Source organism: Peromyscus californicus, unplaced genomic scaffold, assembly GCF_007827085.1.
Source record: "Peromyscus californicus insignis strain IS unplaced genomic scaffold, ASM782708v3 Scaffold_6__1_contigs__length_162567912, whole genome shotgun sequence".
NCBI classification, from domain to species: domain Eukaryota; kingdom Metazoa; phylum Chordata; class Mammalia; order Rodentia; family Cricetidae; genus Peromyscus; species Peromyscus californicus.
In genome coordinates, this window is record NW_026294584.1 from 102,434,453 (window position 1) to 102,493,392 (window position 58,940).

General features: G+C 45.3%; 1 protein-coding gene and 1 long non-coding RNA gene across 10 annotated transcripts; both read right to left on the bottom strand.

The window, feature by feature from the left end:
• Positions 1-5,617: 5,617 nt before the first annotated feature.
• Positions 5,618-10,061, bottom strand: LOC128099314 (uncharacterized). Its single transcript, XR_008214494.1, has 2 exons — positions 7,057-10,061; positions 5,618-6,475 (listed from the first exon to the last, which is right to left on the bottom strand). It is a non-coding gene; the product is annotated as an uncharacterized LOC128099314 (long non-coding RNA).
• A 2,568-nt stretch (positions 10,062-12,629) lies between these two features.
• Positions 12,630-53,891, bottom strand: CUNH2orf42 (chromosome unknown C2orf42 homolog). Of its 9 annotated transcripts, none has more exons than XM_052722331.1 (11): positions 53,164-53,891; positions 51,657-51,732; positions 46,823-47,087; positions 44,850-45,684; positions 43,349-43,459; positions 39,062-39,166; positions 32,755-32,859; positions 28,569-28,676; positions 23,853-23,953; positions 19,565-19,727; positions 12,630-13,265 (listed from the first exon to the last, which is right to left on the bottom strand). In XM_052722331.1, exons 4-11 carry the CDS (start codon positions 45,670-45,672, stop codon positions 13,057-13,059), a joined length of 1,725 nt encoding a protein of 574 aa, XP_052578291.1. In that variant the 5' UTR covers positions 45,673-45,684; positions 46,823-47,087; positions 51,657-51,732; positions 53,164-53,891; the 3' UTR covers positions 12,630-13,056. The 9 variants fall into 9 exon arrangements, with proteins under 9 accessions (XP_052578291.1, XP_052578292.1, XP_052578288.1 ...); XM_052722332.1 differs by lacking the exon at positions 53,164-53,891 and adding an exon at positions 52,805-53,085; XM_052722328.1 differs by lacking the exon at positions 53,164-53,891 and adding an exon at positions 52,434-53,085.
• Positions 53,892-58,940: the final 5,049 nt, after the last annotated feature.

Genomic DNA, 58,940 nt, shown 5'->3' on the forward strand with positions numbered 1-58,940 from the left:
TAAATGCTGAAAGATCAGAGAGACAAAGGAACAAGCTACTGCCACATCTTACCTCTAGGACTCCCCAGCCTGAAAAGGCCTCAGCCAATAGGCCTCTAGCCAAATGAGCTTCCTCAGCCAAGAAAGGTTCAGCCAGAAAAAGCCTCTAGCTGAAAGGGACGCTTCTGCTGAAAAGCCTTTAGTTCCTGTCTCCTCGCACCTTGTATACCTTTCTCCACCCAGCCATCACTTCCTGGGATTAAAGACATGTGTGCTTCCCAGTACTGGGATTAAAGGTGTGTGCCACCACTGCCTGGCTGTTTTCTCTCCTAGACTGAGTCAATCTCATGTAGTCCAGGGTGGCTTTGAACTCACAGAGATCCAGATGGATCTCTGCCTCCTGAGTGCTAGGATTAAAGGTGTGTGCCACCACTGCCTGGCCTCTATGTTTAATCTAGTGGCTTGTTCTGTTCTCTGATCTTCAGGCAAATTTTATTAGAGCATACAATATATCACCACATTTCCCTTTTTTCTAAAATAATAAAAGGTTATAACTAGTATAAGAAAAACTATATACAATAAGTATATACAATATAACAGTCAAGAATTACATTAACAATGTCCAGTCCACAAACATTTGACAAATTCAGAGAAAATATTCTGTTATCTATCCTATTTTTGGTGAGTTCAAAATGTACCTAATTCACTTTCTATCCTAACTTGTATTACCAACAGAATAATATATTTTGATGTCTTTCAAACTTACACACTTTACACCTCTTTAGTGAGTTTCTTTTCTGAATTTGTTAACAAGGAAAACTATAATTATCTAGTCTTCAACTCCCTCAGACACTCTTGAAGGAAATATTACCTAAGAAAGCAGGAAGTGCAAGCAGGTGACTTCCAAAAAATGTGAGAAATGACAGAAACAGCTGGCTGCCTGGACAGTCACCCAAGGTTCCTCTGCAATGTTGGGGCATCCATCTTTGGCCTACAGGCCTAGACTATCTGACAGATTCATCTGTGAAGCAGGATTTTCTAAACGGCCTTCCTACCTTGTATTGTAAGGTTCAGCAGTCCTTTCTTTTGTGTGCTGCTTATCCATTTGGACAGCATACTGTCAGCAGCTGAGGCAAGGGCACTTTCTTGCCCACTGGCTAACTTTTGCCACAAAGAAAGTAAACTCCATATGGAGTTTCTTTGGTGCCCATTATCTTCTCTGAAGTAGATTGGTACTGCTAAGAGCAGACAGGTCTCATAGTCATTAAAAAAAAAAAAAAAAAAAAAAAAAAAAAAGAATGCCTGGCGGTGGTGGCGCACGCCTTTAATCCCAGCACTCGGGAGGCAGAGCCAGGCGGATCTCTGTGAGTTCGAGGCCAGCCTGGGCTACCAAGTGAGTTCCAGGAAAGGCGCAAAGCTACACAGAGAAACCCTGTCTCGAAAAACCAAAAAAAAAAAAAAAAAAAGAATCTTTTATTAAAACATCTTAAATGCCATATTCTGTAGATCTCTGAAGTGTTTGTAGATGGCGTGTCTATCTAAAATATATGTTTGACCTTGAAAACATACCTAACCTGACTGCAAGTTTGATTGTAATAGGTAACTAACTACTAACCTGCATTTCTTTATATCTATTTAGTTGGTAATAATAACTTTTAAGGACTAGCAATTTGCATTAAATTGTTAAATAAACTGTATAGGTACAATACCTTGAACAAGATTAGAAATAAACATACAGTATTTTCTAACAAAATCAATCTCAAATTTGTATTACTATACATAATTTGTATACAATATACAAAAATCCAATCCAATGTAAAATATTTAAAACTAGTAGTTGCTTTTTCTTTCCTTTTTTTTTTTTTTTTTGTTTTTTTTTTGTTTTTTTGAGACAGGGTTTCTCTGTGTAGCTTTGCACCTTTCCTGGAACTCACTTGGTAGTCCAGGCTGGCCTCAAACTCACAGAGATTCACCTGGCTCTGCCTCCAGAGTGCTGGGATTAAAGGCGTGCGCCACCACCGCCCGGCTAGTAGTTGCTTTTTAAATGGAGATTCAATAATCTACCTTTTTATCTTATCATATCCATATCCTCCCTTTTTTCTTTTCAGAATAGATTCAATAATCTACCCTTTTATCCTATCATTTCTATATCTTTTTTTTTTCAGATTCAATAATCTACCTCTTATCTATATCCTGAAAAGAAAAATTTTGGGTTAATTGTCAAGTCCTGGGAGAATTAGCTGTACCATTTGTTGTCCAGTCTCAGCATAATGCGAAAGCATAGGGCTTGTCTCAAGTCCTGGCTAGAGTAGCCTGTGAGGCTGTATCATCTCAGCTAGCCATCTTGATATTGTCCTGAGCAGTTTGTAGTCCAAAGCTGATCTTTGGGTGGTGTTTGTCAGCTTAGTGGCATTATCTTTGTCCTGATGGAATCATCGTTGTGGAGTCCCATCATCTTTTTGAAGACTTCAGAGTCACTGTTAGGCCTGGTCATGGTTCACTGCAGAAAACCTTTTTCTTTCTTTTTTTAAAAATTTTTTAAAATATATTTTTATTTTATTTTTATGTGCATTTGTGTTTTTGCCATGGGTGTCAAGGTCCCCTGAAACTAGAGTTACAGACAGGTGTGAGTGCTGGGAACTGAACTCGGGTCCTCTGGAAGAAGAGTCAGTGCTCTTAACCCCTAAGCCATCTCTCCAGCCCCAGAAAACCTTTTTCATGGGACATTTTTTTTCTAGATGATTTGTCCTTTTCTTTTTCTTTTTTCTTTTTGTTGTTGTTTTTTTTTGTTTGTTTTTCGAGACAGGGTTTCTTCACTGTAGTTTTGGTGCCTGTCCTGGATCTTGCTCTGTAGACCAGGCTGGCCTCAAACTCGCATAGATCCGCCTGGCTCTGCCTCTGAGTGCTGGGATTAAAGGTGTGTGCCACTGATGCCGTCCTTTTTCTTAAGATGTCTCATTTGTCTAGTGTTCTTCAGATTCCTTAGCCTTCATTCTCCTAAAAGACAGAAACAAAACCCTCCCCAACCCTAACTTTAGGGAGTTTCCAACTCTAATATTTATTAATTTTGATTTATGGTTTCACCTTAAATTTTTGTTTTATTTTCTAAAGCTGTTCTATCATCCAGACCAGTATGTTTTTTTTACAATAGGCATTAGGTTCTTTAATAGCTCCGGGAAGGAGTTTCTTCCATGGTGACAGGAAAGGATTGAATTTGACATGGGGGCCTTCGAGAGGCCCCTCTGAGCATTTCTCCATGGCAAAGGTAAAGGATCACCTTGTTTGTCCCTTGTTGATCTACATTTGTTAGTCCAATGTCTGCTTTTGCCACACCTTCTGCATAATCCAGAAGGGAGGGGTGTTCGGTTGGAATTATTCCATGAAAAAACATTGTTTTAAAGAATGTCCTGTTTACAGACCCTTTTGGGGTGACCTTGTTTACTGCAATTGAAACATTTGACATTACTATTTTTCTTTAAACCTCTAGAAATCACCTCTCTTATCCAAGCATCATCATGATCATGAGATTCCATATTTACTGTATCTCAGATACATTCTTCCAAGTGTGCTGATATCTTGCCTTTAATGGCCTAATTATCCTTTTGGATTGTGCATTAGCATTTTCAAAAGCCAGAGATTCAATTATTATCTGTCTAGATTCTGAATTTGGTATCATTCTATTTACTGCTGAAGTCAGTCTTTGTAAGAAATCAGTGAAGGTTTCTTTTGGGCCCTGTATAACTTTTGTAAATGACTAAATTTTCTTTCTTACTTCTTCAATTCTGTCCCAACCATTCAAGGCTGTCATGTGGCATAAAGCTAGGGTGTGGTCATTATATAAAGATTCTCTTTGTGTATCAATCAGCATAATCACCTTCTCCAAGAAGTTGATCTTGGGAGATTTCAAGACATCTAGCCCTACTCTGTTGTTCAATGGTCTTAGCTTCATCCTTCCACCAGGTCCTCCATTGTAATTAGGGACCAGCCTCTAAGACTGCTGTAACCAAATCTCTCCAGTCTGGAGGGATAATTCTAGTAAAAGTTGACCACGACTTTAACATCTGCTTCACAAAAGATGAGTGGATGTCATATTGGGACTACTGCTTCTTTGAATCTCCTCAAATCTAATATTTGCACAGGAATCCAGTCAGCTCTTATACAGCCTTGAGGATATCTATCACTAGGTAGTTCTTATAAGGTTACTGGATAGATTAAGGTTGGCTGTTTGAAAGCCTTAAGCTGTTTCTCTGTAACCTTATAATGCAATGTTAAGATTGGTTCTCCTAGCCGGGCGGTGGTGGCGCACGCCTTTAATCCTAGCACTCGGGAGGCAGAGCCAGGCGGATCTCTGTGAGTTCGAGGCCAGCCTGGTCTCCAAAGCGAGTTCCAGGAAAGGCGCAAAGCTACACAGAGAAACCCTGTCTCGAAAAACCAAAAAAAAAAAAAAAAAAAAAAAAAAAAAAAGATTGGTTCTCCTTTAAATTCTTCTGTCTGGGTCTAAACATCTCTATGATCTGTTTTAACAAGTTTTTCTAAAACTTTTAGCTTGATACTCATATTAACCAACTTTTTAAATGATAAAACAAAAATGATCAAACAAATAATATTTATAATTGACATTATATCTATTCCATTAATTATCCTCTCATTTAATTGTTCCATTTTCAGACCATTTAATGTATAGTCAAATAGAGATAAAATGCCTTCGATTGTAAAAATGTTTCTCATTTTTTCATGTGGGGAAAAAAACTTCAACTAATTCTTCCCTTTAAGAAATCTGAATTGGGGGACTGGAGAGATGGCTCAGAGGTTAAGAGCACTGGCTGTTCTTCCAGAGGTCCTGAGTTCAATTCCCAGCAACCACATGGTGGCTCACAACCATCTATAATGAGATATGGTGCCCTCTTCTGTCCTGCAGGCTGAACATTCACTGTATACATGATAAATAAAATCTTTAAAAAAAAAAAAAATCTGAATTGACTCACCAAAACCTGCTGACAGTGATGACTCAGTGTGGCAGCAGCCTGAGGAGGGGGTTCAAGGAAAGCCAAAACCCACCAGGAGAGGAAAGAAGCGAAAGATCCAGCCATCTCACAGGGAAAATGTGTGAAAAGTGGCTAACTCCTGTGGTTTTGGGGACCCAAAAGCCTATGGAGTTTGCTGCAGAGAGGCTGCAACAAAAACTTACCCAGTGGGTTAGGGAGTCCAGCCCAGGCAGGGTGGAGATTCTGGCCGCGCGTGTAGCTTTGGCCTGAGCCTGTGGCTTTTTTCGTGAATTCGTGCCCTATGTTGGGTGTCAGATGTTGCTTGAATTTCTAATAGGTTTTTTAATAAAAACCTGGAGCCATCCTCCTGCCTCCAGCTCCTGAGTGCTGGGGGTGAGATCCAGGGCTTCATGCATGCTAGGAAAGTACTTAAACTATGCCCCAGACCCACTCAGGATTTAAGGGGTTTAAGCAAGGGAACAACATGAACTTGAAACAAGCATCTCATTAGTGGAATGTTTGTCTTAGGGACTCAAGGCCATGTGTTCAAGCCCTAACACCCCAAATTTACAGAATAGACAGTTATGGTAAGGGAAGAGTGTGTACAGGAAGACCAGCTAAGCAAGAGTCCAGAAAAAAAAAAATGCAGCTGCTGAATTAAAGTAGTGCTAATGAGAAGTGGGAAGAAGTGGATCATGGGAGTCATCAGTTCAGTGGTGTGTTACTGACAGCTGCCAGTTTAGGCAAGCATGGCCGCTTTGGTGGTCTCTCATGAGTGCTGTCCAGACATGTGTTTAAAGCATTGGTTACCCTGCAGATGTGCTCTGGTCCTCAGACTACATGTTACCGTGGTTGGGGACAGACCCCACACTTCCCAGTTTCCTACACCTCTTCTTGTGTGATTCCCAGGGAGTTCTCTGTGCAGAGGAAGGAAGCAGGGAGAATCCTGTTTACGTAGTAGATATCATCAACTAACTTATTAAAGCGGCCAGCAAGGGAAGGGCCCAGCATCCTCTCTTTACACAATGTCCGCACCTGAAGGACCAAGAGAGACAAGTTCAAGTCCTGTGTATGAGAGGAAGCCAGAACTTCACGGTAGAAGAGCTAGAAGGCAGAGGAAGAGCACAGGTAGAGTCAGCGAGGATCCCATCTTCCAGCTCCCCTTCTGATAGGAGGCCAGTGTATTTCCTCCCATCTTCAGGTAGGTAGGTGATACCAGCAATGTAAATTACTAGGCAGAGTTCAGCAGACAGTCTTCCACGTGTTGTGCAGTCCCGTGCTCATCCCCTACCCCCTCAGCTTCAAAAAGAGCATCTGGGACCACATTCAGAGGTCCTACCAGTGTAGACCCTGATGCTGAGTAGGGTGCCTCTCGGCTTTGTCACAGGATCTGTTGTCACTAGGATCTACATTATCCCATATTTGATCTTTCCTGCTTTGTCCACAAACCTTTACTTCCTTGACATTGTACAGATGACAAAATGTCTGTGGAATGGCACTGGTGTTCATTTCTGGAAAAAACAGACATAAGCATCAGAAGAAGTAGGTAAGGTGAGATGGCCTTCTAGGCACAGGCTGCTGAGAGCTGGTCAAGGAACTAAATGGGCTCCCTGGGCCCCAGGGGCACAGTCTCAATGATGACCTCTCCCTTCCATGTCTCCAGTCCCACACCCTGGGCAGAACAATAGCTGAGAGCATGCTTTAGCTCTTCTCTTGCTCACTTCTGCCACAGCCCACAAAGTAACACTCATCTTCACAGAATTGTGTTTGCACACAGGGTGAAATTCCACTTTCCTGTCAACACACCTAGCTTTCAGGGAATGTGCTCCGGTTGGAGATCTTGGCTTCTTTTTCCCTCAGTGAGTCATCCTTATAAATTTATCTCTAGAGACAACACGGTCAGCTCCCCACCTCCCCAAGGCCACGGGGCTTCTTTACTGCTATATTTACTCACACAAAATTCATGTAAAACAAGAGCCAAGTGTGTGCTCAGCACCCCTCCCTCCGTCCTGCTGCTTGTGGGGCTACCCTAAGGTACAGGGGATGTTTACGCCCCTGATTCCCTGACACTGCAGTCAGGTATGCAGAGTACCTTTGAAAAACTGCAAGGTATTGTGGCTGGGTCATCATGCCCACCATCCTGAGCTGCAGAACCAGGAGCTTAGGCTGCGGTGGTAGCTGAGTGGTAGAGCATGTCCAGAGAAAAGAGAATGCACAAGGCCCTGGGTCCATTCTCCAGCATTGCAGAGAACGGCAGAGGTTCCCTGCTGGCTAGAAGATTCATATTTCAAAGGAACAGGGTTATAAAAATCGATGAATCTGCTTTAAGCTAGCCTTGAGATAATTATGATGCTGAGGATGTCCTTGAACTTCTGATCCTTCTGCTTCTACCTTCTCAGTATGGGGATTATAGGTGTGTGCCACCGGGTACATACAGTTTATGGGGTGCTGGGAGTCTAAAGCAGGGTTCTGTGCATGCTAAGCAAGCACTCTTACCAACTGAGCTACATCCTTTGTCCTCTACTCTGCTGCTAAAGCTGACCTCAAACTCAGTGGTCCTCCTGCCCCAGCCTCCAGAGCACTGAGATCAGCCATGAGCTGTCGTACTCAGCTTGAGTTGAAACCACGGTGGCTGGGAAGTAGGTAGAATCAAACATCTCTCCAATCACAGCTACCTGGACAAGAGACTGAGGGCTTCCCTCCCCTGTGCTGTCCTTTGGTGTAGTCCTGCCCACCACCAAGAAGGCCCACATCCTGCTTTAACAATGGAGAGGGAAGGGCTCCACACTTCCTCCTGCTCCCCACACCGTCTGACTGTGTGACGGTGCATCTCATTCTCATGTTCTCTTCTGGCTCTCTCCTCACAGGGACAGACCATTTTGGGAACAGAGCTCCAGTCAACGCCCACCCCAATGCCCGACAGTCAGTAACGGTCGCACACATGACTCAATGAGGCCGTTTCCTCCGGCTCTGGGGACGACCACTTCCCTCTCCCACTACAGCCACGTCTTTCCACGCACTTAGCAGCTGAGAGCTCGGATGACCACAGGTCTGTATCAGTTCCAGTGGCAGCTTTCCCAGGGTGGTGGTAACAGTCCCTTTCCACCTCCGGATACTGTGTCCATCTGCAACTCCTCCCCCCCGCCGCTCCCCTCCCTGACCCAGAGGAGCCAGCCTGTGCCTCCATCTAGAATTTCCTACTCTCTGCCTTGTACTGCTATCACTTTCCTTAAAGTGTCTGCAAGAGGCTGACGGACGACACTGCTTCGCTTGCCCCGGGAGGCTTTTTGTTTCTCCTCTGCCCTTTCCTACAGCTCCTCAGCCAGTCTGATTTGAAGGGCCCAGATGTGGCCCTGATACTTCCATGCTGGTCCAAAGTGAGGAAAGTGTCTATTTGGCAAGTTCACAGAATTGAGGCAGTTTCTGACACAAATGAATAGTCTTAGGTACATACAGATGCTCAAACCCTCGACAGTCGGTTGCTGAGGGCCTGTGCCTGTAGGTCTCATGACAGCTGACTCAGGACAGGAACCGCTGCTTTTCCAGGAAAGGCAGAAGGAAAGGACTCCTTCCATCTACACAGGTTCTATCAACCAGGCTCAGAAGGCCTCTGAGCATGAAACAGAAGCCTCTGGCATAAAGCTTGGGCTCCTAAGAACCACTACAAAACAGACAGCCCTTCAACTGTCTGCCTGGGATTTTTCTCTGCGCCCCAGCCCCACCCCCATCTCCCAAGTTCGCCATGAAGGGGAAGTCAGGACAGCGCGTACCTGCAATCCCAGCGCTAGGACGGCTCAGGCAGGACCCTGCGTTTGAGGTTAGCTTGGGCTATACAGTGAGACGCTGCCTCAAAAACCAGACACCTGGGGGAAACTGTCAACTCGACCTTATGCCGGTAGTTTTATCTCCAGTAAGATCTACGCACAGGCTGCTGTTCTCAGAGCACGGAGCAGAGCCCCTCTCAGAAAGCACTGTGGGTTTGAAGGAGACACAGGGGCCCTTCCACTAGCTCACCCTGCGGCAGGCCACAGGCGGGAGGGCTGCTTCCCTCCGGTTTTTCTTTTAACCTCGAATACTGTCTTTCATCTGAAACCCAAAATGGCCTTGTACTAATAAACATGACAGGAGTGGCCACGAGAGCACATGGAGTTCAGGTCACAGCTAACTCACACCCCCAGGAGGTCCTGGGGACTCGCCCTAGAGAAAACCCACCAATAGAGCTGGAGCAGTCTCCAAGACCACAGCTCAATGCTCCTGCTGGGAGGAGAGGGAATGTACTGTTCTCAGCCAAGAGCATGGCTCCCAGACCTTACCTCCTGACTTTCTGAAAGTCAGGGATTGTGGGGGGAAAGTTGCCTTACATCTTAATGTTCCAGGAGACAGTCCTGTGTGACCCTGCCTGCCAGGCCTTGCTCAAGCTACCCAGGCTGGCTTGCCTCCGGGGGACAGGCCATCTTCTCACCAACGCCTTGGCACTGTTGTAGAAGGTGGGCACTCTGGGGGGGGGGGGGGCAGGAAGGGCGTCTCAAGGCCACTGTGTGTGCTGTGCCCCCAGGGACAAGGACTTAGGCTGGTGTTAGGGTAAACTCTGGTACCCACTTCTGAGTTCTGAGCAGGTCCCACGTTCTAACAACCTCTTTGTCAACCGGAGGACTTGAGGCTTACAGGAATGGGAGAAGCTTCTGCTAACTGCCAGGGCACAGGAACACAAAGCCTTCGTTCGGTTAAGGTTGGGGAATGACTGCCCTTAGAAACAGAAAACACTAGACTACCAAGCGGACTGACGCAAAGCCAAATCTCGGGTGCCCATCGCCCTGCTCAGGGCCACTGGTACCGGATAGCCAGAACCTAAACCACGCTGTGGTCCCGAGGCGGTCCTCCGGTTAAAGGAAGCCGGATGTGGCTGACTGCCGGAAAGTCCACGGCAGGAAGGAGCCACAGACCCACCTTGGGGGGCCTCATCAGGACTGCGCCTGCGTTGTAAGAGGGGGGAACAGGACCTCTAAGTACCCTCCCATTCTCCCCGCTCCCGTTCTCAGACCCTCCACTTCCACCCCGCTTCTCACCCTCTTCCCTTCAACCCTCTCCCCCCCAGCCTTTTCTCCCCTCCCCCAACTCTCCCGTCCTCCCCCTCGCCTCCACGCTTCCTTCCTTCCCCCACTCTCCCCTACCCCCACTTTCTCTTCTCACCTCTCCCTTCCCGTCTCGCGCCCCTCTCCTCGGCCCCCTCTCTCTCCTCTTTTACCCCTCTACACGCCCCCCCTCCCCCCACGGTCCTCTCCACTCCCTCATGCCCACCTCCCTTACCCATCCCCCCCTCCCCATTCGTCTCCTCCCCTCCAGCTCCGCTGTCCTGGGCGCCACGTCCCCAGCCCCGCCCGCACGAGCTTCGCGGGGAACCCCGGTGACGTCACCACCCGCTGCGCCCCCCCCCCTTCGCGCGCTCTCCAGAAAGGACGCGAAGGTGGTGACGTGTCCGGAGCGCCAGCGCGGCTGCGCACAAGGAGGCGCGTGATTAAGTTGCGGCGCCGCCTGGCGGCAGGACCGCGCCGGTGTGGCCGGGGGCGATGCGTGTCGGCAGCGCGGTGGCGTCATCCCGCGGGGCCGGAGGAGCGCGTGCGGCGCCGAGCTTCCCCTGGGCCAGTGTGGGCGGAAGCGTGGCTTCATGCCCTGATTTACTTGGTCTCCTGAACAGCTTGGCAGCGTCGCGCTCCGAGTCATGAGAAGTTTGAGGACCAGGAAACATGAAGATAGGAGACTGTGTACTTTGTCTTCTACTGAAAACGTGTCTCGGGAAGGAACAGAAAGTACCACCTCTGGCAATACGAGCGGTTCCCCATGATACTGTTTCTCTATGCAGACGAGAAATTGGGACTCAGAGCGTTGATTTTTTTTTTTTTTTTTCCCTCTCTCGAACTAGTCCATTTGTAGAGTCGCTCACAGGAGCGCAGGCCAGGCTGCAGCCATAGCTTATGGACCTCCCACCTCCAAGTCGGAGTGGGGAAGGCAGGGGGCAGGTCAGCACCCTGTCTTTTGAAGTGTAGTCTTCTGCATAGCACTTCATGCAATGTCGGGGTGCCTCCTAGAAATGCGGGTCTTGGACCTTTACCCTGGAGCTTAGAATTCAGATAAACGTTCGCTTTTTGAGGCAGGCTCTCACCTCAGCTGGCCTGGTACTGGTAGACTAGGTTGCCCTCGAAGGTGTGCACCATTATGACTGGGCAGAATATGCATTTCAACTAAGATCCCTGAGTGAGTCCTATAAACACCGAAGTTTGACATAGCAAAGCTACTGTACTGTGCAGCAAGCTTTACTATGGAAGCTGTAATACTAGAGCCATAGGCCTTCCCCAAATTAATTGTGGAGACAGCCTGACAAATTTGGCCTCAGGGCTTCTAAGGCCTGGCCACACCCCACATTCTCAAGGTGCTTGTCCAGCCTTATCTCCATATAAACAGTTCTGATTTTTTTCTTTTTCTTCCTAAACCAGTTGGAGCTGGGTTTGTCATTTATAGATGGAAGAGAGCTATCAGGTCTACTTTTGGCTTCCAACTGTTCAAAGACAATGATTGTAATACATTCCTATGGAGGGGCTGGAGGCATGATTCAGCAGTTTAGTACTGGCTGCCCTTCCGAGGATCCGGGTTCTCAGCACCTACGTGATGGCTCCTGACGATGTTTAATTCCAGTTGCAAGTGGTTATTTTATTTTTTTTGGTTTTTTCGAGACAGGGTTTCTCTGTGTAGCTTTGCGCCTCTCCTGGAACTCACTTGGTAGCCCAGGCTGGCCTCGAACTCACAGAGATCCGCCTGGCTCTGCCTCCCGAGTGCTGGGATTAAAGGCGTGCGCCACCACCGCCCGGCTTATTTTTTTTTTTTTTTTTTTTGAGACAGGGTTTCTCTGTGTAGCTTTGTGACTTTCCTGGCACTCACTTGGTAGCCCAGGCTGGCCTCGAACTCACAGAGATCCGCCTGGCTCTGCCTCCAGAGTGCTGGGATTAAAGGCGTGCACCACCACTGCCCGGCTTTGCAGGTGATTTAACAACCTCTTCTGATTACCCAGGGCACTAAGCACCCACGTGGTGCTCATACACACAGGCAAAACATGAGAGGAAAAAAACCTTTCATATCAAACCAATATGGTCTTTCAAGTAGAAAGTATACACAGAAGTAAACTAAACATAATTTTGTGTAGAGCCACATCTGTAGCTTCAGTGCGGCTGTTTAACTTTGCAGGACTCCAGAGAAAGATGAAGACTCAAGGAGACGAACTGGAACATCTAAGGTGTAAACACAAGTGCGGGCAGGTGTGTAGGAAATATTTCCTCCTCTTCTAGAAGGGAAGTTCCCACTTCCTCCACCATTTCCATTCTGTGATGAGTGAACCCAGAACTAGGTTTTGAATTTTAGCAGCTGCTCTTTTTTGGCTTTTGGAAACAGGTTCTCACTATGTAGCCCTGGCTGTACTGGGACTCACTATGTAGATCAGGTGGGCCTCAAAATCACAGAGAATGGCCTACATCTGAGTGCTCAGCTGCTCAAAATTTGAAGAAAAAAAAAAGCAATTAAGTGTCGCTGATCTCTTGGCACTGGCCACTTTTCCCTGTTTGACTACAAAGTAAATTCACCCGAAGGTTTCTAATTGTAAAATCATGACAGCAATGGTACCATTTGAAAAAACTAGTGACACTATTTTATTTGCTATCAGGATAGAGTATTAGAGCTCTCAGGCAGATCCTTTGCATTCTGCTCTGCCCAGGGCATCGTTATCGTTTTCATACTGTTGGCTAAGTTCCAGAGCTGCCAACTTCTTAGAGAATTACAGAAAGTCGTCGAGTTGCAGATGACTCCATGAGAATGCCAATGACCTGGACTTGGTTAGAAATAAGTGCCTAGTTTATAATAAGACTGTACACAGCAGTGCCAACAAGGCTATGTACAAGAGTTTCTTCTACAGAACCCACATGGATGCTCTGAGCAACTGCACCTTAGCTAAGTGCAGTTTATTAACAGGGGCCATATTAAGTGCTACTAGAATTTACAGTGGTCAGGGGTGGGGATGTGCAAACTCCGCAAAATAACTCGATTTGCCTCAAGGGAAAGTGATAGTGGTCAGAGGGGCCAGCTCCAAAGGCTGGTCCAGGGGTGGCCTTGGGTCTTGGTAGTCAGCCACGTGTCCATTCCGGTGGTGACCATACTCAAACTTGATTCGAAGCTCACCAATCTTGGATTGTGGGAGGATGTCCGGGATCCACTCAATAATAAAGGGTGTTGGCTCCTTTTGATCTGGGGAAGTGTTACCTACAGAGGGAAAAAAGGGAGACTAATTAGTATGGGTCCACCTGATTTTCATAAGGACTATTTCTTTGTTTTTTGGTTTGTTTTTGAGACAGGGTGCTATGGAGCCCAGGATGTTTTCATACTCACTGTGTAGTATACAGTAACTCTAGGTCTGGACTGGCAAGATGGTTCAGTGTAAAGGCACTTGGGGCACAAACCTGGCAACCTGATTTCACTCCCCTGAACCTACATAAAGTTGGATGGAAAGACCCAGCTCCAAAGTTGTCCTCTGAGCTCCATATACAAGCTGTGGCACACGCACAACTCCTCCAACTTTACGCCCGCACAGAGACATACTATAACAAGAAAATTAAGAATGATTTGGGAGCCGGGAGGTGGTGGCACATGCCTTTAATCCCAGCACTCGGGAGGCAGAGGCAGGTGGATCTCTGTGAGTTTGAGGCCAGCCTGGGCTACAGAGTGAGTTCCAGGACAGGCTCCAAAGCTACACAGAGAAACCCTGTCTCGAAAAACAAAACAAAAACAAACAAACAAACAAAAAAGAATAATTTGGAGCTAGGCGGTGGTGGCACACACCTTTAATCCCAGCACTTGGGAGAAAGAGGCAGGTGGATCTCTGACTTCAAGGCTAGCCTGGCCTACATAGTGGGTTCCAGGACAGCCAAGGCTACATAAAGAAATCCTGCCTAAAAAAAAAAAAAAGATAGGCCAGGTGTGGTGGCGCATGCTTTTAATCCCAGCACTCGGAGGCAGAGCCAGGGGGATCTCTCTGAGTTCCAGGCCAGCCTGGTCTACAGAGTGAGATCCAGGACAGGCACCAAGACTACACAGAGAAACCCTGTCTTGGGGAAAAAAAAAGAGAAAAGAATAATTTAGGTTTTATTGGTGTTGCAGGCTAGACTGACAGCTGGATATGGAATGAAATGATTTCTTTTGTCAGATAAAGATGGAGAGTTTAGCTGGGCACTGCATTGCCAGTAACCCCAGCTCTTGGGAGGCTGAGGCATGTGGATTACAAGTTCAAGTCCACTCTGTAGAGGGCAAACAAAACAGCAAGCCTTTCAGGAGAAAAAGTTCAAACAAACAACAACAACAACAACAAAAACTATGTAAATAGGGGCTGGAGAGGTGGTTCTGTGGTTAAGTGTTTGCTGCATTTGCATTGGCCCTGTTTCCTAGCAGCCACATTGGCTGGCTCTCAACCACCTTGTAACTCCAGCTTCAAGGGAACTTCTGATGGCAACTGAGCACATAAACACATTTTAAACCTCTGTCAATGGAAGAAGAAAGCCAGAGGCCCTAGCAGTAATGCACACAGGTATACTCTTCCTCTCAGCATTCCGGCTCCACAGGCTGCTGACACTCCATGGAGGTAGCCTTTGAATCCATCCCCTCACTGTCCGCTGTCCCCCCTCACACTGGCCGGGAAGGAACCACTCCCATGAGGAATCTGAGGCTGGTGACATGGGGTTGCAGAACTCTGTGCATCAGGTACCATCTGCTATGACTTCACTTCAGTGTCAGTGAAAGTAGAAATGCTGAAAGCTGGCCAGGAAGACCACACGTTGACTGGTAGCCTCTGGGGGTTAGTGTGTGACAGGTGGGCTGAATGGTAGGTGGAGGGCACCCCACTGGGCGCCGTTACCAACCCTTTCATTCACAAAGGGTGGCTGTGTGGGAAGGCAGGAAGAACCCTATCCCTCCCATTTGTGCCCAGGTGGAACTTGTACCAACCAGAGAATAAGCAGCCCCAATCTCTGCCCTTTTGAAAGTCTCACACACACCTGTACACACCCATGCAGCAACTGGAAAAGCATGATTAAAGCTGACTAGCAATGGCAGAACATTCAGGAAGGTGAAGTCCACATGAGGAAAGCAATATGGATGGGTAAAAAGAAGAAGAACCTGGTAAGCCACATGCTGAGAGCCTGAGTTTTGTAACACATTTTTTTTTTTTTCTTTTCTTTTTTAAGACTGCTTTTCTGGGGCTGGAGAGATGGCTCAGAGATTAAGAGCACTAGCTGCTCTTCCAGAGGTCCTAAATTCAATTCCCAGCAACCACATGGTGGCTCACAGACATCTGTAACGAGATCTGGTGCCCTCTTCTGGCGTGTAGACATACATGCAGGCAGAACACTGTATACATTAAAAATAAATAAACCTTATAAAAAAAGACTGGTTTTCTCTGTGTAGCCCTGGCTGTCCTGGAACCAGTTCTATAGAACAGGCTGACCTTGAACTCACAGAGATCCACCTACCTCTGCCTCCTGAGTGCTGGGACTAAAGGCTCAGGATGTTACCAAAATTCTAGTGCAGATATATTTTATTCTATTTAGCTTTAAATAAGAAACTGGACTGGGTTTAGTGGCCCACATCTTTACTCCCAGCATTCTTTGGAGGTAGAGACAGGTGGATCTCTATGAGCTGGAGGCTAGCCTGGCCTATATAAACAAGTTCCAGGACAGCAAGTGCTACACAGTGAGACCCTGTCACAAGAGCACTGCAAAAGAAACAGAACCAGGCCACCAGGTGCCTTAGTGGGTAAGGGCACTTTTCAGGGAGCCTGAGGACCTGAGTTCAATCACCCAGGACCCACATGGTGAAGGAGAGAACAAACTCTTGCAAGTTGTCCTTTATGTTTGGTAGTGCTCTCTACCCCACCCCAAATACAATAAATGGAAAGGAAGTAACAAAAACAAAAACAACAAAACCCCCACTGGGTTAAAGAAAGAAGAAAAGGGAAAGCACCAGAGGAGTCAAAGGAAGAGACAGTGCTGCTGCTGTAACTATTAAAGAGTTCAGGGCCAGCCAGGCCACTCAAAGGGTGAAGGTGCTTGCCAACAAGCCTGATACCTGATTCAAGTCCTAGAACCCTCATGTTGGAAGGAGAGGACCAACCCTCTCTCTATGCTCACTGTGACATGCACACTCCCCTCCCGAAATAAGTAAATAAACATGTAGCACATGGATGGCTCCCACCCCCCAGGCACACAAAATAAGTGAAAAAACAAACCAAGACCACTGCTGGCTTTATGACATAACTCAGAATAACCAGTGACAGCAGAGCCAGGCGAGAAGAGAAACCAGCAAGAGAGGGACAGGTTCAAAGACAGAATTCAATCTGCCTGCTTCCACCACACAGTCCAAACTGCTATTTCTTTTTTTTTTTTTTGGTTTTTCGAGACAGGGTTTCTCTGTGTAGCTTTGCGCCTCTCCTGGAACTCACTTGGTAGCCCAGGCTGGCCTCGAACTCACAGAGATCCGCCTGGCTCTGCCTCCCGAGTGCTGGGATTAAAGGCGTGCGCCACCACCGCCCGGCCCAAACTGCTATTATGCCAAAGACTGTGGTACTGCCTAAGTGTCTACACAGACTAATGCCTTTCCCACCAGCAGCAAGAACACAACCAAGTACGTTTACTTTACACAGGGTCTGTGTAACCTTGGCTGGCCTGGAACCCACAGATCTACCTGCCTCTGCCATCTGAATGGCAGGATTAAAAAGCAAGCCACCACACTTGGCTTAGTAAAAGTATTTTTCTTTTTTTGCTGAGGGGAGAAGGGGAGTGTTTAAGACAGGGTTTCTCTGTGTATCCCTGGATGCCCTGGAACTTGCTCTGCAGACCAGGCTGGCCTTGAACTCAGAGATCCATCTGCCTCTGTGTCTCCTCAGTTCTGAGATTAAAGGCATGTGCCTCCACTACCTAGTGTAAAAGTTTCTTATATTAAATACTGGACATCAGCCGGGCGATGGTGATGCACGCCTTTAATCCCAGCACTTGGGAGGCAGAGCCAGGCGAATCTCTGTGAGTTCGAGGCCAGCCTGGTCTACCAAGCGAGTTCCAGGAAAGGCGAAAAGCTACACAGAGAAACCCTGTCTCGAAAAACCCAAAAAAAAAAAAAAAAAAAAAAAAAAAAAAAAAACCAAAGAAAAAGAAAAAGATTTATAAATACTGGACATCAACCAATAACCATCTGGAAAAAAACAGAAGATGGCTCGCATATTAATAACATATAGAAGAATAAACTCCAGAGGATCAAACATTTCCATGTGATAAAACATGTAGGCTATAGATTGCTTTTGAAAAATTTAATATTATGGGGCAGGAGAGATGGTTTATCAGTTAGAGAGTATATTGCTCTTTCAGAAGATCTGAGTTTAGTTCTCAGCACTCACACTGGATGGATCACAACCATCTGTAACTCCACCTCAAAAGGTGTCTCTTCTGGCACCCATGGGTACCCACACACATGGCAAACACTTACACAAATACATACATATAAAAGTTTCTTTTTTGGCCAGGCGGCGGTGGTGCTCACCTTCAATCCCAGCACTTGGGAGGCAGAGCCAGGCAGATCTCTGTGAGTTCAAGGCCAGCCTGGTCTTCAGAGCGAGATCTAGAACAGGTACCAAATCTACACAGAGAAACCCTGTCTCAAAAAACCAACAAAAAATGCCGGGAGGGTGGTGGTGGTGGTGGTGGTGGTGGTGGTGGTGGTGGTGGTGGTGCACGCCTTTAATCCCAGCACTCGGGAGGCAGAGGCTGGTGGATATCTGTGAGTTTGAGGCCAGCCTGGGCTACCAAGTGAGTTCCAGGAAAGGCGTAAAGCTACACAGCGAAACCCTGTCAAAAATAAATAAATTAATTAATTTTTTTAAAAAATAGAGGGGCTGGAGAGATGGCTCAGAGGTTAAGAGCACTGGCTGCTCTTGCAGAGGTCCTGAGTTCAATTCCCAGCAACCACATGGTGGCTCACAACCATCTGTAATGAGAACTGGCGCCCTCTTCTGGCCTGCAGTCATACATGCTGTGTACATAATAAATAAATCTTTAAAAAAAAAAAAAAAAAAAATAGAGGGGCTGGAGAGATGGCTCAGAGGTTAAGAGCACTGGCTGCTCTTGCAGAGGTCCTGAGTTCAATTCCCAGCAACCACATGGTGGCTCACAACCATCTATAATGAAATATGGTGCCCTCTTCTGGCGTGCAGATATACATGCAGGCAGAACAGTGTATACATAATAAATAAATATTAAAAAAAAGAAAAAAAAAACCCAACAGAAAAAAAAAGAAAAAATTCCTTTTTTAGAAGGACTGTCGAGATGGCTCAGCAGGTAAAGGTACTTTCCACTAAGTCAGATGACTTGAGTTCAATGCCCAGAACCTACTGGAGGGAACTGATTCCTCTAATCTCCACATACATGCTGTGGCGGATGTATACACACATGCACATAAACACAGATACATAAATGTAAAGAAAAAGTTGAAAACTAACATTGAGTATAAATATGGAGAGTGGTGTAAGATCAAGGGGGAAAGTGGCTAAGGTATGAGTCCATGTTTCCGTTCATGTTTGCTGTAAGGAGTCTAGCCAGACATGCTATACCTTTAATCTGAGCACTGGGAGGCAGAGGCAGGCAGGTCTCTCTGAGTTCAAAGCCAGCCTGGTCTATGTTAGGTCTCAAACCTGGGAAAAATGGCTGGGGTGCCTATTTAACATATCAAACTGGACCTGGCTGCCAGGTTTTCCCACCATCTTTCGGTTCCTACCTACATACAGGGTATGGTTGGCATACCCACCCCCTACCCTAAACTTCTCCAACCCAAGGGCTAGGCTGCTCTTCCCTATATAATCCAGCCATTTTGGTTACCCAGCCCGTTCTCTACCCTTTACTCTCCTGGCTTCCCCCACATGGGCCAGCTCAGGGTCATGTTCACTCTGGATTCTACCAAATGTCCTTACCTCTGGTTATGCTCTCCCTTTTATCTACAATAAACCTTTTCCTCCACTATACCTAGGGACAATCATGTCCTACCTTTTTATTTCTTTTTTTTTTTTTTTTTGGACAGGGTTTCTCTGTGAAGCTTTGCACCTTTCCTGGAACTCACTTTGTAGACCAGGCTCTCCTTAAACTCACAGAGATCCGCCTGCCTCTGCCTCCCGAATGCTATTTATTTCTTTTTTTCATTCAGTCTACATGTTGAGTTTCAGACCAGCCAGGGCTCCACAGTGAGACCCTGGTGGGTCGGAGTGGAGGGAGAGGGGGAGGTTTATATGAAAATAATTGTGATGCTGCTGTGAGGAGGGAGGGCTACAGGGGTTCACTGCTTCTTTCATGATCTGTCCATGGTTCATGTATTCCAGCTGCTGTTCAGAAAGCACCAGCTCAAAAGAGACAAAAGCCTTTTCTCAGGTTCCTACAAAATGAGTGAATGTGCTTTGATTAAAGATGAGATCCAGAACTTCTGACAGCACCGAAAACCGGTGACCCTCGGGGGAAATGCTTCTGAAAGTCACTTACCAACTTTGAGGAAGGTTTTCAGCTCCAAAGGTCTCAGCACTGGCTGCTTCTCTATTCGGCCATAGGTTTCTGCTATGCTCTCTACTTCCACTTTAGGGCATTTAAATAGCTCGTAAGTCCCATCTCGGTTCTGGATAAAGCTCCGTGTGATTTCCAGGGGCATCTGGACACAGAGACAGACAACAGAGACATAGAAAACTTGACATATGTGCATCTTGGGTGCCATTAGGTCTCTTAAGATTCTTTTTATCTTTTAAAAATATCAATCTTATTATGTGTATGTGTGTCAATGAAAATAAGGACATGACTGCTCGTATGTATGAGTGAGGAGAAGGGTTTTGTTGTAGATATGAGGGAGAGAACAGCTACAGCTATCTGTAAGGGTCCAGTCTGAACCAGGCCATGGAAGGAGGGGATGGGGTGCAAGAGTACCAAAGAGCACATGGAAACAAAGAGAACCAAGATCAGAACCAAGAGAGTGCGTAGCCAAAGTGGATGAGTGCTGTGGAATGTTCTGTATGGCAAATGTGTTGCTAATTAGTTAATAAATAAAACACTGATTGGCCATTGGCTAGGCAGGAAGTGTAGGCGGGACAAGGAGGAGAATAAAGCTGGGAAGTGGAAGGCTGAGTCAGAGAGACACTGCCAGACGCCATGATGACAAACAGCATGTGAAGATGCCGGTAAGCCACGAGCCATGTGGCAAGGTATAGATTAATGGAAATGGATTAATTTAAGCTGTAAGAACAGTTAGCAAGAAGCCTGCCACGGCCATACAGTTTGTAACCAGTATAAGTCTCTGTGTTTACTTGGTCGGGTCTGAGTGGCTGTGGGACTGGCGGGTGACAGAGATTTGTCCTGACTGTGGGCCAGGCAGGAAAACTCCAACTACAGATGAGTTATATGGGAAAAAAACTGGGAGAAGGGAAGCCCAGCCCCTGGCCTGGAGAGTTTAGGGTAGGGTGGTGAGAAGTGCTGGGAGGAGCCTCAGGTGTGTTTGGGGTCTGGCAGTGTGTATGTATGCCTCCCATGTATGTGGGTACCTGAAGAAACCAGCAGGAAGCATGTTGGATTCCCTGGAGCTGGAGTTACAGTTACATGGCAGTTGTGAGCCCCATGATATTCTTTTTAAGTGCAGGCAAATCAATGAACTTTCTTTTTTTTTTTTTTTTTTTTTTGGTTTTTTGAGACAGGGTTTCCCTATGTAGCTTTGCGCCTTTTCCTGGATCTCGCTCTGTAGACCAGGCTGGCCTCGAACTCACAAAGATCCACCTGCCTCTGCCTCCCGAGTGCTGGGATTAAAGGCGTGCGCCACCACCGCCCGGCGAACTTTCTTTTGTATTCCATGTATATATATGTTGTATATGTGCATATGTGTACAGATATATGTGCCTTTATATGCACACAGAGAGTGAGCGAAGGAAGATGAAGGGTTTTCTACTCTATCACGCCGAACCTCAGGACAGGGTCTCTCATTGACCCTGGAGCTGGGCTGGAGGCCATCAAGCCCCAAAAACTTGCTTCCACTTCCCACAGCTGGGGTTGCAGGCCTGTGTGGCCATACTTAGCTTTTCTGTTTTTTAAACATGGGTGCTGAGGATTTGAACTGGAGTCCTTGTGCTCTAATCCACTGAATCATCACACCATCTCCTCTTTGGTATTTTCAAGTAAGTCCTGCCAACACATCTGTGTCTTTCCTTCCATCACCTGTGGCTCTCTCACTGGAATCCCGCCGCCGCCAGCAAACCCTGTGTAGCCTGAAGCCATCAGACCCCCACACTCAGTGATGGCCGGCACGGGCCTCTGCCTTGCCACAGGCAACATTCTGCTCCTAATACTCGTGGGCACCTGTCACTCATCTCACATCCTGGTACTTCACTGTCCTTGGGTTCAGCCACCTAACTTGACAATGACCCTGAACAAATCAGTGACTTCTTTGGGAAAAACACAGTGGATATCAGTGCCGTGTGGATGGAGGATGGGCCAGATAGCAAAAGACACTCAGGAACAGGTACCCAGGCAGCAGAGCTCTTGCCCCTCACGCGGCCTTGGGGTCTTTGGTGCCCCCCTGAATGCCGTTGCTTTAGGCTAGAAGCTGGATTTAACATTCTCCAAGTGTCTTCAGTGCTACTCTCGGGCTTTTCTAGGGTTCACACATTAAGCTGTGCAGCCATCAGAACCTTTCCTCTGGACACAATGATGCTTTGTTGTTAATCTAATCTTTTCGTGTTTGTTTTTTGAGACAGTCTCACTATGTACCCTGGGAATTATAGATTTCTGTCTTTGCCTCCCAAGTTCTGGGATTGAAAGTATGAGCTACTAAACCTGCCTAAATTAACCTTCATGTATCAGAGTCACACTATGTTGAATATTTTGAAACATTTTACTTCTTTTGGAAGGGAAAACCCCTTCAAAATTTCAGATCTGCTTCAACAAACTATTTAAAAATGCACAGTGTAAGGCCTGTGAGATGGCTGAGTTGGTAATGGTACCTGGCAAGGCTGACAACCTGAATTCAACCCCAGAACTACTCACAAGAGTAGGAGGAAGGGACCAACTCCTACAAACTATCTTCTGACCTCTACATGCACAAAGCGCGTGTACACACACACACACACACACACACACACACACACACACACACACAATAAATCAGCAAGTAAATGTAGTAAAATATTCAGTGAGTCCCTGGTGAAAGAGAATAATAGGTAGAGGTCAAATTACAGTTTGGGGAGAGAGCTTAAATACATTGAACACAGTGATTTCACAAATAAAATGTCATCTAATATTGTTAATATCCATTCTAGTGCCAATCAGGGAAGTCTAGGTTCTTCATAGATACCAGGATATCATGAATTAATTCATAAGGGAAATCCTGCCCCTTTTTTTTGAGACAGGGTTTTTTTTTTTTTTTTTTTTTTTTTTGGTTTTTTCGAGACAGGGTTTCTCTGTGTAGCTTTGCGCCTTTCCTGGATCTCGCGCTGTAGACCAGGCTGGCCTCGAACTCACAAAGATCCGCCTGCCTCTGCCTCCCGAGTGCTGGGATTAAAGGCGTGCGCCACCACCGCCCGGCTGAGACAGGGTTTTATTTGATAGCTTTGGCTGGCCTGGAACTCACCATGTAGACCACACTGGCCTCCGACTCCTGAGTACTTGGATTAAAGGCATGTACCACCATGCCTGGCCCCAAATCCTGCTTTTTGACCCCAAAGGTGCTAGTTTCATTTTTCATACAGGGTCTCATATAGCTGAGGCTGGCGTCTAACTTGATATGCAGCTGAGGATGACTGTGAACTTCTGATCCTCCTGCCTCCATCTTAGTGCTGGGACTGAAAGTATTACCACCACCCCATTTTATATGGTGCTGGGGTCATATTTAAGGTCACCAAACCTTTACCTGTGGAGTCATCACACTGGCCCTTTAAGACTTTCTAAAGCATGAATACCTACCAAAATTAGACTCAGAGCTATACAGACTATGTCTAAATAATCCCTTAGCATAAAAAAAGGAACTTTAAGAGCTGGGGAGATGGCTCAGTCAGTGCTTGGCATGTAAGCAGGAGGACCTGAATTTCAGTTGTCTCTAGAAAGCCAGGTGTGGGGAGACTTGTTTGTAACTTCAGTGCTGAAGGCACAGAGAGGCGTGGAACCCTAGAGGTCACAGGCCAGCCAGCCTAACCTATTTGGTGAGCTTATCAAGGCCAAAGAAAGACACTGATTCAAAAACAAGGTGGGGCGGGAGAGACAGGTGGATCCCTGGGGCTTGCTGGGCAGCTAGTCCGACTGAACTGGTTGAGCTACAGGTCAATGAAAGACTACGTCTCTTGCCAGGCAGTAGTGGCACACAACTTTATCCCAGCACAGAGAAACCCTGTCTCAAAAAACCAATAAGAAAAAGGGGGAGCAGGAGGGCTAGAGAGATGGCTCAGAGGTTAAGAGGACTGGTTGTTCTTCCAGAGGACCTGAGTTCAATTCCCAACAACCACAAGATGGTTCACAACCATTTATATTGAGATTTGGTGCCCTCTTCTGGCATGCAGGCATACATGCAGAACATTGTATACATAATAAATAAATCTGGAAGAAAGAGAGAAAGAAAGAAAGAGAGAAAGGAAGGAAGGAAGGAAGGAAGGAAGGAAGAGAAAAAAAAAAAGACAGTTAACACCCCAGGATGGTCAGGACTACATAAGGAAAAAAAAAAGACACCTAATGTGAACTTCTAGCCCACACATCCACAAATGTGCACATGTACCTGCACACACACGGCTCCTGAGGAATAAACTCTTACCTCTGGGGTGTCTAAAATTTGTTTAACTTGCAGAATATTAGTGATATGCCAGGTGTACTTGGAAAAGGTTCCCAGTGGCAAGGCATCTTTCCGAACAAAAGCTGCAGTGAAAAGGAAGGGGACACACTTCAGTACCAGACGGCCACACTTGTTAGGCAGTGTGGCTCTCACTGCAGTACAGCCCTTCTCCTCACATTCTGAAATCCCGCTTGTTCTGCAAGTGTCTAACAGTCTGGCAGCAACTGACCACCAAATGATACGGATTTCCAGCACACAAGTCTCTGAGGCTTCTTCAACATGCTCACTTTCAGGCCTTAGAAACTTGTTTACGTGTTTCTTTTCTGTAGTGCCAGGATGAATCCAGACCCCTGTGCTACTGTCCTTGTGTCTGGTAGAGCTATGTGTATGGAACTCCATTCTGAAAACCTCTTACAACATGGGACATAATGTGTCAATCAAATCACAGTCTTTAAAGACTTACACCACTGCCTACCCACCACCTGCACGTGGGATTAAAGCAGCTCCAACAGAGGGCCCACAGCACAGCTGAGGGAGTAGCACTCCTTTATGAGTCCTCTAGTCTAAGGACATCAGGCAGATAAGCCGTGGCGATGGAAGTCTCTGGGCCTCACAGTCCCTACCGTGAATTCACAGCTTGTACTATTCAAACACAGACTGACTGAACAACTCACTGCAGAAACACCCTTGCTCTCTAGTTGTGATCGCTTTTGGGTATTGGCCACCTGGTGGCTCCCTCGCCCCCCGTTTTTTTCTTTATTTTTAAAAAGTTACTCTAAAAATAAAACCTCCCTCTTTCAAAGCTTAGGAGTGTTTAAGAGAAAATTTGTGGTGGTTAATCTTCATGTTTGCTGGTGTTTTTTGAGATGGGTTTCCCTATGTACCCTTGACAGGCCTGGAACTCACTATGTAGATCAGGTTGGCCTCACACTCCTGGAGCTCTACCTGCCTCTGCCACTTGAGTGCTGAGATTAGAAGCATGTGCCATCGTGCCTGGCATAATGGTTAATTTGATGGTCAACTTGTTTGGATTTAGAATCAACTCCAGGCAGGCATATAAGGCAGTTTCTAGATTATGCCAAGTGGGGAAGGTCTACCCTAAAAGTGGGTGGCATCACTCCATGGGTTGGGTCATGTGGTAGCTCATAGGGAGCGGCACTATTAGGAGGTGTGGCCTTGTTGGAGAAAGCATGTCACTGTGGGGGCAGGCTTGGAGGTCTCTTATGCTGGAGCTGTGCCTGGTGTGGACATAGACATAGGCTGCCTGAATATCAAGATGTAGAACTCTCAGCTCCTTCTCCAGCACCATGTCTGCACATCACCATGTCCCACCATGATGATAATGGACTAAACCCCTGAAACTGTAAGTCAGCCCAATTAAATGTTTTCCTTTATACGACTTGCTGTGGTCATGGTGTCTCCTCACAGCAACAGAACCCTAACTAAGACAGGGTCCCAAACTGAATGAAAAGGAGAACGCAAGCTAAGAACCAGGATTAATCTGTTTTCCACTGTAAATAGTGCGACCTGCTGCCTCATTTTCCTGGTGCCATGCCTTCTCTACCATATTGACTGTAGCCCCTCAAATTGTGAGCAAAAACAAAACCTTTCTTCTTTTTATTTCTTTTTTTTCTTTCTCAAGACAGGGTTTCTCTGTGTAGCCCTGGCTGTCCTGGATCTCACTCTGTAGACCAGGCTGGCCTCAGATTCAGAGACCCTCCTGCCTCTGCCTCCCAGTGCTGGGATTAAAGGTGTGAGCCATCACCACCCTACCTAAAACCTTCCTTAAGTTACTCCCTGTTAGGACATCATCACAGCAACAAGTAACTAATACAGAAATAAGAATCAGGGACTGGGCAGTGGTGGCGCACGCCTTTAATCCCAGCACTTGGGAGGTAGAGCCAGGCAGATCTCGGTGAGTTCAAGGCCAGCCTGGTCTACAGAGCGAGATCCAGGACAGGCACCAAAACTACACAGAGAAACCCTGTCTTGAAAAACCAAAATAAAAAAAAAAATTAGGGTTGTTGATCTAATAAACCTGACTGTGGTTCATGGGCTTCTGGAATTGGTTTGTTGGAGGAATGTGGAAGAGTTTGGCTCTGTGGGCTAGCGAAGTCCTAGAGTGTTGTAAGTAGGGCTTAATGGGCCATCTTGGTAGGGAGTGTGGGAGACCAGAGTGCCAAGAGAGGCCTGGTTTATGTGCTTTCAGAGAGGAATGAGGACTCTATCAAGAACTAGGCCAGTTAGGCATTCATGTTATATTCAAGCAAAGAAACGGGCTACATTTTTGTCTGTGTCCCGAGAGCTTGAGTGAGGCTGGATTCAAAAGGAATGGACTACTAGTTATCTCAAGACAGGATGGCATTCAGACTATATATATCATGACTTTGGCTCACTGCTTATTAGGGTCCCCAGGGAGAAAGAACAAAAAAGGAGCAGAGAATATATGAAAAATGTGCAGTTTGTCAAGGAAAAAGAGCTTGAGCGAGTTTAAAGTTAGAGACAACGCAGGATTGAAAGCAGCTGTAACTTAGGTTAGAGGCATTCAAAAGAAACATGGCACTCGGCACTGGGACAACAGGAAAAGGGCTTTGGGGGCAAGACCCCACCTATCAAGGGCCCCATCTTGTGCAAGTGCAAATTCACTATAAAGAGTAGTCTCAACTGAGGATGCCTGGAAAGGGTCCCCAGAATCAGCACACAACAGCCACTGCAACTGTGGCTGAAGGAGGCCAGGCCCATCCTAAGTCGGCAGCACTGTCCACAAGATATTGGTCTTGCAGGTGTTAAAGATGAAAGTGAGAAGCCATGGAGTCTTGTGCCATGGTTCCAGGGAGCCACTGAAGGCAAAGTCGGCAAGGTTGGTGTTCCTGAGAGGCTACTGAGTAAAGGTATGAAGGTAAAGCCCAAGTTGCAGTGGAGAACCAGGATGAAGAAGACAGCAGGACCGTGGAGTATTTGTGGAGGAAAGCTGCACACACGGCGTGGAGCTGGCTCAAGAGAGAAGCAATAGAGTTGGAGGGGTGGAGCTCCCCAGGCCCATCTGGAGCTCCAGATACTCAACATGAAAGTATGGGATCTGATGTTGGCCCTGATGGGTTTTGGTCTTGCTTTGGTCCAATTATTCTTTGCTATGCCCCAATTCTTCCATTTTGAGGTATACCCCATTCCATAGGGATGCTTATTCTATGCTATTGTATATTAGATGTAACTTGGTTCCCATTTTATAGGTGTTCATGATTAAGACTGAGGAGTCTTAGATGGGACCCACTGGAAACATATGTGAACTTATGATGTTGAACTGGATGTATTTTGTATTATGAGATGGCTGTGTATCTATGGGAACTAGAGATGAATGTCAAGGTTTATAGTGATGTGCTTTGGTGTTAAGTTACCAACAGGTGGTTTTAAACCATTAATACTGTCAACTTGATGGGATTTAAAATCACTATGGAAATAGCCTCTGAGAATGTTTTTCAGGGAGTTATAGATTAACTAAGGTGGGAAGACCACATCTAAATATGATGGTACCATTCTAGGGGTTAGAGTCCAAGATAGAATAAAAAGGGAGAGCAAGCTGAGTGGCAGCGTTCATTTCTCCCTGCTTCCTGTGGATGCCATGTGACCAGCTGCCTCCTCTTGCTGCCATGAATTCCTCATCATGATGAGCCAGAAGAAACCTTTCTCTTCTAAGTTGCATTCTTGGGTTTTTTTTTTTTTTTTTTTTTTTTTTTTTTTTTTTTTTTGACCCAGCTAGCAGAAAGTAACTAGCACAGGTTTTTAGTTGCTGTTGTTTTCCTACATAAGCTTTCTGAAGTTCTAATCTTATTGGTGGAGGCTCATGCTAACAGGATTTGCTAAGGAATTATACTCTATTTTTTGTTTTGTTTTGTGTTTTGAGACAGGGTTTCCTCTGTAGCCCTGGCTGTCCTGTATACCAGACTGGCCTCGAACTCAAGAGATCAGCGTGCCTCTGCCTCCTGAGTGTTGTGTGTGCATCACCATGCCAGGTTGGAATTATATTATTGTTATTATTTATCATTTTGTCTTTCCAGACAGTTTCTCTGTGTAATAACCCTGGCTGTTCTGGAACTCACTTTGTAGGCCAGGCTGGCCTCAAACTCACAGAGATCCACCTGCCTCTGCCTGGAGTGCTGGGATTAAAGGTGTGCACCACCATCACCACCACCACCACCACCACCACCACCACCTGGCAGAATTATAGTCTTAATGTACTACTGGAAGTATTTCCTCCAGACCAAAGTTTTTGGAAAGCTCCCCTCTGGACTTCTGTCAGTTTAACACAAATGCTCTCAAAGATGCTGATAAGCAATCATGTCTGAGAGAGTGGAAACCTAGGTCCATTTGCATACTGATGACATATTTATTAATGTCCCTTTAGGTTTTGGCCACTGGGGCTTCAGATGTTTTTGTGGAAACTGTACCAGACCTAGAAGTATCAAACAGTCTTTGCTAGTCATTTACAAGATTTACATCTCCTGAATGTTTTCATTCACTCTTACTGGAAAAAGTATCTGCCTTTGGAGGGTTGGCCACTGTTCTAAGAGCTAATTACTGTAGGTTTCATGCTCTGGTAACATGCTCCGACTTGCTAACCCTGAAAGTCCCATGTAGATTTTTCCACACATAGTTCTCTAAGGTCACAATTGCCACTGGTCTTCCCAGGAGACTCCGCACCTGTGGTGGAGTTGGGGAGCCGTTTCTTTGCACTTCCTATGGATATTCTCTGTTGCAAGGCATCAAAAAAGGACTGAGGAATGTGGAACACCAGGGGCTCTGGTTTGCCTGCAGAAAAAAGAAGGAAGTCATTTAAAGAAATGCTTGTCTTCTTGATGTGCAAGGAGAGGGCAAAGGAAGGGATGAAGTGGGCAGTAATCAAAAGTACCTGATGTGGGCTGGGGCGACAGTTCCGTGCCTAAGGGCACCTGCCTCCAAGCCTGACAACCTGAGTTCAATTCATGGAACCACATGGTGGAAAGGGAGAACCAACTCCTGCAAGCTCTCTTTTAACTGACACACACTGGCCATGACATGAACGTGCCCCTCTCGTGACCAAAATATATATATATAATAATATACCCGAGGTTTCTTTAAGGCAGAAAGGCTAGTGGGATTTCATGAGCCAAGGACTGCATCAGCCTTGTCCTTCATCCCTTGCTCAGAACACACCTGTCCTTCACCAAGGATGACTTCAGATCACTAGTTGTGTAAGCACCACCAGAGTAGACTTCTTCATTAAGGGCATAGTGTGGTGATATTTTATTTGCATGTTAATAAAGTTTGCCTGGAGATCAGAGGAAATAACAAGCTAGTAAACACAAAAGTCAGGCAGTGGTTAGCACATGCCCTTAATCAGATCACATGGCAGGCAGAGTCTCTGTGTGTTCAAGGACACACTAGGGAACAGCCAAGTGTGGTGACACACACCTTTAACCCCAGTACCAACCACAGAGACCTGGAGGTCTGTACAGACAGGCAGTGACAAGGAAGTGAGGTAGCTGCGCTAAGAGCCAATGAGAGGACAGAACAGCAAGGCAATAAAGGCGCGGGTAGAGAGCAAGTCACTCCTTTTTAGCAGCCGCAGAGCTGGAGGGGTAAGGTTGGTGGCTCTCACTATTTCCCTGATCTCTAAGGCTTTCACCCCTATATTTGACTCCATGTTCTTATTTAATAAGACCACTTAGAAATTCATCTACAGCATAGGAAATGAGAACACTCAAGTAGAGCTGAGGAGCCTCTGATTGGCAGGTCTGTTTGATGAACTCTGGCCTCTATGCCCAGGCACTTGCCAGCTGCACTCTTGTCTACAAAGCAGGAGGCTGCTCTCACCTGCAAGGTCAGGACCATGAGTGCTGAAGATTACAGGGTTTGAGTATTCAGTCTGTGACTCCAGGGCACATTCAATCTGGGAGAACATTCTCATCTCTTCATTTGGATGAAGAAAAAGTCAACAGTTCTGTAGAGGGGTGCATGAGCTCAGAGTTTTTCCTAATCTTAGCAGAAGGGAACATCCAGAGCTCTATGGCTAAGCACAGAGTTGTGGTTCACCTGAATTCACCTGAAAGAGATTTTTTTTTTTTTTTTTTTTTTTTTTTTTTTTTTTTTTTTTGAGACGGGTCTCTCTGTGTAGCCCTGGCTATCCTGGAACTCGCTTTGTAGACCAGGCTGGCTTCAAACTCAGAGATCCACCTGCCTCTGCCTCCCAAGTGTTGGGATTAAAAGCATGTGCCACCATGCCTGGTTGAGAAAGATTTATTTATTTATTATGTATACAATGTTCTGCCTGCATGTATACCTGCATGCCAGAAGACGGCACCAGATCTCATTATAGATGGTTGTGAGCCACCATGTAGTTGCTGGGAATTGAACTTAGGACCTCTGCAAAAGCAGCCAGTGCTCTTAACCTCTGAGCCATCTCTCCAGCCCCCGAGAAAGGTATTTTTTAGACATGCTTTTACTCTGTAGCATGGCTGGTTTGAATTTAACTCACTCTGTAGCTCAGGCTGACTTCAAACCTGTAGTGATCCTCCTTCCTCTGTCCCTTGAGTGTTAGAACTACAGGGTGCGCCACAACACCTGGCTTTGAGAGAGACTCCAGCTGACTTGAAGAGTTAGTTCAACAGTTAAGAGCACTTGTGGCTCTTGTAGAAGACCCAGGTTTGGTTCCTAGCACCCACATCGTGGCTCACAACCATCCATAACTCCAGTTTCAGGGAGTCTGATTACCTCTTCTGACCTTCACAGACACCAAGCATGCATGTGGTGCACATACATATATTCGGGCAAATAACTCATTCAAATAAATCTTAAATATTTTTCTTTTTTTCTTTTTCTTTTTTTTTGAGACAGGGTTTCTCTGTGTAGCTTTGCGCCTTTCCTGGAACTTACTCTGTAGTCCAGGCTGGCCTCGAACTCACAGAGATCCGCCTGCCTCTGCCTCCCAAGTGCTGGGATTAAAGGCGTGCACCACCACCGCCCGGCAAATATTTATCTAATGTTAAAAAAATACCTTACAATGAGTTAGGGATGGTGGGACACTCTATAATTCCAGCATTTTTAGAGGCGGAAGCAGGATTGTGAGTTTGTGACATAGCTCTCAAAAACATAAATTAGGGGGTTGGAGAAATGAGTCAACACTTGCCGCTCTTCCAGAGGCTTGGAGCATGGTTCCCAGCACCAATGTCAGGTGCCTCACAACCATCTGTAACTCCAGATCTGGAGAGCCTGACACTGTCTTCTGACCTCTGTGGGCAACTGCACTAATGTGGGGGGCGCGCGCGCACACACACACAAGCACACAAGCACACACACACACTTTGGTTGTAACAGGATCAGGCACCACACTCCTGCTGTGCACAGCTGGAATCTCTCTGGCCACCATGACTCCCCCACTATGATGAACCCATACCCTTACACTGTGAGCCCAAACAAGCCCTGTCTTTTTTCCCCTAGAACTCACTTTGTAGATCAGGCTGGCCTCAAACTCACAGAGATCCACCTGTCTCTGCCTCCAAGTGCTGAGATTAAAGCCATGCACCACTACCACCTGGCTTGCTTACTTTTATTGACTGTAGAATGCCAATCAATGTCAAAACTCAGTGTTTGGTGTGTACGGATGGATGTATGTGTGCATTCATGTTTGCAGGTGCATGCGTACCTGTATGCAGGTGTGTGGAGGCCAGAGGTGAATTTCAAGTTTCCTTTCTCTCTTCTTTTTTTTTTGGTTTTTTGAGACAGGGTTTCTCTGTGTAGCTTTGGCGCCTTTCCTAGAACTTGCTCTGTAGACCAGGCTGGCCTCAAACTCACAGAGATCTGCCTGCCTCTGCCTCCCGAGTGCCGGGATTAAAGGTGTGCGCCACCACTGCCTGGGAAATTTCAAGTTTTCTTAGGACTATGTTCACCCACTCAGTTAAAAATCTCTGTCAGTGGTGTGTTTCTGGATCAACCCAAATCTAGTCAAGGTGACTGACAATGAAGACGAACTGCCACCCCGTCCACCAGGAATGTGCTCAGGGCAGTGGGCAAGCACTAATGACTCTCCTCTGCTGACTTCACTGGGCTTCCAGGAGGCTTCAGCATCACACTTTGAGCCAGCCTGTGTGCCCCAGCCTTCTTCAGCCTATGCATTTGGTACAGCCATTGGTTTTCAGAGGGTTAGGTTTTCTTTGAGCCTTCCCCTCCCTGCTTGGATTTATAATACATCTAAAACTTTGGCATCTGCCCCAAAGACACAAACTCAAGACAATGACCCAGGCAGACCACAGTTTTTATCTACTATTCTTTTTCTTTCTGTCTCTAAATTCATTTTGTTGGTTCTGTACTCCAATAATGACAATTATAATAATGATTCTTTAGTTCTTTCAACTTTGGTGTCTACTTTCTTCTTCTTTTGCTTGTTGTCTTTATATACATTATTTATTTATGGGGGAGGGGAGAACGTGCTGCCACAATGCATATGTAGAAGTCAGAAGACAGCGTGTGGGACCTGGTTCTCTTCTTGGATCTCGTGGGTCCTGGGGATCAAACTCAGGTTGTCAGGCTTGGCCTTTACTGCTGAGCCATCTGGCTAGCTCATTTTTTTTTTTCTTAGTATTGGGAGCTGAACCCAGAGACTTGTGTATGTACAACACATGCTCTCACATTAAGCTATACCTCTATTCCACTCTTCTTTGAAACGACAAAACAGGTCTCACTCTATAACTCAGGACAACCCCCCAGCCTCAGTACTGCCACACCGGCCTGACTTTTACTTTCTATTGGTTCTGTGTTCTCGAAAATCAAGTTCACTTATTGTTCCTGTGAATCAGTGTAAAACTATTGCATATATATCACTTTGATGTTTCCTACTTCCAGCAGTACTTACCATCAAACTGATAGTGCATGGTTTGATGGATACGCTCTGTGACACTGGCCAGCCAATCTTGGAAGGACAAGGTCACTTGTGCCTCATCTAACAGCTGACCACAGACTAGGAAAAGGAAAAAAAAAGCAACTTTTTTTATTAATTTTCAAAATAAATAATTAACTGAAGCTTGAAATAGTCAAGTAGTTTATACAGAAAAAAAACAAAGAAGACAAAAATGAAATACTGAGAAAATAAACTAAGTGAAATAGGTTCCAGGACTTTTTCTTTTTAATTGACATATAACGACTACACATTTTTTTTTCCTTTTTTGTTTTGTTTTGTTTTTTTTTTTTTGGTTTTTCGAGACAGGGTTTCTCTGTGTAGCTTTGCGCCTTTCCTGGAACTCGCTCTGTAGATCAGGCTGGCCTTGAACTCACAGAGATCCGCCTGGCTCTGTCTCCCGAGTGCTGGGAGTAAAGGCGTGCGCCACCGCTGCCTGGCTCTTTTTTGTTTTTCAAGACAGGGTTTCTCCTTGCAAGTTTCTCTGCAGCCAGAATATGGTAACAGATCTCATTATATGTGGTTGTGAGCCACCATGTGGTTGCTGGGAATTGAACTCAGGACCTCTGGAAGAGTAGTCAGTGCTACTTAACCGCTGAGCCATCTCTCCAGCCCAAAGGGCTTCGCACAGCTAAGGCTGTTATAGACATCTTTTTCTTTTGGTTTTTCAAGACAGGGTTTCTCTGTGTAGCTTTGCACCTTTCCTAGATCTCGCTCTGTAGACCAGGCTGGCCTCGAACTCACAAAGATCCGACTGCCTCTGCCTCCCGAGTGCTGGGATTAAAGGTGTGCGGCACCAATGCCCAAGACAGGGTTTTTCTGTGTAGCTTTGCGCCTTTCCTGGAACTCACTCTGTAGCCCAGGTGGGCCTGAAACTCACAGAGATCTGCCTGCCTCTGCCTCCCGAGTGCTAAAGGCATGCGCCATCACCGCCCGGCCTACACCTTTTTATGATGTCCAATGTAATAACAGGCTTATTTTTTTTAAAGATTTATTTATTATTTTATGTATATGAATGCTCTATCGACTTTATGCTAGAAGAGGGCATCAGATCCCACTATAGATGGTTGTGAGTCACCATGTGGTTTCTGGGAATTGAACTCAGGACCTTTGGAAGAGTAGCCAGTGCTCTTAACCTCTGAGCCATCTCTCCAAGCCCCTAGACTTTTTTTTTTTTTTAATATTTATTTTTATTTATGTGTCTACATGGGTACCTACATATATGTATATGCACTGTGTGCATGCAGTGCTCTCTGAGGCCAGCAGGCCATTGAATCACCTGAAGCTAGAGTTATAGTTGCTTGTGAGCTACCCAGTGTGAATTCTGGGAACTGAACTTAGGTCCTCTCTAAGAGTAGCAAGTGCTCTTAACTGCTGAGCCATCTTTCCAGCCCTATAAAAATTAAAAAAAAAAATCCATTTATACTGGGCATGATGGTATATCCTTGTAATCCCAGCACCTAGGAGGATAATGATAAGTTCCAGGCACACTTGGGTTACACAGTAAGCTTAAGGCCAGCCTGGGTTACATGAGAACCTGTCTCAAAAGAACAAAAGGCCGGGCGGTGGTGGCGCACGCCTTTAATCCCAGCACTCGGGAGGCAGAGCCAGGCGGATCTCTGTGAGTTCGAGGCCAGCCTGGGCTACCAAGTGAGTTCCAGGACAGGCGCAAAGCTACACAGAGAAACCCTGTCTCGAAAAACCAAAAAAAAAAAAAAAAAAAAAAAAGAACAAAAGTACATTCATTTGCAAAAATGAATGCAAGCCCATAAAACCAATAGGTTTAAGACTGTTAATCACGGGCTAGAAAGATGACTTAACAGTTGAGAAAATTGCTCATCTTCTGGAGCACTCTAATTCTGATCCCAGCATCCACATCAGGTGTAATTTTAGTTCCAAGGGATCCTATACCCTCTTATAGAAATTACTCCCTGTCGGGCGGTGGTGGTGGCACACGCCTTTAATCCCAGCACTCGGGAGGCAGAGCCAGGCAGATCTCTGTGAGTTCGAGGCCAGCCTGGGCTACCAAGTGAGTTCCAGGAAAGGCGCAAAGCTACACAGAGAAACCCTGTCTCGAAAAACCAAAAAAAAAAAAAGAAATTACTCCCATTTCTGAGTATGTATTTGCCTAACACAAATTCTCTCAGTAATAAAGCTCTCTGTTTCCTACTAAGACTGGTACAGAGGCCAGGAATGGTGATGTCTGCCTATAATGCTAGCATTTGGGAAGTAGAGGTAGGAGGAGCAGGAGGAGCTCAGGGCTATCCATGGCTACACAGTGAGTTCTGAGAAAAATAGGCTGAACAGCCAGGTGTAGTGGCCCATGCCTTTAATCCTAGTACTCAGGAGTCAGAAGCAGGTGGATTTCTGTGAGTTCAGGGCCAGCCTGGTCTACATATCAAGTTCCATGACAGCTAAGGGCTACACAGTGAGACTCTGTCTCAAAACCAAATCAAGCCAAACCAAGGTCTGGAGAGATGGCTCAGAGGTTAAGAACACTGGTTGCTCTTGAAGACCAGGGTTTGATTCCCAGGAACCACATGGCAGCTTAAAATTGTTTATAATTCCAGTTCCAAAGGGATCTGATGCCCCTTCTGGCCTCTGCAGGCATTAGGCATGCACATTTTACACAGACATACATACATGCAAATGCCTATTCACATTAAATAAAAATAGTAATAAAAAATAATGAAACAAAAAGTTGAGCACATTGGGGTTGGGGATTTAGCTCAGTGGTAGAGTGCTTGCCTAGCAAGCACAAGGTCCTGGGTTCAATCCTCAGCTCAAAAAAAAAAAAAAAAAAAAAAAAAGTTGAGCACGCCACTTAAGAGAAGTCATTTGGGGCTGGAGAGATGGCTCAGTGGTTAAGAGCACTGACTGCTCTTCCAGAGGTCCTGAGTTCAATTCCCAGCAACCACATGGTGGCTCACAACCACTTTGTAATGAGATCTGGTGCCCTCTTCTGGCCTGCAGGGACACATGCAGGCAGAATACTGTATACATAATAAATTAATAAATCTTTAAAAAAAAAAAAGAAGTCATTCACTCTGAATTGCTATGGTATCTTCACACTTAACTATAAATGTTTGTATTCAGAAATGCAAAAGACTTATTATCAAATAAAAGAAAATGGTAAAATCTTGAAGCCCTGGAGAAAACAACTGAGAAATATAGTAACAAGGGATGGAAATTAATGGGGCCAGAATAAAGATCTGGGAGTATATGGGGCTCGGTGTGAGCACACATGCCTAGCATACATGAGGCCCTGGTCCAATCCTTTACATCACAAAAGCAAACAAAAAAAAGATATAACTTAGAGCTTTAAAAATTTTGTTTTTAGCCAGGTGGGCAGTGGTGGCACACACCTTTAATATCAGTACCTGGGAGGCAGAGGCAGGTAGGTATCTGTGAGTTCCAGGCCAGCCTGGTCTCCAAAGCTAGTTCCAGAAGAGCTAGGACTGTTACACAGAGAAATCCTCTCTTGAAAAAAATCCTGCCTCCGGGCAGTAGTAGCGCACACCTTTAATCCCAGCACTTGGATCTCTATGAGTTCGAGGCCAGCCTGGGCTACGAGTGAGTTCCAGGATGCCAGGGCTACACAGAGAAACCCTGTCTCAAAAAAAAACCAAACAACAACAACAACAACAACAACAAAAAACCAAACCAAAACAAAGATTTTGTTTTCACAGGCGGTAGTAGCATATGCCTTTAATCCTAGTACTTGGGAGGCATAGGCATCAAACATCTGAGTTGGAGATCAGCCTAATGTTGTGGGATATTTACACGGTGTGAAGATGTGTTGTTATGATTGGTGTAATAAAAAGCTGAACGGCCAATAGTGAGGCAGGAGGTATAGGTGGGACTTCTGGGCAGAGAGAGAACTCTGGGAAGTTCAGCCAGACACGGAAAGGAAATAGGAGGTGCAAGATGGAAGAAAGGTAATGAAATGTAAGAGAATTGGGGCTGAAGATATGGCTCAGCGGTTAAGAGCACTGGCTGGTCTTCGAAGAGACCCAGGTTCAATTCTCAGCACCCACATGGTAGTTCACAACTGTCTGTAACTCCAGTTCTAGGCGGTCTGACACCTTCACACCAATGCATATAAAATAAATTAATTAAAAAAAAAAAAAAAAAAGAAGCCGGGCGGTGGTGGCGCACGCCTTTAATCCCAGCACTCGGGAGGCAGAGCCAGGCGGATCTCTGTGAGTTCGAGGCCAGCCTGGGCTACCAAGTGAGTTCCAGGAAAGGCGCAAAGCTACACAGAGAAACCCTGTCTCGAAAAACCAAAAAAAAAAAAAAAAAAAAAAAAAAAGAAATGTTTTTGGTTGTGAACCTAGCCTTTAATGACTGAGCCATCGGAAATAGCTGGGCGGTGGTAGCACATGCCTTTACTCCCAGTACTCTGGAGGCAGAGCCTGGCGGATCTCTGTGAGTTCAAGCCCAGCCTGGTCTATAGAGCAAGATCCAGGACAGGCATCAAAACTACACAGAGAAACCCTGTCTCAAAAAAAAAAAAAAAAAAAAAAAAAGTGACAGAATGTAGATTAATATAAATGGGTTAAGTTATAAGACCTAGTTGAGACAAGCCTAAACTAAAGGCCAAGCTTTCATAATTAATAAGAAGTTTCCATGTCGTTCTTTGTGAGCTGGCAGCAGACAAAAAGCTTGTTACAGCCTGGTCTACAGAGTGAATTTCAGGACAACCAGGGCTACACAGAACAACCCCGTCTCAAAAAACAAAACAAAATTGCTTTCAGTAATTTTAAAGTTTTTTCTTTAAATGAATATATACAGCTTTTTGTTCTTATGTTCTTATACAGTTGTAGGGAATACAAAGCTTTCCTGGGTGTGATAGTGTGCACCTATAACCCAAGTACTCAGGAGTCTAAAGTAATAAGATCTGCAGTTTGAAGCCATACTGGGCTACACAGTGAGACCCAGTCTCAAAACTTAAAACAACAAAACCCCAAGAGTTTCTATTCCCATCACCTAGGTTCCCCAGAGTAACATTTTATAATGTACAGAATAAATACTCACTAGAGAAAATGACATGGACAACCCAATGGCCTCATCTGCCCCTCACCAGCTTCCCATACCCTGTGTGGTGGGTGAACACAGCTCCGCATCCTATCTATGTTCAGCCACAGTCAAGACAAAACCGCTTCCACTGCAAGACACCTTCCCACTAACCCTGGCAAGTGCTGATCCATCCTGTCTCTGTGATTATAGACTTAGCGTTGTTGTTATTATTATTATCTCATCTTGGCTCTTTAAAGTAAGGTCTTGCATGTAGCCCTGCCTGGCCTGGAACCCAGTGTGCAGACCAGGCTGGCTTTGAACTATAGTGATACTTCTATCTCTACTTCCTGAGTACTGGGACTGCAGAAGTACACCACTATAGAGGCAGCATAATTTATTATTTTTAAATTTATTTTAGGAGCTGGAGTAATCGCTCAGCAGTTAGAAGCACTGGCTGCTCTTCTAAAGGAGCCAGGTTCAATTCCCAGCACCCACACTACAGCTCACAACTGTCTGTAACTCCAGTCTCAGTGGTATCCAACAACCTCTTTTGGTCTTTGAGGTCACTGAATGCAGGCACAGACACATGCAGGCAAAACAACAGGTGTATACAGACAAACTAAATAACAACATAATACATGTAGAGATGTATTTATTTTTTTACACAGTATGTAATATGCGCCATGTGCCTGCTCAGTGTGCTTGGAGGCTGGAGAGGGTGCTGAATCTGCTGGAGCTGGAGCTACTTTTGGAGTTGAATCACAAGTCCAGAACCAGGTTGGTCTACATACTGAATTACAGCTGTGAGCTGCTTAAAGCAGGTGCTAGGAATTGAACCCAGTTCCCCTGAAAGAGCTGTAAACTGTTGAGCCATCCCTTTAGCCTTGAGATTGTTTTATTTTTGTGTGTATGTGTTTTTTCCAAGACCAGAAGACATATAAGATCCCTTGGAGCTAGAGTTACAGGTGCTTGTGAGCTGCTTCAGAGAGTCCTGGGATCTAAACTCATGACAGCAGCAAACTGTTTTAACTGGGATGGACCATCTTTCCATCCCAGCATAGTTTTGAGCATGATTTGAACCTGGGGGAAAGGAGAGACCTCAGCTACCGTGACTCCATCCACTGCTGTTGTTTATGTTAGTGACACAACACGGGAGGCAACACACAACATTTCTTTGGATTATTCCTTCAGACTACCTCTGGATAGTATTCTACCCATGAAGCCCCTTCTAGGAAGGGGAACTTACCCTGTCTTTTCAGTGAAGCGGCAACCACAGGCTTTTTCAGGCAACTCTTCCTTACATTGCTGTTTACTGCGTCTTGAGGCATCAGTGAGCTGTTCACCTGTGAACCTAGATCACGAATCAGTTATAATACTGAACACAAGCCTAGGAACTGGAGTGCAACTCAGCTGGTGGAGCACATGACTAACATGTGCTAAACCCTGGACTGAGCTCTGTGCCCCATTAAACTGGGGATGGTAGCCTAAACCTGTAATCCCAGCAATCAGGAAGTGGAGGCAGAAGAATCAAGTCAAGGTCATCCTCCACAGCATGGCTAGCCTGGGGTTTAGGAGATCCTGTCTCAAAAAACAAAACGAAGTCAGGCGGTGGTGACTCATGCCTTTATTCCCAGCACTCAGGAGGCAGAGGCAGGCAGATCTCTGTAAGTTTGAGGTCAGAGCTAGTTTCAGGACAGTCAGGGATACACAGAAACCCTGTCTCAAAAAAAAAAAAAAAAAAAAAAAAAACAACCAAAAAACCAAAAACAACAACAACAAAAACAAAGAACAAAAAAACAAACAAGCCGGGCGGTGGCGGCGCATGCCTTTAATCCCAGCACTCGGGAGGCAGAGCCAGGTGGATTTCTCTGAGTTCGAGGCCAGCCTGGGCTACCAAGTGAATTCCAGGAAAGGCGCAAAGTTACACAGAGAAACCCTGTGTCGAAAAACCAAAAAACAAACAAACAAACTAAAAACCAAAACAAAATAAAGCATGACGTCATTTCTGCAGCCGGGTATGTAATTTTTTCTTCCCCCGAGACAGGGTTTCTCTGTGTAGTGTTGGTGCCTGTCCTGAACTCGCTCTGTAGACCAGGCTGGCCTTGAACTCACAGAGATCCGCCTGCCTCTGCCTCCCAAGCGCTGGGATTAAAGGCGTGCACCACCACCGCCCAGCCCAGGTATGCAATCTTAGCACTTGGGAGGTAGAGGCAGGAAGATCAGGAGTTAAAGGTCTTCTCAGCTACATAGTAAGTTCATTAGACTCAGCTATATGAGACCCTGTCTCAAAAATGTCAGTCCCAGCCGACCACTCTCCAGGCAAAGTCTGCAAGCAAGTAAGATGGCTCAATGGAGAAAGGTACATGTTGTCAAGCCTGAAGATCCTGAGATCTTCCACACAGTGGAAGGAGTGAACCAACCTCCACCCAAGAACATACACATACATATACCCACACACACATACACAGTAGGAAAAAGTACTTTTATTGTTACTTCTTTATTGATTTTTAAAGATGTATTTATTTTTATTTTATGTGCATTAGTGTTTTTGCCTTCATGTATATATGTGTGAGGATGCCAGATCCTTTGGAATTTGAGTTACACACAGTTGTGAGCTGCCGTGTGGGTGCTTGGGAACTGGCCGTGGGACCCCTTCCAGAGCACCCAGTGCTCTTAACTGCTGAGCCATCTCTCCAGCCCTCAACATTTTTATTTATTTATTTATTTTTATGTGTGTATATGGGTGTGCCACAGGGCACATGCAGAGGTCAGAGGATAATTTATGGGAGTTAGCTCTTTCTTTCCATCATGTGGGTCCCAGGGATTGACCTCAATTACTCAGGTCTTCAGGCATGATAGCATGAGCCTTTACCCACTGAGCTATCTTCTAGAGATCTTTTTTTAAAAAGATTTATTTATTTACTATGTACACAGCATTCTGTCTGCATATACACCTGCAGGCCAGAAGAGAGCACCAGATCTCATTACAGATGGTTGTGAGCCACCATGTGGGTGCTGGGAATTGAACTCAGGACCTCTGGAAGAGCAGTCAGTGCTCTTAACCTCTGAGCCATCTCTCCAGTCCTGGAGATAATCTTAAAAGAAGTCTGCACACCTGGGGCTAGAGCAACGGCTCAGCAGTTAAGAGCACTGGCTACTCTTGTAGAGGAACCGGATTTAGTTCCCAGCACCCGAACGGTGGCTCACACCTCTTGTGACTGCAGTTCCAGGGTATTCCATATTCTCTGGCCTCCTCAGGTACCAGATACATACATGGTGCACAAAAACACATGAATATACATACATGTATATGTATACATACAGGCAAGACACACATAAAATAAAATATTTTAAACTGGGCAGTGGTGGTGCATGCCTTTAATCCCAGTACCCAAGAGGCAGAGGCAGGTGGATCTCTGTGAGCTCATGGCCATCCTGGACTACAAAGTGAGTTCCAGGACAGGCTCCAAAGTTACACAGAGAAACTCTGTCTTGAAAAAAAAAAAAAAAAAAAAAAACCAAAACAAAATCAAACCAAAAAATATCATTTTAAATTCTTTAAAATTATAAAACTTGATTTGATAATAATTTCTAAAGCATCTAAAACATAGTCTTTGCTAATATCCAGGATAGCTTTAGTTTCTAGAAGGAACCAGTATTGACCTTTAACCACCAAACTGTAACTTTTCCTGCTGTTTATGAGAGATTGGGGCTGCAAACAGAAGTGGGGCAAAGGAATCTACCCACCGTTTTCATCTCTTTGATAACCAACATACTTCCTGGTGAGCTCTCCTCCATTTTCTTCTCTATGGATAGTTTCGAGATATTTCTTTGATTTTTGTTTGTTTGGTTGCTTTTGAGACAGTGTAGCCTAAGATGGCCTCACTTGCTACATAGCTAAGGATGACTTTAATCCTGATCCTCTAGTCTCCACCTTTAAGTGTTGGGATTACTTACATATACCACTACAGCCAGTTTATTTATTGTTTGTTGTGTATGTATGTGTCAGGTTGTGGCTACATTCCTGCTGAGCTACTCCTGGCTTGGTTCCAGAGAGTAGCATCTAGCCCTAATCCATCCTTTGTGAATCTTGTCTGGGAGTCTCCTGAGGATTAAAGGCCTATACAAAACTTGGTTCAGGAAACTCGGAAAACGGTGGTACCTGAGAAATCAAGAAATTTGCACTTGGCATTTTATCTTTGGGAGCTCCTTTCAGGTTGCTTTGAAGATACGGAAATTAACTGGCTAAACTATGAATAGAGAGAAAATAAAAATGCCCTGAGCGAAGGGAAAGTGCTTTAGTCCTCAGAGGTTGGATTCCCCTGCAGCTGCCAAAGGCTAAATTCATTCTTAAGGTGCGTTTGAGTCTTCTTCCCATGGATCCAAGTGAACCCACACACCCATGCCGTGACATACTGCAACATCAGGTGGTGGTGGGGTGAGCACTTTTGTGTGTAAAAATGTGGCAGCCAGAACAGGATGTTGGCTACCTTCCTGTACTGCTGTCTACCATAATCCCATGAGAAGGGTCTCTCACTGGTGTTGTGGGATGTCTTTCTGCTGTGAATATGTTTTGCTATGGTTGGTTAAGAAAGAAGCTACTCTGGCCTATGCTGAGTCAGGATATAGCCAAGCAAGAAATCTAAGCAGACAGACAGGTGGAGAACAGACAGGCAGAGAGACGCCAGCCTGCTGCTCAAGGAACAACATGCCAGCAGACGGGTAAGCCATGGAACACATGGCAAAACATAGATTAATAGAAATGGATTAATTTAAGCTTTAAGAGCTAGCTAGCAAGAAGCCTGCCATATGCTATGCAATTGGTAATTAATATAAACCTCTGAGTAATTATTTTATGTATCTGTGGGACCGCAGGCTGGGTGGGACTGGAGAAACCTTCTGACTACACACTGGACCTGAAGATCTCCATTTGGCTAGTTAAGTTGTCAACACATTCCCAGGATCCACCAGTGTCCACCTCCCAATTTCCATTATAATAAGCCGTTTGGTGTTGGGGATTTTGTCCATGCTAAGCAAGTACTCTACCAATGAACTACACTCCCAATACACAGTGTGGTTTTTGTTGTTGTTTTGGTTTTTTTGATATAGGGTTTCACTACATAGCCGAGGCTGGCTTGAAACTCTTTAGGTAGATCAGACTGTCCTCAAACTCAAGATCTACCCACCTCTGCTTCTAGAATGTACCACCAGGCCTGGCCCATACTTTAAAAAAATAAATTGTTCTGAACAAGAGTCCTAGCAGGGCAGTGATATCGCACGCCTTTAATCCCAGCATGAGAGGCAGAGACAGGTGGATCTCTGAGTTCATCAAGGCCAGTCTGGTCTACAGAGTGAGTTCCAGGACAGTCAGGGTTACCCAGAGAAATCCTGTCTCGAAAAACAAAAACAAAAATAAAATGTAAAAAAACAAAACAAAACCAAAGAACAAAAGTCCTTTCTCACAATTCTTCAGACTCAGTGAAAGACAAAAGACAATCTCCAAACACCAAAGAAATAAGTGAAACTGTCTCACCAGACACTTCCTCCTTCTTCCTCTTCCGTGGCTTAGGGGTAGCAGATTCACAAGCTGAGACAGATGATTCTGAGTGGCAGCCTAACTGGGGCACAATTAGTTCTTTAAGACCTTAAAAAAAAAGGTTCTGAATTACGATTACTATCCAAAAGAAATTATGGGCCCCCTACTACAGAAAAAATAGTTCATAAAAATCTGACTCCAGAAAAAAAAAAGATAGACTAGTTGCTTCAAGTAAAATATGTTACTTGAAAGAACTCTCCCAAGCACTGTGATCTATTTAGGAGTGGGGAAGCGGCTCGGGAGGAGAGTGCTTGCTTAGAATGTATAAGGCTCTAGGTCTCATCTCCAGCACACGCGCGCGCGCGCACGCGCGCACACACACACACACACACACACACACACACACACACACACACACACACACACCCTTATACCTATATAGAGAAACATAAAACTAAAGAGCTGGGAGCTGTTGGTAGCTAACAATTATTAAGAAATAAAAATGGGGGGCTGGAGAGATGACTCAGGGTTAAGAGCATGTGCTGCTTTTACAGAGGATACAAGTTTGCTTCCTGGCACTCACATAGGTTACAACTGCCTGTAACTACAGCTCAAAGGCATATCTGACATCTCTGGCCTCCTTGGGCACCTGCGTTCGTGTACACACATACACACACACACACACACACACACACACACACACACACACACTCACACACACTCTGCTAAATCCATTATCTCAATAATAATGTTCCTCTCTTTATCGTTAGTTTCAACCATCCAACCAAACTTTTATGCATGTGCTGTGCTGGCTGGAATTCAAAGAAGGAATGTTAGCCAGGAGTGATGGCTCTGGCCTATAATCCCAGCACATAGGAGAGGCAAGAGGATTGAGTTTGAGGGCAGCTGGGTTACTTTACCAAAACACTATGTTTTATTTATTTATTGAGGTTTTTTTTTTTTTTTTTTTTTTTTTTTTTTTTTTTTTTTTTTTTTTTAAAGGCAAGGTTTCTCTGTGTAGCTTTGGCTGTCTTGGAACTCCCTTTGTAGACCAGGCTGGCCTTGGACTCACAGAGATCTGCCTGGCCCTGTCTCCTGAGTGCAGGGATTAAAGGCGTGCACCACCACTGTCTGTCTAACAGTATGTTTGTTATTGTTTGTTTGTTTGTTTTTTTAAAAAGATGCACTGGTGAGATGGCTCAGTAGGCAGAAGTACTTGCCATGGACCTGAGTTCAATTCCTGGATCCCTTGTAAAGGTGGAAGGAGAGAAATGACACCAGAGTTGTCCTGAGATATGTACATGTGAGCCATGGTACCTACCTACCTACACACACACACACCAAAAAAAAAAAAAAAAAAAAAAAAAAAGGAGTGCTATGCATCTGTTCTATCTAGCACCTGATTTTAAGGGCTGTTAGGACAAGTTCCAAAGGCATCAGTGGAACGCCTTCACTGCCATCTCAGAACAACTGAATAACTGTCAATCTTCCCACCTACCGCTGGCATCAAGACTTAGGAAGTCCGAGAATTCCTGAGCCAATGTTTCATCACTGGCAAAGGCACAGAGGCAGGCAAAGAAGTGGATGCACCTCGGGGCTGCCTCAGCCTTGGGGACGCTGGACTTGTGTGACTTCAGAGTCTGGCAGGAGCAGAAGAAGCGACGCTCTGGCAGGCTTCTGGAGCTGATTTTCTGCGTGAAGGACGTGTGCAAGTAGCCCAAGCTGTGCTTTTGGCTTGTCTTGCATTTCACTACCATGATGTTTTTAGTGACTCTCTGTACCAGGGGACCCGTAGGTTCTGTGGCCAACTGCCAGATGGTCTGTTTGGTTTCTGGGGAGGCCTGCATAGCATTCAGGACTGAACTCTTCAGAGTCAGAGGGGTAGCCTCTGCCTGGCAGTTAACTGCTAGCTTGATGTGCTGACACTGGTTTTCCACCATGCCTTGAGTGGCAGCTTTCAAACACGAGGGGACATAACACCGGCCAGAGCTCAGCTGAGTGATGATTGTCCCACCCACTGTCTGGATTGTCGTCTCTGAAACACCTAGCTCCACAAAGCATCGGTAGTCAGGGCCCCGGTCTCTTTGCCGCACAGAGTAGACCTGTAGATCAGAGCCTGTGATGATTTTGACAGCTTCAATATTAGGCTGCTTCCGGGCACCATAGCGAAATATGGTTCCGCATGTCTTGTTCTTACAGCTCAACCCACGGGTTCCATTGTACGTACCACATCGGGGACACTTCCTGATTCCCCTCAATGTGGCCTTCCCCAAGTCAGATAAGAAAGCTGGGACTTTAGTCCTCTGAGAGTTTGGTTCCATTGTTCACGGTCCCTAGAAAGACAAGACCATCAGCAGAACACATTCACACAAAGATAACATTGAGAGAGAGAAAGAGAGAAGGAGGGATTTCTATTTATTTTTGACATCGGATCTCACTTTGTAGCTCAGACTGGCTTGTAAAAATGTAGCTGTGCTGGGTAATTTCCACTTGACACAAGCTAGAGTTACCTGAAAGGAGGGAACCTCAATTGAGAAAATGCCTTTATAATATCTGGCTGTAAGGCATTTTCTTAATTAGTGATTGATGGGGGAGGGCCCAGCCCATTGTGGGTGGTGCCATCCTTGGGCTGGTGGTCCTGGGTTCTATAAGAAAACAGACTGATGCCAGGCATGGTGGCACACACCTTTAATCCCAGCACTCAGGAGGCAGAGGCAGGTGGATCTCTGAGAGTTCAAGGCTAGCCTGGTCTACAAAGAAAGTCCCAGGACAGCCAAGGCTATTACACAGAGAAACACAAAAAAATACGTTTTAAAAAACCAAAAAAAGAATAAAAGATAGGAAGGAAGGAAGGAAGGAAGAAGGAAGGAAGGAAAGAAAGAAAGAAAGAAAGAAAGAAAGAAAGAAAGAAAGAAAGAAAGAAAGAAAGAATAGAGCAAGCAAGCAAATAAGCAGAGTAAGCCAGTCAGCAGCACTCCTCCTTGGCCTCTGCATCAGCTCCTGCCTCCAGGTTCCTGCCCCTCATGAGTTCCTGTCCTGACTTCCTTTGATGATGAACAGTGATATGGAAGTGTAAGCCAAATAAACCCTTTCCTCCCCAAATTGCTTTTTGGCTGTTGTGCTTTGTTACGGAAACAGTAGCCCTAACTAAGACAGTAGTCCAGGCTAGTCTCAGATTCTCTCAGATCCTCCCGCCTTAGCCTCCCAAATTGCTGGGCCTAGGGTGCTGCTTTAGCACCACATACACTGGAGATGGTGGTACATACCCAGCACTCAGTGTAATCCTAGCACTCAGGAGGGAAAGACAAGAGGAACATGAATTCAGTGTCATCCTCAGTTACAAAGGAGTTCAAGGCCAATCTGGGCTACATGAGAACCTATCTCAATAAGAAAGGACCAGAAGACAGGAAAGATGGGTTCCTTCCCTTCTACTAGTCCCCAGAATCCCAGCCCAATCCTTCCCAGTCCTACCTGTACCAGCTGCCAGGGCACCTGGAGAAGAATGGAACCTGTGTCCATAAGACCTAAAGTGTGCTTCATTAGTTTGTGATGATCAGACAGCACAGAGACAGGCATGCTCATTTGCAGTGAGATATGCCACTTGGCCTAAGTCTTCTGAAGGCTGATCTCTGATGTAACAATGCAGACATTCTCTTTTCCCCAAGCAAAGCTTGCTCAGGGTTCCAGTCAGAGTTCCAGTTTGATTCCAGCTCCCCTAGGTAGAGATCTTGGCAGCCTAAAGCAAAACAAGAGAAGACAGTTGTCATATGACAAAGATGGTTCTTTCCACTTAGAAATAGGCAGAATAGGGGCTGGGGCAGCTCAGCAGCAGAGCATGTACACAGTGCACATCAAGTCCTGGGGCCAGTCCTCAGCACCAGAACACCAGCACAAGCAAAAGCCCCCAGGAGTCCACATCTCAATTTTTGACAATTATTTGAGAAATCCTTATCAAATATTGCTATGGAAATTTCTAACAAGAAAGTAATACAGCAATAGTAATGGCATTATGCAGGGCTGACAGGAGCACAAGTCACAGCAGCGAACTGGTCACACTCATCTTCCCTAATGGTAATACATAATATCTTTGAGTGCTTTAGGTTTCTTATTTTTCACTGCAATTTTTGAAAATTCATTTTTATGTGTTCGAGTGTTTGTTTGGCCTGCATGTATATCTATGCACCAACTGCATGCCTGGTGACTATGGAAGTCAGAAGAGGGTACCAGACGCCCTGGAACAGGAGTTATAGATAGTTGTGAGCCACAATGTAGGTGCTGGGAACCAAACCTGTGTCTTCTGGAAGAGCAGTAAGTGCTCTTAACTGCTGTGCCATCTCTCCACACCTCCCCCTCAACACTGAATGGAGCCTAGGATGACCCTGAACTTCTCCTCTTCCAGCCTCTTCTTCTTTTTTGTTTTTGTTTTTCGAGACAGGGTTTCTCTGTGTAGCTTTGGAGCCTGTCCTGGAACTCGCTCTGTAGACCAGGCTGGCCTTGAACTCACAGAGATCCGCCTGGCTCTGCCTCCCGAGTGCTAGGATTAAAGGTGTGTACCACCACTGCCCAGCTACACTTAACTAATACTCCTGTGTATGTGTAAATGTGAGTGTGGTCCCAAGTAAGGAGCCAGAGGTTGACAATGGGTGTCCTTCTCAATAGTTTTACACCTTTTTTTTTTTTTTTTTAAAGATAGGGTCTCTATATGTAGCCCTGGCTATCCTGAACTCCATTATGTAAACCAGGCTGGCCTGAACTCCCAGAATTTGCTTGCTTTTTTCTCCTGGGTGCTGGGATTAAAGGCTTGTACCACCACACCTGGTCCACTGTATTTTTTTTGTTTTTTTAAAGATTTTGCCTGCATGTATGTATGTGCACCACATATATGCCTAGTGCCTATGAAGTTCAGAAGAGCGCATCAGATGCCCTGGAACTGGAGTTACAGGTGATTGTGAGCTACCATGTGGGTTCCGGGAACTGAACTCAGATCCTCTGCAAGAACAACAAGTGCTGTTTACCACTGAATCATCTCTAACCTTACACCTAAGTTTTTGAGACAGGGTCTTTCACTGAACCTGGAACTCATCATTTTGTCTAGACTGATTGGCAAGGAAACCCCAGGGATGCTCTTGGCTCTGCTTCCCAAGCACTGGGATTACAGGTATGCACCTCTGTGCCTGGCTCTATATGTGGGTTCTGCAGGCAGGAACTTCACCATAAGAACCATCTTTTCTGCCACTTAATGCTTTTTTATTAAAAGAATAAAAAAGATAATCTGCTTGTGATTCTTTAAAAACATGTAGGTAAAAATCAGAATGTATAATATACTACTAATTATGCATAAAAATAACGGAGAAACAAATTTACAAATACACATATACATGCATATTTGTATTAGCTTGTAAATAAAGTAGTCTTTTTGTTTTGTTTCTGGGACAGGGTCTAACCATGTAGCCCGGGCTGGCCTGAAACTCACTAGTAGACCAAACTGGTCTAGAACTAATGAGAATCAGCTTCCTCTGCCTCCTGAGTGCTGGATTAATCTAATCATTAAAGGCATGAGCAACCACACTCAATTACTCAAAATGTTTTCAGAGTTGTATTTTTATTTGTGTATCTGTCTGTATGAATATATGCACAGAGGCCAGTAAGAGGGTATAGGATCTTCTGGAGCTGGAGTAACATGCAGTTAAAAAGCTGACTGATGAGGCTAGAGAGATGGCTCAGAGGTTAAGAGCGCTGCTTGTTCTTCCAGGGGTCCTGAGTTCAATTCCCAGCAACCACATGGTGGTTCATAACCATCCGAAATGTGAGATCTGTTGCCGTCTTCTGGCATGCAGACAGAACACTGTATATACAATTAAAAAAACAAAAACAAAAAAACCCCCAAAAAACAGCTACCTGATAGCCTGATATCGGTGTTGGGAACCAAACTCTGGTCCTCTGAAGAGCAGCAAGCACTTTTAACTGCTGAGCTATTATTCTAATTTCCTGTAAAATCTTTTTGTTAAATGCAGTATTTCAGTGTATCAGTAAGTCATGTTTGTTTTTCCACTTATCAGTCAACAGACATTTGGCTTATTCCCAAGTTTTTGGCTACCATACATAGTGCTGAGATCATTGGGACAAATACTTATGTAGTCAAATGTTTTCACATAAACTTACACTGGACTGGAGGTAGTACACCTGAGGACAGAGCACTGGCTCAGCGTGTGTAAGACCCCATGTGTGTATTTATTGGGTACCATATACTATTTCTTTTATTTTGTTTTTAAGATAGGGTTTTATTCTGTGATCTGAAACATATTAGATAGCATAGGCAGGCCTCGAACTCTTAATAATCCTCTTCCTCAGCCTCCTAAGAGATAGGATTACAGGCATGGACCACAATGCTGGGCTATATAGCTCAATACATGTAAACATTATGTAATGTTCAAACACAGTAAACATGGCTATCTTCTCTGAACATAATATTTTCAGAACCTGAAAAGCTGTTTTCCAAAGGGGCTGTGTCCTTTATATTCCCACAGGCAACCTAAGATTTCTATTTCTGCAGTCTTCATTTCAGCCCTCTGATTGTAGTGGGCATCATATGGTATCTCACTGTACTTTCATCTGCAAATCTCTATTGGATACTTACATTGAGCAAGATTTCTCATGACTAGCCATTTGAAACAGTACGCCACATGAAAGGAGTTCAATACAGAAGCCCATACATTGTATGATTCCATGAGCGAAACATCCAGAATAGGAAAATATGTAAAAACAGAAGGAGGCTAGTGGTACAGGACTGGACGGAGGAGGGATTGAGTAGTGATGGTTACAGTGTTTCTTTCAGGATGATGAAAGATATTATAAACTCTGTGAAATGATTTTCAATTCTGTAGATTTGTAAGATCTCTTGAATTGTAATATTTTTTAAAAAATCGATTTTATGTGTATAGCATTTCAATAAAACTATTACTACCGTAAAAAAGAGAGGGAGAATGAAATTCAAATGCTAAAGGGATAAGAAAGAGAGAGGGAGATCTAGAGATAGCTCAGCGGTTACATGCACTTGTTGCTCTTGCAGAGGACCTGGGTTCGATTCCTAGCACCCACATGCTACTCAGAACTGCCTGTAACTTCAGCTCCAGAGGTCTGATTCTTTCTTCTGGTCTCTGAAGTGATGAATAGACATACATGTAAACGAACATTCAGGCACATAAAATAAAAACAAGTAAATCTTTTAAGAAAAAAAGGGGGTGGGGAGGCCGGAGAGATGGTTCAGAGGTTCATAGTATTTTTTTCTCTTGCAGAGGACCTGGGTTCAGTTACCAGGACACACATGGTTGCTCATAACCATCTCTAACTCTAGCTCCAAGGAATCCGATGCCCTCTTCTCAAGTCTGAGGATACCAGGCATCTGGGTGGTGGTATACAGATACTCGTATACATAAATAAATCTAAAAAAAATTTTTTAAAGAGAGGGCTGAGATATAGTTTAGTTATAGAGTGATAACCGGGGGAGGCCTCTAGTTTCAATTCCTAGTACCAATTAAATTAAAAAAAAAAAAGCCATCAGAAAAGAGCAGAAAAGACTTTATAAGAGTTACAAAGATTGGAAATGAAGCTTAGAGGTAGAGTATTTGCCAGTAAGCTTAAGGCCCTGGATTTAATCCCCAGCACTATAAATCAAACAAATAAACCAAAAAGCAGCAAAGTAATGAAACAGATGAAAGTAATTACTTATTAATAGAATGTGAACTAGTCATTATTACATTGTTAGTGGGCATATTGAAAACTCTACTGGAAAGGATGTAAATAAAAATATGTAATAAAGGGTGGTGGTGGCGCATGCCTTTAATCCCAGCACCCAAGAGGCAGAGCCAGGTGGATCTCTGTGAGTTCGAGGCCAGCCTGGATTACAAAGTGAGTTCCAGGAAAGGCACAAAAGCTACACAGAGAAACCCTGTCTCGAAAAACCAAAAAAAAAAAAAAAAAAAAAAAAAAAGTAATAAGCACTTTGCTTTAGCAATTTCACTTCTAAAATATCATAATTTATGTGTATATATTTTCATTTTTGCTTTTAATTACATGTATATGTATGCCTGTGTCAGGCTATGTGCATGAGCACAGGCATTCCTGGAGGAGTGCCCTGGATACTCCTGGAACTGCAGTTACAGGTGGTTGTGAGCTACCAGACACGGGTGCCGGGAACTGAACTCAGACCCTCTGCAGGAGCAGTATGCACTCTTCACCACTGCCACATCTTTCCAGCAACGCCCCCTCCAGCCCCCTTTTTGAGATAAGGTCTCACTATGCACACCTGGGCTGGTCTTGAAGTCAATCTGTGGACCAGGCTGGCCTCCAAATCACAGAGGTCCCTCTGTGAGACTTTCTAACTGCAGAAAAGGAAGAGGAGTTTCAGTAAAGAACTAAGAACAGTGTAACCAGGTAATATGCAGTTTATTGTAAAGCCACTAAAAATCAGTGAGATCTGTATACGGAGCACCTATCAACACATACTGTGGAGTGTAAAAGATGTAGTGCTTTGTGTATGCTATTTTTTTTGTTTTAAAAAGAAATTAATGGTGGTGGGGAGGTAGGGCTGGAGAGATGGTTCAGTGGTTAAGAGAATGTATTGCTCTTCTAGAGAGCCCAAGTTCGGTTGCCAGCACCCACATCCGGGGGGCACACAATTTCCTATAACTCTAATTCCAGGGAATCCAACTCCTTTGGCATACTGGGAAAACACACACACACACACACACACACACACACACACGCACGTTTTTTAAAAAAAAGAAATTAAGGACACAGTATAGATGCCTATTGCCTCAGCAGTGATTTGAGACCTGGGAAACGGAGAATTACGTTTCATTTTTTACTATCTGAATTTTAAAACATATACCACTACGACTCATTATAGAGTTTTCTTTTACCTTTTTTTTTTTCCTTTCCGAGACAGGGTTTCCTAGACCAGGCTAGACTCGAACTCAAGAGATCCGCCTGTCTCAGTTAGAGTGCTGGGATTAAAGGCATGCGCTACCACGCCCAGCTAGTTCTTTTTTTTTTGGAGGGGGAGGGGGGTAGGGTCTGCTACCTAGCCTAGCTGTCCTCGAACTCGAGATCCTCTTGCCTCTGCCTCCCGAGTGCTGGGATGACAGGCAGCGCCACCGAGCCCGGCTTGCAGACTGTCTTGAAAGGATACACAAGGAGCGTGACTTGTGAAGGAGCTGCGTTGGAAACCCGAAGGGTCTCGGGATGGTCGTCTCTCCTTAGCAAGAGGATGAACAGCGCCTGGCGCTGCGAGAGGGAACCCAGAACGAGGTAGGTTTCGCCTTGGTGCCACCCAGCCGCAGAGCTGGTCGGTGTAGGGGATGCTGGTTTGGGGCGTGTTTAGCGCTCCCCAGGTGAGAAGGAACTGCTGGAGTAGGCGCATTCACTGAAGGGACCTGTGGAGGCGCTATTTACCCATTTTAGGGATGAGACTGCCGAATTGGACCGAAGCGTCAAAGCTCGTAGGCCTTTACTGAGTGTGGGGATCAGGTCGGTTGCTGTCAGATCACAGAATACGGGCCTCAGTCCCACAGTGTTGTTTAGGAGCGCGCGCCTAAGTACAGCTTCCGGGACCATCCGGCTACCAAACGCACTTCCCATGCGACCTGCATCCCGGCATCCTCCGCACGACGCCCACTTCCGGTGCTAAGTGAGTCGCAGCAGAAGTGTAACCACCCCGACGCGCAGTCCCCAGAACACATTCTCCGCCTTGACCCCCACCCCAGGCCGTGTCCGGCCGCTCCGGGCCTCGCACACAGGGTTCCCTTACCTACCTCGCACCTCTAGGGACCTCTCGCTGGCGACCGCCCTCGCCGCGTCTCGCTTTGCCTGCGGCGGCCTTTTACAAACGCGGCCAAACTGTTCGCTGTAACGACAGTCGTTATTGGTCAGGGTCGCCCACGTGCACCAAGGGCCCGCCCACCTCCGCTGGAGAGGCACGATGGGATTTGTAGTGTTCTCAGCTGAGCGCGCTACCTTTTGGACATGATCTAGTGAACTAAGCAGCACAGAAGAGTCTGGTGTTGTCACGTTCTTGGTCTTTCTAGCTTGACCTAGAGGTACAGAAAACACCTATGGGGCTTCCCGGTGGCCCTGACTACATCGAGCCGAAACAATTCTGTACTGAAGATAATGCTACTGACGCTCTATCTTATTAGCAAAGCAGCTGCAATTTCGAGTTTGCGTCGCGCTCTTACTCTTTCACTTGTATGGTTCTTTCTCTCCCTTGGCACTTGCACGTTTATTACTTGAACGCTTCCTTCTTGGAATGAGCCGAAATAGCCTGCCTGTTCTTTCGTTTTTCAGAGTCATACAGAATAAATCTAAGTTCTTCAGTAATTTTTCAGTTACTCCACTTACTGATGGTGGCGCTGTAGGCAAATTACTTTACTCTGACCAAATTTTACTCTTCTCAGTTGTAGAAGTGGCCTTTTGTGGGATCAAATTGCCTAATATTGATTCAGAAACTGGAGGGAGGAGTTAAAGAAGAGATGATCCCCCTCCCCACACTTTTCATCTGTTGTTACGTTTAAAAAGATTCATACTCATACTTGAATCACCTGGGTAATTGCTTTGTAACGAAAACATGGCTTTTTTTTTTTTTTTTTTTTCCCTGGTTTTTTGAGACAGGGTTTCTCTGCAAGATTTGCGCCTTTCCTGGAACTCACTTGGTAGTCCAGGCTAGACTCGAACTCACAAAGATCCGCCTGGCTCTGCCTCCCGAGTGCTGCGATTAAAGGTGTGTGCCACCACCGCCTGGCAAACATGGCTTTTCAATACCTAGTTAGTGCCTAGCAATTGGCTTAAGTGGTGACTGGAGAGTCCCAAAACCTAATTTCTTTTTTTTAAAGATGTATTTATTTATGTATATGAGTGCTCTATTTGAATGAATGACTGCATGACAGAAGAGGTCACCAGTTTACATTAGAGATGATTGTGAGCCATCATGTGGTTGCTGGGAATTGAACTCAGGAGCTGTGAAAAAGCAGCCAGGGCTCTTAACCACTGAGCCATCTCTCCAGTCCCCAAACCTGCATTTCTCTGCCTGGCTCTGGGACGCGTTTCTCCTTTGCCCTACACTTCAGTGGCAGGCTGTTAAGCAGAGACATGCGCAGGCATTTCCTTTCTGGGTGCTGTTTCTCTTCTTTCTCATTCAATGTAGTGGTTCACGAAAGATCCCTTGATGCTCACCTCCCTGTCCTCAAAACCAGTCAGCTGCATCCTCATACCATGCTCTCCCTGCTAAAGAGTTCTTGGAATCCCTGGCTGTGCCAGCTTGCAACTCTTTCCAAATGACATACAGGACAGCCAGTTAAGCCATTTCGCTGCATTGTGTGTCCCCTGTGTTATCTGGCAACCCCAGCTCTCTCCCTACCTGGTGGAATGTTTCTCCACTTCCATTAGGCCTGCAAATTCCTGTTCCTGTGGTAAATGGGCTCCTTGGAAGGGTTAGGAGCTCATCTGTGGCTGCAAGTGTGTGTATTCCTTACTCTCTTTCCTTCTCTCCCTGCTGTGCACAAGTAGTAGTTGTTTTCTGTACACTTACTATTTGACTATTGTCTGCCCACTAGTCATTAGCCAATGTTTACTTTGTTCCAACCATTGTTAACGAATCTTTCACCATTTCCCTTAAAATTAAAACAACTTTTAAAAATGTACATGGGTGTTTTGCTTGCCTGTACATACCTGGTGCTGGTGGAGGACAGAGAGGGCATCAGATCCTCTGGAGTTGTAATTACAGATGGTTGTGACCCACCACTTGGGTGCCTGGAAGCAAGTGCTCTTAACAGTTGAGCCATCTCTCTAGCCCCAGCATCTCTTTTTGATCTTTGTCTCCTAATAAACTGTTCATTCAAACACAGGTCATTGTGGCACTGAAGGGTTTATGTGAGAATGGAGATGGGATTCTATGGTGTTGAGTAAAAGCTAAACTCTATCAGGTACTGAGAGGCATGCTGTAGTTGCAATGACCTGTTATGCACCATTTGAAACAATGTGAGGGCTGAAGAGCAGAGAGGTGGTGTGAAGTCAGTCCCAGGGGTTCAGACACATTGAGAAGCAAATTGCCAAACAGGAGCCAGATTCCTTTGTGCAGCAGATGAGGGAGCCAAGGGAGCTGCTCAGGACCAGCACAGAACTCTTTCTGAGCAGGTCAGACCCTCTGAGAACCCAGGGCTAACCTACCCCACTGCTAGGGACTGAAAACTCGGGCACCAAGCAGGTTAAACAAGGTCTACTACCCTTGAGCTTTAGACTCCAGCCCCTGTGGCTGCTGCTTTTGTTTTAGGATTATTTATGTTTTTCAAGACAAGGTTTCTCTGTGTAACAGCTCTGGCTGTCCTGGAACTCAATTTGTAGACCAGACTGGCCTCAAACTCGCAGAGATCTGTATGTCACTGCCTCCTGAGTGCTGGGATTAAAGGTGTGAGCCACCATACCGGCATTAATTTTTAAGTTTTATGTGAGTAATTTGCCTGCATGTACTAGTGCACATGCTTGCAGGGCCCACAGAGGCTACCGAATCCACTGGAACAGGTGTGAATAGATTGCTGTATACTGCCATGTGGGTGCTGGGAACTAAATCCATGTCCTCTCCAAGAACAGCAAATGCTCTTAACTTCTGAGCCACCTCTCTATCTCCCACCTTCTTTAATAATTCATTACGGTACCCAAAAAGGAAGCAGCTGTGAAACCTGGAGAAGGTCGCTCTAGGGAGGTAGTGGAGGAAGCCCTGAGTGTGTGTGAGCTGTTGACATGGCTATGTCACAGGCCCTAGCCATAGACCCATGGGAAAATGGCAAAGCTGTCTCTTCAATCCAGGTGAGGCTCAGAGAGATGGCAAAGCCTTCCTCAGGAGACTGAGTGCAAATGTTGACAGTGTGCACTGAAAATGGACACCACAGCTATTCCCTCTGAAGAGTCTGTTCCTACCAAGTCTGTTCCTCCTGATCCCCCTGTACACCATAACCCCTGCCTTTCTGTTCAACTGTATGTAATAAACACCCTGGGCTTCTGGAGTGCTGAAGTTTCTTCATTAGTCCAGTTCACCAGACAAGCAGCTTTTCTGTGCATCTATGTGTTTGTTTTTACTTCATTCCCTTGCTACCCCAGTCAGGTTCAATCCCTGGAGCTATGGCAGCACCTCCCTTTCATACTCCTGCTAGTACTTGGTCCAGCAAACAGAAGTAAACAGAAGGTAATGAAGAGCATCTGTATAAAGACACACCAATGGAAGTGTGGCAGCAGAGCAAAACCTATCTAGAGGGTCTCTGGAGAAAAGCCAACAAGCACATGCCACAAGGGCTGCTCAGTTGGTACAGTCCTTGTTTAGCTTTCACAGCGTGCCTTTGCTCCTCAGGGCTGCATAAGACAGGGCAGAGTGGCACATACCCATGATCCCAGAAAATGGGGTATGGAGGCAGGAGGGTCAGAAAATACTGCCTACATAGCAAGTTTGAGACTAGCCTGGGCTACATGAGGCCCTGGCTCAAAAACAAACAAACAAACAAACAAACAAAAAACCAATCTCTACCAAATCCAAAACAGATTCTAGAAGACTCTAGTTAGGGACATCCATGTCTAGAAAACTACCTAAATACAGATTTGGGTTTATCCTGTAACTGAAATCTGCTTCACACAATTCACCCATCTGCATTTGAAAGCTTTTATTCAAAGACTATTTATGCTGTGGATTTCAGAAAGGTACAAACAACTTGCTCTAAGTTCATTTTTTTTATAATTTTTAAAATTATGTGTACATATGTATAACAGTGGTTCTCAACCTTCCTAATGCTTCAACTCTTTAATACAGTTCCTCATGTGGTGACCCCCTAACCATACTACAATACAACTGTAATTTTGCTACTGTTATGAATCGTAATGTAAATACCCGATATGCAGGATATCTGATATGCGATCCCCAAGGGGGTTTTGACCCCCAAGAACCACCGGTTTGTGCACCTGAATAAAGTGCATGTGGACAGAAAGGGCACCAGATCCTCTAGCTAGAGTCAGAGGCAGTTGTGAGCTGCTCAATGTGGGTACTGAGAACCAAACTTGGTCCTCTCAAGAGCATCAAGTGGTCTTTACCACTGAGCCTCCTCTTCAGCCTTTAATCCCTCCGATCGAGAATAAGACTACTACCACAGTTTAAAGCCAAATTTGAAGCAAGCTTTCATTAAATACCAGCCAGGTAGATGGGCTCTGGCCAGGTCCATACCCAGGTTCCTGGGAAATGGCCCAGAATCACGTATGGCAAGGGTTTAAGAAGCAAACTCCAAAATTAATTGCATTTCCTATCAAGTCCAACTAGGGCAAGCATACATGCTGACATACCTCCAGCCTACATCCAATCAGGGCCAAGCGTACATCCTGATGTGTTTCCTGCCTGTGAACCACCTACACATGTGATCAAGCACATTGGTGCAGATGGGTCAAAGAAACTTATTTAGGGGAGTGAAAAACATGTGGCTTGTCACCTCCCATAAACTGTAGCCTCCAGCATTTCAGAAACTATCTGTCCTTGGGCAAGGGGCTTGCAGATCAAAGGCATTTTTGTTTCAAGGATCTCTTAGGCATAATGATTAGAACTTAAAATGTAACTGGTTCTCACACAGACCAAGTCCCTTCTTTTAATTCGTGTATTGTACTGTAATTAACCAGCCGAAAAAACACCTCACTGATGAATTCAGAACTCTGGGTGACTTTCAAAGGCATCTTGACTGGGCGGTGGAAGCACACACCTTTAATCCAGGCCGATCTCTTGAGTTCCAGGACAGCCAGGGCTACACAGACTACAGAGAGAAACCCTGTCTCGAAAAACCAAAAAAATAAAAAAAATAAATAAAGATAAAAAGAGGACACTGTACTCTCTGAAACTGGAGTTACATATGGTTCAAAGCCACCATTAGGAACTGAACCAAGGTCCCTGGAAGAGCAGCCAGTGTTCTAACTGCTGATGCATCTCTCCAGCCTCTCAAACACATTTCTTTTTTTAAAAGATATCTACTCTCCCGTATACACACATAATTTACAAATAACAAAAATAAAGCATAACAAAAAAAAAAAGAAATAACAGTTTAATTATGTGTATGTTAGTGTGGCTACACATACATATGTGCAGATGCCTATGGAGGCCAGATTTAGAACTCATGGCCATTCTCCTGCCTCAAGTTCCTAAGTGCTAGGATTACAGGCATCTATCACCATGCCTTGCTAAAAAGCTGACCTCCTTTATCATATAGTCACATGACTAAGGTCTCAAAGGGAGAAAATCCTGCTCAGCTGCAACATCTTCATTTCATTAAGACTGAAAACTTAAGGTTTTGGAGGATGCTTGTCCAACCTTAAAAATACCAGTCAGACTATAGTGACTGGAACAAAATGGAATAGCTCTCTGACAGTTTCAATGAGAATGGCTCCCGTAGGCTTATATATTTGACTGTTTGCTTCCATTGGTGGACTATTTAGGAAGAACTTGGTGTGGCCTTGTTGGAGGTATGACTCTGGGGGTGGGCTTTTAGGGTCAAAAGTCCATGCCAGGCTCTGCCTC

Bases quoted from the DNA above. Each gene is read 5' to 3' on its own strand.
- CUNH2orf42 (XM_052722335.1), bottom strand. From the start codon at position 45,672: ATGGAACCAAACTCTCAGAGGACTAAAGTCCCAGCTTTCTTATCTGAC. The intron at 39,167-43,348 runs GTGAGACAGTTT...TTCGTGATCTAG, and splicing joins GAAGAAGGAGGAAGTGTCTG to GTTCACAGGTGAACAGCTCA. The intron at 32,860-39,061 runs GTAAGTTCCCCT...TCCTTTTCCTAG, and splicing joins CGCTTCACTGAAAAGACAGG to TCTGTGGTCAGCTGTTAGAT.